A 72089-nucleotide genomic window follows, 5' to 3' on the forward strand; every position below is an offset into this window, starting at 1 on the left:
GGAGTCTTTAGAGGAGAATCCTTTGCCTTGTCTCTTCTGGCTTCTGCTGGCCATCTGTAGTTCATGGTTCTTCTTCTCTCATCCATCTTTAATGTCAGCAGGATAGCATCTTCAAATCTCTCTTTGACTCGCTCCTCTGCCTCCTTCATCCACATTCAAAAGACTCTATAATTACACTGGGCCCACTGGATACTCCAGGATAATGTCTTTATCTTGAGGTCAACTGATTATCAACCTTAATTCCATCTGGAACCTTAATCCTCTCTTGCCACAAGACATAACTTAAACACAGGTTCTGGAAATTAGAACATGGGAGTCCATTATTCTGCCTACCATGCTGGTATCACTTTTTGTTTTTTGTATGTTTTTTTTTGTTTTTTTTTGTTTTTTTTTTTTTTACCTAACAGTGTTCTTATTAGAAACCCTTGGCACCTCCCTCACAGCCCTTTGTTCCTGTAGTAACATGTTTTCCACGGTCACTTGCTTCTCAACTTTGGGAGCCTTCTCTCTCCCTTGCATTTACTTTAAAGCTTCATTTGGGCAAATGACTTGCTCCCAGACCTCGAGAGATCTAAGTCCTAAGAAGGGCTTTGGGCTTCAGTTTTCCATTTGGCTATCCATTTATTTCTCTTGTAATCCATTCCCCTTTCTTGTTAAAGTACTAATATTTAGTGAAAAATAAAAATAACATTTTTTTCATTCCTTTCCATTTTTCCATTTCTTTTTCTTCCAACAGTTCAGAAGCTTTTGAGGAACCTGGGTGGCTGAGTCAGTTAAGCATCTGATTCTTGATTTGGGTTCCGGTCATAATCTCACAGTTCATGAGATTGAGCCCCAAGTTGGGTTCCTCGCTGACAGCACAGAGCCTGTTTGGGATTTTTTTGTCCCTCTCATTCTGCCCCTCCCCTACTCGTGATCTCTCTCAAAATAAATAAATAAATAAACTTAAAAAAAGTTTAGTTGCTCTTAATAACCTTCATGACCATAATCATTTATTTTTGGAAGGTTTCAATCATGAGTCCTCAAATAAGAAGTAAAGGGTAGCACACAGAAGTTTTAATTAACTGACAATCTACTTACTGTCACCTTCTATTTTTTTTTTTCCTGGTAGATTTTGTATATATGTGTGTGTGGAGAGAGGGTAACACTAGTTTTTGTAATAGATAACCCTCAAATTTTTATTGTCTCAACATTAGAATTTTATATCTCACTAGCAAATAATACAGTATGATTGTTCCTGATTGGCAAATAACTGTCCTCCATATGGTAATTCAGGGACCCCAGTTCCTTCCCCCTGAAGCTCTGTCAGTCAGTAAGGCCTTGAAGTCCTCAATAGACCTCAATAGAAGAGAGTACTGGGGATATAATGCATAGGAGTTTTTAGTGAATCTAACCTGGGAGTGACACATATAATTTATCCTCAGATTCTGGTGATATGAACTAGCCCTATGGCCACAGATAAAGGCTTGGTAAATACAGTTCGAGAGTAGACAGCTGCTTGCCAGTGACAACTCTATACTGTGGAAGGGAGAGCATGAACATGGGCAGACCATTAGCCATCTCAGTCATAGCACATTCTTGATTGGCTCTGTTATCCCTCATACTTTGCCTTTCATATCCACTACCCACTATCAAGATCTTTATTAGTTCTCTATGATTCTTCCCCAGAAATTCTGCACTGTCTTCATATGAGTGGAGAGAGGTGCATGCCCATGGGGTGGTTTGAGATGTGTGGATTACACATATCTCTCCTGTATGACATATTCTTTAACATATCATACAATACATCTGGTTTTCATTCTCATCTCTCTCCCCAGCATTGCCCCATAGAATGTTAGATTTCTGTATTCTTTAAATTCAGAAGGCTGGACTCCTCCACTGTGAGAACACTTTCATTCTTATCTTGTAGCTCCAACAAAGTTACCTTCCCTTCTCTCCTTTCTCCTACTATTTCTCACCTTAATGTAGGTTTCAATTTTCCCCAGATTCTTCCACTTCTTAATTTTTTGTGTTGCTTTAAATTGTATATCTAATATCAGTTCATCCACTCTGACAAATCAGATTATAATAAAAACATTTCCTTAAGACCTTACCTTTCTTCCCTATGCAGGGCAGCCAATTTGAATAAACACACAAAGATTCAATGACTGCATCAGGCAGGAGACTTTGGAATAATTCCCTGGGCTTCTATGTGGTCAAGCCTGATTTCTCAACTATTTCCTGTATGATAACTCTTGGTCAATGACATGCTGCATATAATTGCTAAAAATGCATGTGGGTGGTCAATCCCAGAGTTGGCCATTCTCTGGATTAAAATAAATGAATTGAGAAAACAATAGTTACAAAATGGTTTTGGCTTCCATTTTCTAGGGTAAAAAACACAAAGTAAGGTTGGTTATTATACTGTCTTCTTGATTGAAGATAAGTAAAAATCTTTATTAGGGATTGTGAATTTTATTGGTCTAGATTTTTCTATAAAACTGATCAAAGCTATGGCTCATCACTACCAAATCCCAATCTTATTCTAATCAAATATTTATAGGTATAGTTGTACATGATTCTTTGTACAAATTCAGGGGATTTCAAGAATTTTGAAATCACCTGAAACCCTATTTTAGACTTATCTCAAGGATGTATATAGCACAGGGGTCAAGATCATGGCCTCAAAGACTGTCAGCACCAAGTTTTGTGATCTTGAGTTGGTTTCTTCTTTTTTTCTTTTTAAATGTTTGTTTATTTATATTGAGAGAGAGAGGGGTGGGGGAGAGAGAGAGAATGAGCTGGGGAGGGGCAGAAAGAGGAGAGAGAAAATCCCAAGCAGGCTCTGCACAGACAGCCCAGAGCCCAATGTGGGGCTTGAACTCATCAACTGTGAGATCATGACCTGGGCTGAAACCAAGAGTTGGATGCTTAACCAACTGAGCCACCCAGGTGCTCTTTGAGTAAGTTCCTTAACCCTGAGATGTCTCAGTATTGTCTTCTTTTTTTTTAACGTTTGTTTGTTTGTTTGTTTGTTTGTTTAGAGCAGGGGAGGGACAGAGAGGGAGAGAGAGAATTCCAAGCAGGCTCCACACTGTCAGCACAGAGCCTGAGGTGGGCTCCATCTCATGAAACCACGAGATCACGACCTGAACCGAAACCCAAGAGTCATATATTTCACTGACTGACCCACACAGCGCCCCGTCTTCTTTTAAATTAAGTAAAAATAACAGACCCTCTCTTATACAATTGTTATGAGGTTTAAATCAGTTAATGTTTCTAAAATAATGCCAGCTACATCGTAAACATCGTATAATTTCTTACTAATTAAATAACCTTATAGTAAATTAATTTATCAGTTATTTTTCTTCTTGAATTCAAGGGCTCAAAATATAGCAGGTCATTGCTATGTTCTTCTTCATCCAAATTCCTACTTAATGAACTTTTCATGAAGACATTAAAAATTCTATCAGTTATTATACTAGCTAATATGGACTTTCCTATTTTTAAAGTGTCATATCCTTACAGCGATATACATTATTTGTAGAATCAATGTGTGAATTAGGCAATAAACAAAACATCATTTAATTGTATTGGAGGAACTATATCCTTATTATTACAACAAATGAACTAAAAAATCTAAGAAAAATTCTTCTTTAATAATTGACATATATTTCGCAAGAGATGGATTGATTAATTAGCGGAGAACTTGGTGGCCCCTGGATGTGAAAGGTAGAGGAGAATATTGCAAAAAAGATTAGAATTTTAAAAAAAGAGAAAAACAGATTGTGCTATAGTTTATTTCCCCTCTAGCTCCAGTCTTGTCTTTCTCCTCAGTGGCTTTTATTCCACCTGATTTTTAGTAGTAAGAACATGAAACATTATGTCTGTTAACCTGTAAGCAAACCATACTTGCTAATGAGTTTGATTCTCCCAATTTTTTGTTTTCTTGTCTTTCTCTCTTTTATACTATTAATTTTTCATTTAACCTTTAGCCCGACTGCACTAAAATGTAAAGTTTATTTATTTTTCTTGCCTTGCAAGTAGAAGGAGTATGGATGCACATGTGTCTGTGTATGTGTGTTGGCTCAGGGGAATGTCTCAAAATACAACTTATAACCAGGAGGTGAAAGAAAACTTCCACACAGAGTGCAGTGAATTATAGAAATGAGCTGTAGAACTTGCTGAGCTAAAATAGAAGCAGTTCACAGGTAAAAACTAGAAAATTCTCATTCCTCTGGGAGGAAAAAACTCTCCTGATCTTCAAGTATTTTAATTTATGGGGGGAAAAACTCTATCTTGAATTAGCCATTTTAATACTCCACATCTTAACTCAAAATATCACAATTCTGCTGAAAAACAAAGTTCCCCTTTTTGCACCGGCCATTTAAGCAAGCTAGTTCCTTCTACAATGAGGAAAAGGAGTCAAGGTTGGATATTGCACTGGTGTTCTGTCTTTAATGTTTCTGTGAGTCTTACTTAGTGGCTTCTATTTTGTAAGTGACGATTTCCAGAACTTCATCTGTTCCTGTCCAAGTAGAAGGTGATTTTAGCCTCACTAAATTGCTATCACATTTGTTATGAAAACAGTTTAAACTAGAATCTTGAGAAAAACATATTTTATCGACATTGACGTTCAACAAAATTAATTAAATCAGAAGCACATTTTTGGCTATAATAATGTCTTCCCGACAAATGAAATAGACATGAATTTAGTATTAAATAAATGTTCTTTTAAAATAAAAGTTTAACAACATTTTGTTTGTTGTCAACTTTTTAATGATCCAAAGGCTGTTTTAAACATATATTATCATTTCCCATAGGAAAACTAGAGTCATCTGATAGGCTCTGTGGAGAACAAAGCACTGGGTGTGATATAACAGATCCAGATCTTGCTTCCCCGTAAATCTTGGCTCTATCAACAGAAGTCAAAAGATAATCCACTTATCCCTTTGCCAAAGAGGGTCAAAGTGAGCCACACTTAAGACTTAAAGCAATGCCACTCTACGTGGAGGAGGGCTCAGTCTCCCCCTTGCTCCTCATAATGATTTTTTGCCATTCTCCTTTTTCACTATATACATGGACAACAAATACAAAAGAAAAAAAAAAACACAACCCACCCACCAAAAGAAAGCAGTTTGAATCTCTTGTCATCAGATTGAATTCCTCTCAATCCTTTAATCTTGTCTTTCACCCTATTTTAGACAATCCCTCCTCTGGTCATATTCTAAAGCCAGTCATGACCAATAAATACAACACATTATAATTATAATTTCAATTTCACTCATCCTACACTCTGACAACCTTCTCCTAAATTTTCAACTTATTACCTCAAACTTTTCAACCCCTTCGCATGCTTCATTGATATATTATCGGTTTCAATATTCTTCATCCACTTGATACACTCTTGCTTTCCTTAGCAAGCTTAAGTTCCATGGTCAGTCACTATAATTAGTCTCTGGCACATACTTTTGACTCCAGGATTACTCTTTGTCTTTGCCTTACACACTGGGCAAAACCAAAACCCTGGTTCAGTCCAACTCTCAGCCCCCTTGTGCCAGCCCCTGTGTAGCTTATTCTTGTGGAGAAATATACAACCATGATAAGCTTGTTCCACTTGACATTCATGAGCATGAAACTCACAGTGAGCCCTTAATATTTTCACAAAATCATTTTAGTGTCCCCTAATCATGTCAATATCTTATTCTCTTCAAGGACTATTTCATATCCTCTCATTTTTCTAGAAACTCCCAAGACCTTTTCCCCTATTCTCACTCTCAGCTGATGGTTTTACTTCTTACCTACCTGAGAAAATTGAAGCAAACCATATCTACCCTCTAACTGCCATCTGTCCCCACAGGCTCAGCCTTCTGATTGATAAACTACCACTAAGCCTACTTAAGCCACTTCTCACCATCTCCATTGCTGCCATCATCAGTTACCTGAGCCATCATTATATGGAGTCTAACCAGTCCTCCTATCTCCCTGCTTTTATCTTTGCCTGCCACACTTAGTCTTGTTACTAAGTGACCCTTTCAATAGCTAAGTCAAATCATGGAATTCCCCTGCTCAGATCCTTTCAATGGCTCCTCATTCCATTCATTAAAATCGCCTACAAGCCACTGTAAGAGAATACAGAGTCAGAGAATACAGAGGGCTCAGAGAATTCAGAGAATGCAGAGGGCTCAGAGAACAGCCCCTATTACCAGCCACCCCATTATCTTTGTCCTTTGATCACTCCTTTCCAGACCCCCTTTCCTTCTTTTTGTTTCTGGAACACTAGAGGGACTTTCCAACATTAGGGTTTTGTATGTAGTTTGCCCTCTGTGTGAACTGACCTTCCTTCATACATGTACGTGGCTCACTCTCTCACCTTCTTCAAGTGTTTTGCAAATGTCCTCTTCTCACTGGGACCTTCGATGACCATGTTATTCAAATTACATTTCTATGCCCCTCAGCATTCTCTACACTTTTAAGTTGCTCTAGCTTTATAGTAGTCACTGAATTCTAACATACTATTTAATGTATGTATCATGTTCATTGCTTATTTATGCTTTCTGCCTGCTAGAATATAAGTTCCATGGGAAAGATGTCATTGGTTTCCTCTATAGATGGATTTAAAGTGCTAAGAGAACTGTGCTGGCTCAGAGTAGACATTCATATATGTTGGATATATGATGACTATTCATAAAGATTTGAATACTGGCATATACTGGCATATATGTTGGATAAATGATGACTATTCATAAAGATTTGATACTGGCATTTATGAATGAATTTCAGTATCAAATTTCTATCATATATTTGATGGAAATATTTAAAAGCCTTTAAATTAGGAAAATATAAATTATATGCAAGATCTCAGGTACACATACACTCATAAATACATGAACCAAAAAAATTCAGTGAAGAACTTCTTTCATTTCCACAAACTAATAGACTGTTAAGCCTGAGAGAGAGGACAGCCCTTTCACTTAAGCCCTCTGAATAATGTCTTCGTCTTTAACTAAATCATTGTTTTGTGGAACTGGCCATAAGGGCACTTAACTTGGAGAAGTGAAAGAGTTTATATGATTTTGCATCTTCTATACTGGGCTTCCAGGTGGCAGGTGTAGGTAAGACATGCCAATATAACACGACATGACAAATCTTCTGCTGAGGAAGTGCAGTTAGAAAAATAATGGCCTTAAATAAAAGTCACCAATCCCCTATTTTAGTCTCTTGGTACACATGTAGTATTAAAATTATAAATTCTAAAATATTTGATAACAGTGTAGACAAGAGTTTGAAGAAAAATATAAACTCTCACAAAAGATTAGGACTTCTTAATCTCTCCCTCATGAATCGTTTGGGCAATGTGACAAAAATAAAGATTCAATTACAAAAATGCTATTTTGAAATCAAATTTGGCCTACATTTTGATATTTGTAGGAATGCTGCATGTCTTATTCCCTGTAATTATGTGGTTGGGTTAGATCTTAAAATTAAGTGAAGTATTTAAAGTTGACGTATCAATGGAGAAACATGCCCCGGGGCAGGATGGGGGGGGGTGGGGAGTGTGCAATAAGAAAACATACTTTTCTACCTTTAGAAAATTTGACTTAGAGATTTGGGACCACAGATCTTACTATGATGGTGAAAGTTTCAAAGGTTTTAGTCAGACTGAGGTAGAATTTTTAAAGGAATTCTTTTTAACTATGGTACTTGACTCAGTTTATAACCATGAATTCCAGAACCATGCCCAGGGCCAGAGCCAGAGTCTAAGCTTTCTTCTCTCAGTTTTAAACAAACCAACCAGCCCAGCCCTGAGAGTTGGCAATAGAACAAAGTGGAGGATAAACTGATTTTAAATAATGGTACTTTATTGAAGTCTCCAACTGTCCTTGGACACTTCTTTAGTGCATTTTATAATTATAGAAGTTCATGAGGTCCAAGCACCACTGGACTCAAAGTAATCCAAACATAATGATTGCACCACAGTACCATTGGCAGGTGCCAAGAGTGGCAGGTCCATGTTTTAATCACTGGGCCCCTGCCTGAGATTCTGGCCCCACTCTCCACACATAAGCCATGGCCAGACAGGGAACAGGAAGGGGCCAAAGTTCACAGCTGAAAGTCTCACCCCTCTCCACATGTTCTTTAATCAAGGAAGAGAGGTAAAGGGTAGGCACAAAAAGAAAGTTGAAAGGAAGAGACAGGACAAAATAGAATAGGGGAAAAGTGAAGAAATAATAAACATGTATTATCTGCACAGAAGTGAGTTAAAATTCTCCAGAAAGAACCAGCATACCTCTTCAAGCCATTTCATCCATCATAGTCATCCTGAGGCAGCTATTTGAATCTAATAGAAAGTGGGTAACCATATGAATATACAGAACTATTTGTCAAGTATTTGGGTATGAAAGACTTACCTCCCCTTCAAGGCACTTCCTTGTTCTCTGGCTGACCCTAAGAACACCAGGATTTGGAAAGGAGAGTCACAAAGAATAATACAAAAATAAAAAGTGACAAAGACATATAGGTTGAGGTTGTATGAGGATGTAGTAATAGGGCCAAAGTCAAATATCCAAATTCAAATTTTTTTCTCATGTTTGGGACATTTGGAAAAAATCAAAATTTTGTTAAGAGTTTTTCCTCTGAATTGACACTTTTTTTTTTGCATTGGAATATTTTACGTAAATTTGTTTCTGTATCCAATAAGATTTATTTTCCTTTTTTTAAATTATAAATTGACTGTCAACCTTAAAATTATGGATTTTACCCCTGAGATAATGAGATTTAATCACATATTTTTTTTGAAATTTAGTAACAAAGTAAAAAACAAATGTAAAAACTCATGAAGTCTAATTAATCCTTAGAGAAATATACATGTAACTTTCTTGGAAAATTGGGCTAAGGTAAACTCAAGTTACTCTTAAGATGTTTATTTCCTTTTGTTTTCCCAATGTTCAGATTGTTCAAAATAGAGTTGCATTATAGACTTGGACACAAATTATTTTAGATTTGTGCTGCTTAAACAGTTGAAGGAGCCCTTAGCAATATTGATGAGAAACAGGACTAAACTAAAATGTAGGGAATTGAAATATGATATTATTAAAAATATTTCTATAAAAATAATAATGATTCTGACATATCTAAGAAAGCATTTGTAAAGGTCAATAATGTTATTTAAATAATGTTCAGAATAAACCATGATTAAGGGAAAAATCTTTGTCTTCAAATATTTCCTGCTAGAGAAGGAACAATGCACTGGGCATGGTTCTGGGACCCATGATATCTATATGATCTATAAAACAAGAAGGTTGGATGATAATCTTTGGGATCCTTTTCCCCCTTTGAGCCTCTATTTTTTTTTTTTTTTTGACGTTTTTTTTTTTTTTTTTTTTTTTTTTTTTGGGACAGAGAGAGACAGAGCATGAACGGGGGAGGGGCAGAGAGAGAGGGAGACACAGAATCGGAAACAGGCTCCAGGCTCTGAGCCATTAGCCCAGAGCCCGACGCGGGGCTCGAACTCACGGACCTCGAGATCGTGACCTGGCTGAAGTCGGACGCTTAACCGACTGCGCCACCCAGGCGCCCCGAGCCTCTATTTTTTAAGTTTAAGGAAGGAATGGAAAAGGCCAGGAGCAGGAGTTACCTTCTATATGGGTGTTTCCTTTGAAGGAAAGTGAAGTAGTAGTTTTGAACTTTATTGTCATTGTCTTGAGCAATGTCTTCCTTGACATTTGTAACACGTGTCTGGTATATAATTTTTCTTTAACATTATTAAATAAAGAGTAAACCAGAAAAGCTCCGGCAATGCCAGAGTGTCTCTCTTTCATCTCTTCTAGAAAAGCAGAGGCACTAGGAAAAATGAGCCTGAATCTGTTCCTTCCCATGCAGAGGGAAGGAGAGGAGTAGAAAAATGAGGATCATGAACTCTGGAGCCAGACACATCAGAAATCAAATTCTATTAACTGGTGTTTAGTGGCTGTATGACTTTGGACAAATCTTCATTTTCTCATCTATCAAATGGCCATAATCATAACACCTACCTCAAAGATCATTATGGGGATTGAAATAAATATTAACCTCTTATTGTTACTTTATAAGTTTTCAATCAATATTAATAATAATCAGGGATGCCTGGGTGGCTCTACTGGAGTCTGCTTAGGATTCTCTCTGCTCCTCCCTGCTCTCTCTCTTTCTCTCTCAAAATAAATACATAAATTAAAAAAGTAATAATCACAAAACCTTTCTCAGAGGAGGGTATCACTCCTACTGACCATCAGGCCCTCATTCTAGCCCAGCTTAGACTTGCAAGAACCAGGCGGACTAAAGGAATGATGCGTGATTGGCAAAACTGAACTCTGGGTTAAGACTAGTTTTGAAAGCTGTATTTATGTTCTGACCCACTGAGGTTGGCACTATCTCTAAGGTAGCAGACTTTTCAACATATTGCTGCTTAGTTGAAGAGATATGACTCAATAAGATGGTAAAGAGGGACGTTCTGGATACTCTGGGTACCCTGCATCCATAGTGAAATGCTCTGTCTCAGGAATAAATGAAGCATTTATAAAAATCACTTAGATACTAGGGAATCTGAAGCACAAAGACAAGAAGTTAGGTATGCAGCAAATAAACGGAGACAAAATTTCAAGTAGAGAAAGGGGCTAAGTTAATTTAGCATGTTCCAGGCACTGCCTAAGCTTTATGTGTTTCCACGGTATTTACCAGACCGCAAACATGGCCATTGTAGTGACAATTAGAGAAATGCTATTTTTGAACTCTTTATTTTCTCTGTCAACGTGGAAATATTTTTCTCTCAAAGATCCAATACTTAATGAAACCTCTCAAGATTTTTTCCATTATCTTTATACCACAATAAAGTTACAGCAACGAATGTGGGAGGTGGGTAGTATAAACAGCAAAGAAATATTGATAAGGCATTTTAAGCCCTGAAAGATTTTTTAAAACATTACTCCCTATTCTATGGGCCAGGGCATTCATGAACCTCTAATATTATTTTTTTTTTTCTGGGCTGGGTTTGTGGAAAATACGAATACTTTGGAGCTCACATTTGAGAGTGTAAAGTAAAGAAAGAAATCAGAGCCCCTACTCTCTACTTTTTCCTTTATAGTAGAATAAAGCAGGCAAAGGGATATTTAGTCTTGACTCACCTTAGCATCACAGAAATGTAGCATTTCTTGCACCTTCTTTGTAAGTGGTCAGAATATTAGGCCTGGAGATGTAATTCACTGTGACATGCTTAAAATCTGAAAACATTCACTTGGACAATCATACAGTCAGAGTTTACAGGAATGGCTGTCCAAAAAAACGTCTCTAATGAAACATGCTGTTGCAGCTTAGTAGGTAATTACCAATATTTTTATCTACAAGTCACAAAAAATTGAAAGAGTTCCTCAAGTTATAGTATCAGTTTTAGGCTAGTGGTATAGAGCAGGAAGAAAAGGCAACACATTCTTCATTAACAGCTTCTGTGTTGTGATAGAGTGTTAATAATTGTGTATCATGTGCTTTCCTTTAACTGATTAAGTACTGTTGTGTGCAAAGGGTATGTTAGAGCTATAGCTTTGGGGTGAAAGAAAAAAAAATAAACGAGCTGACACAGAAAGTTTGTTCAAATATAATGGGAAAGAAATCATGTTACTAAGAAAGGATTAGGACTGAACACTCCTTCTGTCTATCCTCCCTATCTTAGATTGTTATTTTTTTTCATCATGTATCTTATGAAGTGTTTCTCCATTTCCAGTCATGTTTAGAATACATGGACTAAACATATATAATAAGCATGTGAAAAACATTTTGCTAGAGGTTTCCTTAGCAGCTTGTAGCTGAGCATGCAAAATCCATCCATTTGTTGCACAATTTGCTGACAGTGTACCGTGCACTTGCTGTGTTGCCAAATACAGACCACCCAAAAGTGATGCACAACTATACAGTGCTCTGGTCGAGTTTACAGCCTAGGGACTGAGAAATGCACGAAATAAGAAAACACACAAAACATTATCTAATTGTATACTATAATAAATGCTTGGAGAACAGAAAGCAAGGAGTGATTCAAGAGACTAACAATGGAAGATACATTAAGTTGTCAGGAAAGACTTCATTCAATAAGAGATATATGAAGACAGGGGTGCCTGGGAGGCTCAGTTGGCTAAATGTCCGACTTTGGCTTAGGTCATGATCTCACAGCTAGTGAATTCGAGCCCCATGTCAGGCCCTGTGCTGACAGCTCAGAGCTTGGAGCCCGCTTCAGATTCTCTGTCTCCCTCTTTCTCTCCACCCCTCCCCTGCTCATGCTCTCTCTCTCTCCTTCAAAATAAATAAACATTAAACAAATTTTTTAAAAAGAAGGATATATGAAGACAAAAAGCAAAGAGAGGAAGCTATAGCACTCCAGGCAAGGGGAAAAATAAACAGGTGTAAAAAGTCCTGAGGAGAGAAAGTGCTAGAAGAAGGCCAATATTGCTAAAGTGCACAGACCATGAAGGAGCTAGACAAAGGATGAAGGTGGAGAGGGAGCTGAGACCAAGTCATGCAGGGTCTTGTAGACCACAGCAAGAATTCTGAATGAACTGAATGCAAGAGAGTAACAAAACCCAATTCATATTTTTGAAAGATCTTTCCATTTTCTATGTGAAAAATGCACTGAAGGGGAGCATGGTTATAAGTAAGGGAAATGTTTGCAATGCTTGTGTAGAGGTATAGCAAAGCAAAGGGGATGACGAGAGGAGCAATAGAAAAAGAATGAAAACTGATTTGAGATAGACTTGGTCAGGCTTGTCATTGTACTTAATGTGGGAGATGAGGAAAAGAGAAGGTTTAAAAGTGCTCAATAAAAACATAAATGATCAAAACAATTCTATAATGTTATATATATGTATTCATATACATATCAGTACAAATATGAATACACACACACACACACACACACACACACACTGATGGTACTTTGGGTAACACGGCATACGCATTAGTCAGAACTCAGCAAAAATACTCTTATGACATGCATTCTTATATTATTATATTAAATCTTATATTCTTATATTCTAATATCTTATATTCTTATATTAAAAGAAAAAACCATAAACAGATATTAAACACTAGTTAATTATGTATGCTGAAGTATTTAAGGAAAAGTGTACTGATGTCTGCAATTTATTTAGAAATACTTCATAAAACAAGATGGATTGATGGAAAGAAGGAAGAACCAGGTGAATAGATACAGTATATGATAAAATAGGCAGAGAAAATATCAATGATATTGCCGGTCATACAGTTGGTGATAATGGTACCTTTGGAGAGGTGTTTGGAAATATGTATCAAAAACATTAAAAAATGTAGATTTCTTTGACCTAGTGTCTAATTCTATACATATGTATTATGAAATAATCAGAAATTCACACATTTATTATGTAATTTTTCAAGATAGTGAAAATAAAGGGTGATAAATAAGGACATGGATTAAATATATTTTAGTACATCTATATGACTAAATTCTTTATCCTCAGTATCATTCTGTGGGAGAAAATTAAAGCAACTGTGAAAAAAAATTCAAAATAAATGCCCAAGTGAAAAAAGTAAGTTTGTAATATGGGATCCATATAGTATTTGAAATGTTAGATATTTTGCCAAAATGTTACCAGCTATGTTGTTTTTATCTTTACATTTTCTCTATTTTCCACATGTTCTGCAATATTGAATATAGGTTTACTTCCTTAATAAAAACAAAACTGTAATTTTAAAAGAATTTTACCATAAGTTATTGAAAATTAACTTAGATACCAAGATGAGCAATATTTATCTGTTGTAGGGTAAGACTAAAATGTAAAAGTAGATTATGGCTTAGAATTTATAAAATGTAATCAGAATATTATATGGGAACTTTGTTAATTTTTGGCTACATTGAACTCTTAATTATATGTAGTATGGAGAAGCAAACAGTCTCCATGAGGTTTTAGAAATGGCCAAGAGGAGTTGGGGCCAGAAAAAGAAGCCAAGAAGATTGTTGGCTGACATTTAAAATCTCAAAGCAAAGACAGGAAAATCACTATTTACGTAGGACAAGCCTTGATGTGTCTGGAGAAAATTGTTTATATTTTGTTTTGCGATGGCGTTGGGGTTTTGTGTTTTTGTTTCTTTTCGTTTTGGTTTTGGGTTTTTTGGTTAAGGTAACGGAAGATCTATGACCCACTGACCTTCTTATACCACTAGGTTAACCTTTGATTTAAAAAATGGTGGATTCTTTCCCTGGGGCTAACATAGCCCTTCTAAATCTCAGGCTTTCTGGAATTTTTGTCAGGAACCTCAAAAGTCTCTCATGATAGTCTTTAGAATGAGTGGTGAAAAATGCAAATTAGGTGAATTCCGTAAGACTGTTTTCTGGATAGTTAGCCACCCTCACCCCAACCACCTGCCTCCCCTCCAGGAAAAAAAAATCCACAAACCAAAGAACATTAAATTATCTATTGATTGACATCAAGCCGGATAGTTCTCAAATTTATGTTTAGTCCTGTGCTAATTGATGTCTTCGTAGATAATTTTAATGAATATCAAAATAAGTTAAAATTTTAAAAGAAAAGACTGATTGCCAAGACATTCAATAATAGAATGAATGTCTAGAGATTAACACAGTTTGGAATGATGATATGAACTGAGATTAAAAGCAGGGGTGCCTGAGTGGCTCAGCCAGTTAAGTGTTGGACTTTTAATCTCAGCTCGGTTTTTAATCTCAAGATTGTGAGTTCAAAGCCTGCATTTGGCTCCATGAGGGGCATGAAGCCTACTTAAAAGAATAAAAATAATCAACAAACAGAGATGAAATATAAAATAAATAAGTGGGAAGTTATCTATTTTCATTGCAAATATCAACTGCATGTGACCAGGATTGGAGACTATTGGTTTAAGCGTTTGTATATAAAATCCAAAGATAGGTGACTGATTGAAATCTCATTATTTGCCAGCATCAAGATTCAGTTGCCCAAAAAAGCTTATCCATTTCAATATGATCCATAGGTCTAGATAATTTTAATGTGATCTATGGGTCTAGATAAACTATTCTGTCCTTAGCATATTATAATTAGGAATATTGTTTAATATGATCCATGGGTCTAGATCATTTTAATGTTATCTATGGGTCTAGATTAACTATTCTGTTCTTAGCATATTACAATTAGGAATATTGTTTTCCACCCTTGTCACATTTTAGGAGCTTACTATACAAAAGACTTACCTAGCTAATGAAAGATTTGTTTTCCACATTGAATACCTTAAAATTTTTCATGGTTGCCAGAAGAATCAGATGGAAGTATAATAAGTATCTTCAAATATTGAAGAGCTACCATTTTTAGAGTGAATTAACTTTATTTGGTGAGGAATCAGAAGGCAAAAAAAGTGCTAAAGAGGGCATTAGTCTTTTCTATATATACTATCATCTCTTGGAAGTCTAGGACTATGTGTTATTCTTCTATTTCCAGTGCTTAGCCCAGTGTCTGTAATACTTAGCATTTGTGATTATTGGTGGAATGAATAAATGAATAGAGAAAGACAGAGTTTTCTATGCATAAAACATTATTTTTTTAACAATTAAAACTGTCCACGGGGAATGTTTTGGTCCCCTAAGTAATATTTTGTTGTTATCTTTTTATCCTTTATTTTTAAAAATTATATATATTTTAAGGCATACAGCCTGATGACTTGATGTACGTATACATAGTGAAATAATTGCTACAGTCAAGCCAATTAACATATCCATCTCTTCACCTAGTTATCTTCCATGTGTGTGGTGAGATCACCTGAAATCTACTGTCCTGGCAAACTTCCAGTATTCAACACAGTATTGACTGTGGTCATCACACTGTATGTGACATCTCTAGACTTATTCACCCTATGTAACTACCACTTTGCACCAGGATAAAACTTTTCTAAAGTTAAAAATAACACAAAACAAAAACTGTCCAAAAAATGGAAATGGTAACAATATATTCACTAGAATGACATGAGCAAAATCTACATTACTATTTTCAGAAGCATCCAAGAGAGAATTCCTGCTTTTGCAGGCACCTTTTTTTATTCTGTTTCCTCTCAGTCTCCTTTATCTACAAGCAGCTATTTCCCCTTATCATTTAAAACTACACTCATCATGGTGTCTAACAAATTCCCTAGTTTTAAATCTAATGAACACAAGTGCTCAGCAACATTTGGCAATCTTGACCCTTTGCTTCCTTTAAGACATTCTCTTTCTTTGGTTTCCATGGTAACACAATCCGCTATTTCTTCTTTTTTTTTTTAAAATACCATCTTTATGCCCATACTTTTCATCTTCCTTTTGGGGTTCCCATTTTTCCCTTCATCTACATTCTACCCAGAGCTTGCTTTTCATCTCATTCTACAATTCTTCGGTCTTTTATTTCAAGCAGTGCATATATAGTAATGACTCACAGATCTATTTTTTTAAATCCCAGGTAGTTAATTTATGTGTATCTGCTTACTGACCATCCACGTTTGAATGACCCAATAGGAATTCAAATCCAATATGTCTAAAATGAATCCCTTATTCTTATTGCATTCCAAATCTAAGTCTTCTTTCAGTGAGTGATACAACCAATATACTTTTCCAAAACAGAAAGTTAGTTATTATTCTTCACTTTCCTGGACTTTAGTTAATCCACCAAGACATGAGTGCTGAATCCTACCAATTCTGTCAGCCAAACATCTAATATAATAGATGTGTCCTCATAACATATGTCCTTATATGTCTTAGGCCTTTCAATTAAACCCTCTACCAATTTCTTAATTTAAGCCATCATGATCTTGCACCTGGATAGCTGCCATAATTTCCCATCTTATTTCCCTGATTTGAGTGGTTTCTTTTTAACACAACAGGAAAAGTAATTTTTGTAAAATACAAGAATGATGTGTCACTCCTTTCCATCAGATCCTTCAATGGCTACCAATTTCTTTCAAGTTACAGTGCCAAGTCTTTCAGAGTCTAGAATCTCCTTATATTTCTAGAGTCATCTCTCATTAATATCTGCCTCTCAGATCCTGCATAAGCTCTACCTATTCTTATTAATCAGTTTGAGAAAACACCATGCTCAGCCTCATGCCTGGCTCTTTAGATAAGAAGATTCTATGCTTGAACTAATCCTCCTTTCCTGTTTTGTACCCACTTCAACTCCTTAACTCAGGTGCCACCTATTCCAGAAAAACCTCCCTATGCTACCTCATTTATATACCAGTAACACCCTTAGTCACCACCTTAGAGAATTCATTATAGTAATTTGTAATTGATTAGTTACTTCTTTTAGTTGCCCTTAGATTATAAACTGTGAACAAGGTGGGGCATGATATGTAGGCCAGCATTGTCTCCCCACTAAATAGCACAGTGACTGGCATTTAGAAAATATCAAAAATTTTTTTAAGGAAACAAGTGAATATAAAGAAGGAATGTTGGTCAAATAAGAATAAATAAAATGAAACAAATAATATTTTAAGAGCATGGCAGGCACACACTGAAGGCTATTTAGAGTTTTTGATTGGAATTATGGCAAATAAATACCAACATCTGAGAAGTGATCAGAACATTAAGAAAGGGTCACCTTAATCTGAATAGGACGTAGTATGAAGGACGAGGAAGACTTATCATTTCCATGTGCCTTAGGGTGAATCCTGAGTTACGGTATTCTGTTCTGTGCATCAATCATTGGAAGAAATGTTTGAAAAGTGTAGTGATTGGGATAGCACACGGGACAGTAAAAAGTCTTAAAACTTTTATTATCAGAAATGGTTGAATTAATTGGAGCTAATAATCTAAAGAAGGTGAATAATTGAAGACTGACTCCAAATATTTGGCTGAAATATAGCTGACTCCAAATTTTTGAAAGATTCTCCTAAGAGAAAGGATCTGCTCATATGGTTCAGAGGTTAAAGCTAGTATGAATGGGTCTACATGGAGATTGAACATCTTCATCATAGAGGGAAATTTCACATGATCTAGAACTTTACAAAGAGTTTTAAGAGGTAAGACTTCCATGTCATTAAAGTATACATAGTATCGAGGACTACTAAGGGTTCAGGAATTTGGGAGTATACGAAGGGTTTGTGATAGTTGATCCCTGTTCATATATGAAGGTTTGTCAGTATGTAAGAGGTGGACAAAGGTATGAAGCTAGAGTCTTGCACTCTGTCCCATAAAGGTCAAGAACATAACATAAAATTTTCTAAGAGTCAGGGTCAGAACCAGAATCAGCGAGCCACAGGACATAGCAATAGTATGCTACTCAAAAAGAGAATCATGCAGTCCAACCTGGGTCCAGTAGACAGACTTGTGCTCTTGTGGAACAATTAATAAACATGAGGCCCTTGTTTCCCAAACTTAGCCTTTATTTATTTATTTATTTATTTAGTTAGTTAGTTAGTTATTTAATTTTTAGCTTTTATTTATTTTTGAGAGACAGAGAGAGGCAGAGCATGATCGAGGGAGGAGCAGAGAGAGTGGGAGACAGAATCCAAAGCAGGATCCAGGCTCTGAGCTGTCGGCACAGAGCCCTATGCGGGGCTCAAACCCACAAACTGTGAGATCATGACCTGAGCTGAAGTCGGACGCTTAACCAACTGAGCCACCCAGGCGCCCCCAAAACTTAGCCTTTAATCCCAAACACTATGCTGACAGTTATCTGAAACTTCCAAACATTTGATTATTCTCTTCAAATGTTAGACGGCATAAATGACAAACCTTAGCAAACACAAGAGAGACAAACCTCCCTTCTGCAACTAGGTCTTCCAGGTCCAACAAGAGGATGTGGAGGCCTTCCATGGCTTAAGGCAATATAATTTTTCTGGAATTCTTTAAAAGCTGCAGATTGAGGGATGCCAAAGAGAGAATCAGAGACCTCTGAATTTAAAGGAAAGTTCCTAGATATGTGGGCTGCCAGGATCCTCCCAATTTGTCCTCAGCCAGACCCACTCTAGAGTTTTGTTTTCACATCCTCCGCAGACCTCATGTCAGTCAGAGCAGTAGGAAGAATCACCATTTGACCTTCCAGTAGGATTTCTTTATGAAGAGCACTGTCCCTTTAGCCCCTCCGTATCTAAAATGAAATCTATGGAAGTACTTTGGCACCAGATATTCCTGGGAAATACAACCCCCTCAAGAATTTCATATGCCATTATGTAAGTACACTCATTGGTCTTTTCCCTGAGAGTAAATTTTGGTACTTGGTGGAGAAAAGGATATCACTACAAGGGGAAGCGTGTGAAAGGGAAGTGTGCAGATGGTAGTTTCCTCTTCAGAACTTGCCTGGAGAAAGTGTTTTTGCTACAAGAGGGCTGGTGTGTCCCCTTTGCTTGGGACTATCTTGTGAAGATTTTGCCTTTGTTTTCTAAAGTTGTCCAGAGTCTACACGGGTTACGAATGCTTTGATCAGCTCCAAATGCAAGGGCACACAGTGCCCTATTTTAGGTGCCAAGTTTGTGTTCTGTCGGAAACCACGCTGAATAGTTTGGCAGAATCAATGCTAAATCAAGCAGAGAGATTTCTCATTTTTATGAAACACCCACAAAAGTCAACATTCTGTTTTTTAGCATCTATCCACCAAGTAACAGAGTAATAAAAACAGCATTGGAAAGACTTGAAAGTATTCACAGTATTTTATTCTTCCATCTAATATAATTTTGATGAAATATCCTGTGGTTTAGTTAATAAAAACTGAACAAGAATACAAGTATTTATTAAACATCTATCTTGTTCTCAGAAATTTAAGGAAAATATAGAGTACATATAAGAAATTGATCCTATCCTGAAGAGTTAGTAATTTGGTGTATGAGAGAAAGCAAGCATACTAAAAAATTTATTTAATTTACCCAAGGTAATATTAGGAAATGTATTTTTCCTTATTCTTGTTCCATACATGACAATCTCTTCTCTAAAATACATCTTGAATCTATTCTTTTCTTTCTTAGTGGAGGTCACCAATCATCTTAGGCCAGAACAACCTCTTTTAAACTAGTCCCTTCAACCCCATCTCCAAATTAATCTCCATATGGCAAACTAATCATTTTAAAGCAAATTCAATTATGCCATTCTTTTACATAAGATCCTTCGAAGAATTTTCATTACACATTAGAAAAAAAACCACAATGCTCATTATGCTACAAGGTCCAGAATGAGGCAGCCCTGCCCATCCCTCCAGTCTCCTCTTGGGCACTGTCCTCTATAGTCCACTTGGCTCAAGGACTTTTTCCATGCTGTAACCCTCTTCTTAAAATATTCTCCTCCCAACCTTCCTTGGAGCTAGGTCCTTTCCATCATTTAGGACTTAGCTTAAGTATCCCCTTCCCAGAGAACACTTCCTTGAACACTGGGTTTAAAGTCCATCTGTGTTATTCTCCAGCTCAACTCCTTATTTCATTCTTAGCACATTATTCAGCTTTCAATTTTTGCGTTTTTTAAAAATCAAATTGCATGCCGGTGTTTACCCTCTCCCTTGCCCCACATAAGCTCTGTGAAGCAGGAACCATATTAGTTTTATGCATATGGCTCCCAGCCCAAGTACCTACTTTGGAGTAAGTGTTTTAATACATTTTTGTGTGTGTGTGAATGACTAAATAAATGAATGCTCCATTTTTAAAAGGTAGACTCATGTTTTCCAATGTATGTAATACTTCATATAAATATATATCAGGTAATGAAGTAGAGAAGAGAAGAACTGGGCCATGAATTCCATCAGTGAAAGAGAAGTGAAGCAAACTGAGGTATGTGGTTAAATATTCTATCTGCTCAGTCTGTGAAGCAGCAGTTTGGAAATACTGGCAAACTATAGTTTGCTTTTAACAAAGATAAAGAAAAGTAAAGGTTCACATGGGCCCACAGATTCAGGGACAGGTTGATGTAGGAGAAAGGGCTTGGGGCACCATCTTGAAGGAAAGATGGAATTTGAGTTGGATTGGAAGGGTTAAGAGGAAACTATGAGCAAACCATGCAAAACCAAAGATGCAGGAAAGCTGGCATTGTATGGCTTGATGGGATACTAAGGAATCCTAACTTCCTGCTTTTTAGATACCAACATTCCATGGAATTAGACTTCTGAATTCTCTGTTCACCCACTTAAATACCCTGATTTATTTCAAAGCAGTTCTTTGCTTTTCTTGAAATGTTTCATAGAACATGGCTTCCTTTGACAAATCCATAAGAAGTGAAAGAAACCAGAATGTTTTACTCTGTGACCCTTCCTGATATTTAGATTTTATTATAGATTATGTAATGCTTTTATCCTTATTCATTTTAATGAAAAGTTGGTAACACTTTAGAACATGCTTGCATCTGAGAATAACTCATGGCCAAAGAGGCCCATTCATTAGGGCTCTCTTGTAATAAAGCCAAGAGGGAGAAAAATGTCTGACTTTGTTATTTGGTTAACCCTCCTTAAGGAAAGTACTTTATCCAGCCTCATGTACATCTTGAGAGGAGACAACCTTGGAGGCTAGGAATTTCAGAACTGGCCTTTCCAGTATATCTAACACTTCTTATATACTATTTCAGATTCTATTTGTCCCACCCCTTCCTCCAGCCTCTATTACAAAACCAGCTCACTGAACCTTTACTTAGTTTCACAAAACTGCATCCTGATAGCACCTTGCACAGACTCATTGCAGAGTGCTGCTTCTGCCATGGGCTTCTCTTCTGCTGCAGGGATTTTCTGGGTGCTCAGGCAGACAAACAAGGGAGCTTGGGGAGTTAATACTGATGACCTCATCCTTGACCAGTGGGCCAGGAACTGATGGATATATGCTTTCTCCTTTGTTCCCTGGTTGGACAGCTCTGAGGCATATGTCATATGTCTCCACTTAAAGTCACATTGGATCAAGTGCCAGCCACCTGCAGTGGATAAATAGGTAGCAGATTCTTGTACTGGCTTTTTTTTCTGGCTTTTTTTCCCCTTCTTTCCCACTTTCTGTTTTGTCTCTCTCTTTCTTAAGTAACTACGTACAAACAAGCCTTTGTCCCAGGGTCTCTTTGGGGGGATTTAAAGCTAAGACATCCTTTAAAACAAAGCCAAGAATCAGTAAGATCAAACAGCAAGATGCTAAAAGTACTCACAAAAGCCTGTAACCCAAAATAGCAATGATGCAGACAATCCACAGTTCAACACATCACCACTGTAAACACTAGCCTTTGTTACAGAAATATATGCCTGGGTAGCTATTGGGGTGAGAAACTGGGGCCAGTTTGGTTAGATAAGAACAGGTTCCCAGCAGAGAAAACAGGGAAGATGGAGTTCTTAAACAACCAGAAGATACCCTGAGGACTGTGGGGTGGAGCGCTAAGAGCAACATTGAGAAGAATGGTGATCCGATGCTGAATGCAATCTATGTGACTCAGTTTTGCCTGGCATCTGCCCAAGATATGTAACTGTAAGGGCTGGCACTCTGTTGCTCTTTCTTTGTCCAGCTTGCTACAGGTCAAAACCATGTGGCCTTTGTACAAGTTAAAAATACTTTTAACAATCTCACAAATGGTTAAAACCAATCCCATAGCATTAACAACAGCAAGCCTATCGTTTTGATATGGGCAATGGGCCATGAATTATGGAGGTAATTGTAGTAAAACATTATCTGGTTTACTCACAGAAAAGGGTAAACCTTAGACTGATAGTCTTGAGTACTTTTAACTCTCTGCTATGCCCTACTTAGCCTGCACAGAATCATAGAGAAAGTGCTCCAAGGAAACTGGGCTCTGGCAGAAGGAGCGACCATGCTAAGGGCAGGAAGCAAGGTCTTCTGGTTTCCAAATAGGATTGAGAAGCTTTCTCTAATTCATGTACCTTTTTGAAAGAGAAGAAGAAGAAGAAGAAGAAGAAGAAGAAGAAGAAGAAGAAGAAGAAGAAAAAGACCAGCAAGGTTGAGTGGTAAGGGCAGGTCTAGGTCACAACAATAGAGCCCATTTTTGAGAACTTGTTGTTTTCCTTCTTTTATTACAGACATGGCTTTTTATTTCCCTCATACATCTGTTTTTTCCTCTACTTTCTGCTCCTCCTTGCTATAAATATTTTTTTGGATACATACATACATAATCAAAGTGTTTGTAACATCCACTCTATTCTCTTTAGCAAACACTTTAGTCTGAAGCTTTAAGGTTTTCAAAAGCATCTTAAAAAGTCAGTACTTAGCATGTTTCCCTACCCCAGCCACCCAGACGCCATTGATTATGTTGTGATTTAATGTTGAAGAGAACCCTCTGCTGGGCTCACTAGGACTCGAGATTTTAAGAGGCTTGCTCTTGCCTCTTAAGTTCAGCTAATTGCCTTTCTATTGTTCAACCTTCTTTCCTTTATTATTATTTTTATTATTTTTTTAAAACATCTTGGTGTTCTGAGTGCCTTAAATATCTCCCACAGGATACTTTTCCCCAGATAAATCTGATACTTTGTAATACTTTTGTTAAACGTTTATAAAAAAAATTTAATACATTCCCATTCTATGGGAAATGGTGATAAAACTAAATTTTCCCATTAATATTATGTAACTAGTTAACCTAAGGGGTCCCAACAGTTCAAAGCTCACGTAAATATTAACTTTAATCCCTCACGTCTGGGGCTTCCCATTGTTAGTTTAACCCAGAGTCTAATAACTCGACTGCCTGAGGCAAATATCCTCAGAAGCCACTGTTCAGTTTCAAAACCAGTTTGGAGCTCCTGAATCATTTCTTAGGCTCTCACTTTTCTTGGCTCACCGATCCTGGTTTTGCTGTTGTCACTTTTTTGTTTTATCTCACAAATATGTATGTGAAATGGATCAGAATATAAATGTGAGTATTTGTGGCCATCGTAGTTTTCACTTGATTGCTAAGTCTATTTTGACTCATGCAAGAAAAACTCCAACGTTTAGAGTCAGCAAATAGTTTACAAAAGTACTTTCCTAATGGAAATGGTGGAAGAGTCTAAAAGGAGTTAAGGAGTGAGTCAGTTTTTATTATATTCTAAATAGAAAACTTCAGATCTTTGAGTACCTTAAATCCAAAGAGTTTAATCCAGCAAATGAATATTCATTACTCAATAGAAGCTTGCTGACAAATGTGGAAAATAAGCTAATAGGAAAACAAAGAGCATGTAAAATATGTTATTTTCATATTGTTTCCTGATGAATGGTTGATTCAATAAGCATTCCCAAATCCTGTCTCCATGCCTTTCTTTATAGAATTAGCCAAATACTTGTTTCTGCAGCCCTCCTTCGCTTTCCTAATGAAAGGGACTATGGTGGTTGGCATCAGCACTCTGTCCTTTGGCCCATCAACAGTAAAGGAAATCTACCTCCAGACTTTTTGTAATTAAAGAAAACAACGAAGTTCATTTGTCTAGGCCACTATCAGCTGGCTTCTGTTATTGTATGCATGTCAACACATTTAAACTGCTGCACCGCTATGTTTAAGATATGTGATTCCAGGACCAGTGTTTGCTCATAAGGATCATTGTCCTTCACAGACTAATGTGCAAAAAGGAAGCCACAAACAACTATCACTGCCTAATACAGGAATTGAAATCTCCTAATAAAGTATTCTGTAATGAATGAATGTTACTTTATTCAGACAGGATTAATTAGTTTTGTACCGATTAGGATGAAGAAGCAGGATAGAGAGGCGCCTGGGTGGCTCAGAAACGTCCAACTCTTGATTTCAGCTCAGGTCATGATCTCATGGATAGTGAGTTTGAACCCCACATCAAGCTCTGTGACTACAGTGCACAGAGTTTGTTTGGAGTTCTCACTCTCTCCCTCTCTGTCTTCCCTTCCCATACTCTCTCTTTTGCTTTCTCTCAAAAAATATATAAAGAAAAAAAGCAGTACATAGATTTTATTCATCAGTAATTAAGCCTTTTGTTTGTTTGCTTGTTTTTGCTGTAATATAGTTTTCCTAAGCTTGAGTGGTACTTTTTTTTATGTGTATTTATTTTTAAGAGACAGATAGTGAGTGGGGGAGGAGCAGAGAGAGAGAGAATGCCAAGCAGACTCCACACTTAGCACAGAGCCCATTGTGAGGCTCGATCCCAGGAACCATGAGAAAGATCATGACTTGAGCTGAATCAAGGGCCACCCAGGTGCCCAAGTAGTAGTTCTTTTTTGATGAGGAGTGCTAAGAGAAATAACTACTCTTAAGTATGTTGGCAGTCAGAAAAAAAAATGTTGGATTATACATTTAAATGAAGATACTCTAATTGAGAATACTGGGAATTCAGTTATTATGTTCCAATGTCTTAACATTTTCTTTCCTTTGCCCCTGAATAGAAGTGAAGTGAGAACTAGCTTGATCCCTTCAGCCTGGATTCCTTGCAGGAAAATAATTTTTGTACAGAGATAAGTAGTCATCATTGCTCCTCTTGCTTCAGTAGAGAGGGGAGATATGAGAGAAATTAGAAATTCAGTTGTTATTATCCAAACATATCATTCTTCTAGAACTACCATTATTTTTTTTTAATGTTTATTTATTTTTGAGGGGGGAAGGAGGTCAGAGAGAGGGAGGGAAACGTGGAATCCAAAGCAGGCCCCAGGCTCTGAACTGTCAGCACAGAGCCTGATGTGGGGCACAAACTCACAAACCATGAGATCATGACCTGAGCCAAAGTCGGATGCTTAATTGACTGAGCCACCCAGACACCCCTAGAACTACCATTATTTGTATAAAAAAGTGACATATTCACTCTTATTAGAATGTTCCCTTTTGTTTAAATGGATGAGGGATTGCTCATAGATCTAATACTAGCCTAGAGACCAAAGAAATTGAGAAGGGCACATCTGCACAGGGCCATTCATATTAGAGCTCAGGGCTCAGAGGATCCTTGGCATAAGACTTGCCAAGTTCAAGACAACACGGACATCTTTTCTTTCAAAAGCATTCAAAGCCAAACATGAATCCAGATAAAGGGTTTAGGTAGAATCTATTTTAATATGTTTCCGTGTCTAAACTTAATGAGCTCTTGAGAATAAATGAAGGAATAATAACTGAATAATAAGGTAAGAGACAAAGAGAAGACTCCTATCTTCATGTGAGAAGATTGAACAACAACAGGATTTAATTACTCTTATCCCCCCTCCCCTGTTTAAAAAAAATGCCTAAAAATTCAGACCTTTAGGTTTCATTGGGGGCAATAAGCCAAAACTGAATGACCTTTCTCCCCATGATAAAAAGAAATAATCCTAACTAGACGTATCAGTTTCCTAGGACTGTCATAGCAACGTACCACAAACCGTGTGGCATAAACAACAGACAGTTATTGTCCCACAGCTCTGGAGGCTCAGTATTTGAGCTCAAGGTGTCAGTGGAGTTGGTTCCTCCTAAGGACTGCGTGGAAGAATCTGTTCTGTGACTCTCTCCTAGTTTCTTGGGCTGTTTGGCAATCATTGGTATTCCTTGACTTGTAGATGCATCACCTCAGTCTCAGCCTTCATCATCACTTGGCATTATTTCCATGTGCACATCTACCACAATGTCCACATTTCCCTGTTTACAAGGATACAGTCACATTGGGTGAGACTCCATGCTAATGACTTTATCTTAACTTGATCATGTTGAAATATCTTATTTCTAAATAGGGTCACATTCACAGGAAGCTAAGGTTAGGACTTCAACAACTTTTGGAGGATGTAATTCAACCCATAACATTAACTTAAGGCTCTCAACAAAATAACAAAGAACAAGTAGGGTTCAAGTCCTCCAACAAAGACTCCACGAAGTTCCAGAAAATCTCCTCCCAATCCTGTGCCTTCAGACTTGAATGAAGTTTTTAGAAAGCAACATTTATTCCTCAAATTCCATGTTCAAAATCTTATAAAGGGAGTAAAAGAGTCAAGGAAAGTTCATCAAAATGAAATAAAAGTAAATGGAATGTTTGGGTGAGCAAAATATAAAGAATTGTCACTGCAAACATGAACATTTTATAGCAAAAATAAGTAACATATTAAACAAAAGAGAAATGAAGAACTCAGTCTGGAAGAAATTATAATCCAAACACCATAAGAAAACCTCCATATTAAAGGGGAATTTAGTGAAGACATAAATTTTGAGAAAAAAATTATTCAAAGATAAGATTATTACAAATAGCAGAATCACATTAAAAGAAATATTACTGAAGGAAAAAAATAAAGAATTAAAATGGCATTATTATAAACCAAGAAGTTGGATAGCATCTAAAAGAATAGAAGAGTTCAATTTTAATTACTTATCTTATCATTGATTACTTATAATTAATTACTTATTGCAATAAATGTAGAGAAAGTAGGAAATAGATAGAGACAAATGAAATTCATCAAGAGAAAAAAATACAGAAAAGAGGACAAAGACCATCCAACATAAATGTAATTGGTAGTCTTTAAAACCATTCAATGATACAATGGCTAAAAAGTTTTTGAAATGAATTTATAGGTCACACACAGTTATATGAAAAGAGATAAATATATGTTTATGATAAGTTATAGCTTAGAAAATAATTATTTAAGTTATGGATGGAGATTTGAGTAGCTTATAGGAGGCAATTAGGGTGGCCTTAGACATCTTTCCACCAGCATACCATGCCAGAGAAAAATAAAGCAGCATCTACATTTATAAAAGTATAAGAAATAGAAACTATAACAAGACATTTATACCTAGCATTGTTCTTCATTAAGTCATAGACTTATTCTTAAAATTACAGAATTTTCTCAAATTCGTGAAAAAATTGAGGAAATGTAGTCCCCAAGATCCTTTCTTTCAAAAATTGATTGATGACCAAATGTAATAACAAAGATAAATATATATATATATATATATATATATATGTATATATATATATAAATTAATTGAAAATAGATAATCTTTGCTAAAATATGAGTGTGGAGCATTTGAATACAGATTTAAGAAAAAATAACTATGGGACTTATAGTCATATAACAATGTAAATATTATAAACCATAGCAACTTAACAGTATAATTAACAAAACTAAGAATAATAGAGAAGTGGAAAAGTGTAGAGTGTACTAATTTACTTTGCTTCCAAAGCAGGGAGACAAATTGGTAGTAATTGGTTTTAAAAAATAAAAAGAAAAAAAAGGATTTTTTAATTTTTAATTTTTTATTCTTTTTAGGGAAAGTTTAGTAGTTACCATCTTCTGAAATTAAAACAAAAAGAATCTGAACTTTACCATTTCCTTTATTTGCAGTCTGATTTCTTTCATTCTGTTAAATATAATAAAAAATAAATTCAGGACGCCTGAGTAGCTCAGTTGATTAAATATCCAATTCTTGGTTTCAGTTCAGGTTATGATCTCACGGTTGGTGGGTTTGAGCCGTGTGTCCGGCTCTGCTCTGTGTGGAGCCTGCTTGGGATTCTGTCTCCCTCTCTCTCTGCTCCTCCCTTGCTTGAACTTTCTCTCTCTCAAAATAAATAAACTTTAAAAAAATAAATTTCAATGTTTTTTGTTAAAAATAGCATGCAAGATGTGATTTTATTTTTATAAAATTTCTTTCTCTATTAGTGTGTCTATCCTTCTCTCCATATATTTATAGATGTTTGGAATAATCTCTACCTAATATCTATCATAATTAGTTCTAGGTGGAGAAACATGAGAATTTTTTAATCTTTTATTTTTCTGTACTGCTGCAATTTCTTCTTTGAATTTGTAGCATTAAAGCAATAACAGGGGTGCCTGGATGGCTCAGTTGGTTAACTGTTTGACTTCAGCTCGGGTCATGATCTCACAGTTCGTGAATCTGAGTCCCATGTCAGACTGTGCTGACAGCTCGGAGCCTGGAGCCTGCTTCAGATTCTGTGTCTCCCTCTCTCTCTGCCCCTCCCCGGCTCGCACTCTGTCTCTCTGTCTCTCAAAAATAAACAAAACATGTTTTAAAAAAATTTTTTTTTTTTAATTTTTTTTTTTCAACGTTTATTTATTTTTGGGACAGAGAGAGACAGAGCATGAACGGGGGAGGGGCAGAGAGAGAGGGAGACACAGAATCGGAAACAGGCTCCAGGCTCTGAGCCATCAGCCCAGAGCCTGACGCGGGGCTCGAACTCACGGACCGCGAGATCGTGACCTGGCTGAAGTCGGACGCTTAACCAACTGCGCCACCCAGGCGCCCCAAAAATTTTTTAAATAAAAATAAAACAATAACAAGTCAGTTTTCAAAACAATAGAAATGGCTATTTGTATAAGACGCTACACAACTAAATAGAGAACCACTAACCATTTCTGTATCCTTATTCGTTTTAACAATCAGATTTACTTCCTCATCTTTAGTTCCATAGTTTTACACTCTTTGAATTTTGAAGAGTATTATTAGGATGCTTATTAACTTAGGAGCCCATTCATATAGACATCCTGTCATAGTATAGTATGAAATATTCTTATGTTATTGATTCTACACAGAAAAAGAGTTCATATTATCAATTTCCTTGAAGAGAACATTGCTAGCTGAACTTATTTGAGCCTTATTTCTATAAATGTTGTTGTTGGCATAATGAAATATTGTCAGCCTTCAGCTCACTAAGCATATAATCCCGTCAACTATTAGCTGTCTTCCTCAGGGAGTGCAAACACATTGCTAAGGACCTGTCATCTTACCAAGCTATGACTGATAGCCCCTAGCAGAATACACAAATGAAAAAGGACACAGTTTTAAAGAAGCAGTGTAGAGTAAATAATGTCTCTGTATGATCAGGGAGGGGCAATCTTATGGGAACACTGTCTACTACTTTGTTAAAACTAAAAGAATACTAGAAGTCCATGTGGCATGTTTTCTTTCCAACTTTCTTCCTCAAGTTTTGGGCAAATTTCCAATTTATTACGGTTCAACTAGAATTGATGCATATTTATAAATATAATTCAGACATTGCAAAAGTTTACTTTTCCTTTCATTGTTCTTATACCTTAAACAAATTGTTCTGAGGGAACTATTGGTACAAATGAGGTCAATTTGTACTTTTGGTTGCTAAGGAGCTGGTCAACTGGTGACCTGATTACCTTATTCATCACTGTTGGATAAAGTCTCCAATGCACTAAATATTCCAATATGTGGATTCAATAAACAGAAGTTCTGAAGATCTGGTATGCACAAAGCTTCATGCTGAAATGGAGAAATAATTAAAGTCCAGGTGATCTCTTATGTCACTTTAGATTTTATCTTTTCCATAATTTACACACACACACACACACACACACACACACACACACACAAAATGATAAGAGCAGCTAATAGAGACTTTAGACATATTTTAAAAGTAAAATATTTAAACTTTATAAACTGTCTCTGGTATGATCCATTCAAAATCACCATAATTTCTGGATACAGCCAGAGTTGAAAAGGATAGAAGGAGAACACTTTTTTTAATGTTTGTTTGTTTGTTTGTTTGTTTGTTTTGAGAGAGAGAGTGAGTGGGGAGAGGGAGACAGAGAATCCCAAACAGGCTTCGCGCTGTCAGCACAGAGCCTGATGCAGGGCTCAAACTCATGAATGGTGAGATCATGACCTGAGCCAAAATCAAGAGTTGGATTTGGATGCCTAACCAACTGAGCCACCCACGTGCCCCAGGAGAAGAATTTTATAGCACAGCTGTATCTAGCTAGCTAGCTATTTATAGGCTCCATGCCCAATGCATCTCACAACCTTGAGATCAAGAGTTGCATGCTCTACTGACTGAGCCAGCCAGGCACCCCAGCATAGTTGTATCTTTAAAATAGAGTACAAGATAACCAGTAAAAGAAGAAAAAAGAAAGGGTCACTTGGAACAATTGTTGGCATTTTTAACTTTGCATCGTAGAAATGCTCAATTTAGTATAAAGATTTTAGGAAAAAGAAAAGGCCATGCATTCGTGCAGCACAATAACACAAATATAAAACTGAGTAACTGACATTGCCAGGCAGATCAAAGTTGAAAAAGTCAACATCTTATCTTCAATATGCCTTCCATGTAGTAGGTGGGATGATATCAATAAATAGGTAACAGTGATATGAAAAATGACAAACTGTGAATTTTCCAAAGAAGTGTGGTGGCCACTGTGATGTGCTATGCACATTCCCTTCAAGAATGAAAGATTTGTTCCCCCACTGCTGGCAGAAAATCTTTAGGTGTCATCCTCTGCAGAATTGCCTTAGCTGAAGAGAATCACTTCGATCAAGGACATGCAGCCTTGCATCCTAATGATTAGTTGATGTAGGGGTATAAATGCCAGCTCCCTTATCGCAACTTCAGAACACTCCACAGAGTGATCTGAGGCCCTCACTAAAATTAAATCAATGTCCATTGCTGCTCAGTCCTGCTTTTTAATCTTTCCTTCCAAGGGTGTTGCTCTCAAGGTTACTCCCTGAGAAATCATCTACATGTTAATTGCTGCTTCCTGAAGAACCAACTCTGTAGAACTTCATATCACTAAAAGTTTGAGAAAGCAGATGGTGAGATGGCATTTTGGAACTGGATCATTTACCACTTGGCTGGCAGTAAGACCCTAATCACTAGTCGTAGGTGGAACACAAATAGCCTCTGGTAGGTGGCAGTGTAATCATTAAAACTTGTACTGGTGAACTGGGATAGAATAGTGGTGGAAGAGAATTCATTAGCCGGTGTGATATTATCAGGCTTTTGAGAAATGGAGTAGAAATAGTATCTATAAGGACTATGGAAGTAGATAACTCTTGCTAGGTTTTATCGATATGCAGGACCAGTAGGCAGAAGATGAGTTATTATCTGGCTTGGGTAACTGATACTGGTAAGGCTGCTGTCATACAAGCAGTCAGGGAAGAATGTGTTTGGGACAAGATAGTATGTTTGGGATTCTCTTGATGGCTGCTTATCCCATTTTGACAGTAAATGGACAAGTACCTTGTGGCTCTCTCTCATGTCATGGAAGCAGTGTTGCTTTAGAAGCCAGAAGACCCAGGTGAATTCTAATGTGAACTAAGTATTAATTATCTATGTGAGTTGCTACATAGCTCTGGTTTTTAGTTTCCTATGTATGACATGAGGAGGCTGAACAGCTGATGTCTAAGTTATTTTCAGCATTATTATTATTATAAAAGAAAAAAATGAACACATATTATAGTATGACATTTAAAAGAAGCCACAGATTTCATGTTTTTTTAATGTAGCATTTCGTGCACAGTCTAGAGAAGAAAACATATAACCTTGTGTTTTTCACTCTTTTAGTACAGTAAATGGAACAATTCATTATGTGATGCAAGGAATCATCAGTAAAAGATAAATTCACCAAATAGAAGCAAAAGAGCATATTAAAGCAGAAACCATTAGCATATCTCTACAACTTAAAGTATTTTGTGCTTCTATTATACAGATGGATAGAAAGAATTCATACTTCAGAATTGGGATGAAGCATTCATGTGAAGGAGAGGAAGTACCACCTGATTTCTGGAATCTGATTCAAAACAGTTCACAAAAAAAGTTTAATGTTTTAGCATTCTACTGCTTAGTTATAATTTTAGAATGTTTAGTTTAAAAATTACCCGAAAAACCCTAGTAGAGCTTTTCTGGGTCTGGTTTGAAGATGGCCTCTGTAGTAGTAAAATTTTTTAAATCCAGTTAATATAGCAAGACAGAATAGGGTGGGTGATAACCATTCACATATTTTCTTTTCACCACCTGCTAAGATTACTCAGGAAGCTGTAGTGTATATGGAAATATGTCACATTAAAGCCCGAAAGTCCTAATACAAATTACATTCACCTTATGAGTCAGACAAACCACTTAAACTTTCTGTTTTGTTAAATTGATTTTTTTAAAAAGTGTGTGTGTGTGTGTGTGTGTGTGTGTGTGTGTATGAGAGACAGAGAGAGAAAGAAAGGAAACTCTGAGAACAATGAATATTACTGATATGTCAGTTGTTGCTTTTTTAATTCATTTAACTTCATTAATCAAAGACTATCTTGTAGGTAATTTGAAACCACTATGAAGTCATTTTTCCACTTCAAAAATGTTGATTTTCTTTATAATAAGTAATCTTAATAAACTTCCATTACCACGTTTATGGATATCATAAAAACTTCCACTGCTATATGGTATCAATAACACTACTATCCTCATGACTTAGTATATGAAACAAAAACATCAGGAAGAGAACCCGATTCAGTACCTTAACTGATCATCATTGTTCCTCATTAGTCAGCCAGCAATAGATCTGGTTTGCCATAAGAGCTGTGGGTATGAGATAATTATATTAACTTCCAAACAGAAACCTAATTCTAAGCACAATCTTAGCATTTGTTGTTGTTGTTGTTGTTGTTTTTAATTTTTAGGATAAGATTAGAATTTGTTTTTTCACTCATCATTCCTTTATCTTACATGTTAACCACATACATGTGAAGTGGCTATGATATGCCATTTACATAATAAAATATTTACTGCTTTGCAGCTTTGGCTCTACACTGGGTCTAAAATACTCTGATTACAGAGCTTTCTCAAGATCTTTGATCTTTTGTTTCGTAAGAATTGTGTATGCTCTGCATACATAGTATAAGCCACACCCACATTTTCCAACTTTCCCTCTCTACCTGTTTTTCCCCTGCTCTGCTTTCTGCTATGCCTTTCATTTCATTACTCATTCATTTCTAAAAAAGATGTAGTGACCACTCATTCTTCTGAAAAATTCTGAAACAAAGAAAGATACTATATCCATAAATAGGAAGATTCAATATTGTTAAGATATCAATTTTTCTCAAATTAATCTAGAGATTTAAAACCATGCCAGTCATAATCCATCAGGCTTTTTTTTAGTGGAAATTGATAATCTGCTTCTAAAATGTACATGGAAATTCAAAGGAACTAGAATAGACAAAACGATCTTCAAAAAGAAGAAAATAAGTATTTACACTATCTTTTTGATAGTGTAATCAAGAATCTATCTTGATTCAAGATCTTGCTTGAAGATCTTGCTTCAAGATCTACCATACATATGCAGTAACCAAGACAGAATAATTCTGGTGTAAATCAGTGAAACAATAAGGAGCTCGGAAATAGGCCCACCTTGTCAGATTGTTCAGTTGTCTACAAAGGCACTAAAACAAAGCAATGGGGAAAAGGAAGCCTAAGAATGATGCTGGGAGAATTGAATAATTACATTAGAACACATAAACATAAAAGGTAAACATGTAACAATGTTTTTAGAAGAAAACGGGTTTTGGGGAGTTGGAAGAAAGAAGTTTTATTTTAAGGCCACAATAATCAATAACCATAAAAGAAAAATTATTTTATTTTTATAATGCTGAGTAAATTACTCTTCATCAGAATTTTAAAAAACCTTTGTTCATCAAAAGACACAATTAAGAAATTGAATAGGTAAGCAAAATCCCAGGAGGAAAATATTCATGAATTATGTATCTGACAAAGGTCCATATATATTTCTGAAGAGGTAACCTACATCATTAGTCATCAGAGAAATAAAAATTAAGATCACAATAAGATGCCACTCCATACCTACCAAAATGTTTGAAATTTAAAAAGACACAACATAAAATGTTTGTGAGTATATTAACCAACTAGAATTCTCAAACCCTGGTAGCTGGAGTGTAAAATAGTACAAAAATCTTAGAAAAACTTTTGGTAGATTCTCATAAAACTAGATGCATACTTTACCCTATAACTCTGCAATTCTGCTTGTAGGTAGTCACCAAATAGAAATTAAAATATATGCCCGTATAAAGACCTAAAACAAATGTTCATAGCATCTTTATTTATGTTAGATTAAAAACTGGAAGCAGCCCTAGTGTCCAGGAAAAAAAAAAAATAGATAAATTATCATGTACTCAGCTTTTTCCCAACGGGTTTGCCACCAGAACACAGGTATCATGAAAACCATCCCTAAACCTAAACCAAAATGGGAAAGGAAGACTTTCATATGATCATCATTGTCATTGGAAATGTAGATTCAGGCATGTCTACCATTACTGGTCATCTGATCTACAAATGTGGTGGGATTGACAAAGAACTATTGAAAAATTTGAGAAGGAGGCTGCTGAGATGGGAAAAGGCTCTTGCAAGTATGCCTGGGTCTGGACAAACTGAAAGCTGAATGTGAATGTGGTATCACCATTGATATCTCCCTGTCGAAATTCAAGACCAGCAAGTATTATGTGACCATCGTTGATGCCCCAAGACACGGAGACTTTATAAAAAATGTGATTACAGGCACATCTCAGGCTGACTGTGCTGTCCTGATTGTTGATGCTGGTGTTGGTGAATTTGAAGCAGGTCTCTCCAAGAATGGACAGCCACCAACTTGTTCACCAACTTGTCCAAGTGACAAGTCCTTGCCCGTCTATGATGTCTCCAAAAGTGGTGGTATTAGTACTGTCCCTGTGGCCCTAATGGAGACTGGTATTCCTAAACCTGGTGTGGTGGTCACCTTTGCTCCAGTCAATGTTACAACTGAAGTAAAGTCTGTTGAAATGCACCATGAAGCTTTGAGTGAGGCTTTTCCTGGGGACAACGTGGGCTTCAACATCAAGAACGTGTCTGTCAAAGATGTTCATTGTGGCAATGTGGCTGGTGACAGCAAAAATGGCCCACCAATGAAAGCAGTTGGCTTCACAGCTCGGGTAATTATCTTGAACCATCCAGGCCAAATCAGTGCCGGATATGCACCTGTGCTGAATGGTCACACAGCTCACATTGCCTGCAGGTTCGCTGAGCAGAAGGAGAAGATTGTCATTCTGGAAAAAAAGCTGGAAGATGGTCCCAAGCTCTTGAAATCTGGTGATGTTGCCATCGTTGATATGGTTCCTATGTGTGTTGAGAGCTATTCTGACTATCCTCCTCTGGGCCATTTTGCTCTTTGTAACATGAGACAGACAGTTGCTATGGGTATCATCAAAGCAGTGGGCAAGAAGGCAACTGGAAGTGGCAAGGTCACCAAGTCTGCCCAGAAGCTCAGAAGGCTAAATGAATATATCACCAATACCTGCCACCCCAGTCTTAATCAGTGATGGAAGAATGGTCTCAGAACTATTTGTGTCAATTGGCCATTTAAGTTTAATAGTAAAAGACTGGTTAATGATAACAATGCATTGTAAAACCTTCAGAAGGAAAGGGAAATATTTTGGGGACAACTTGTGTGTGTGTGGCAAAAGTCAGTACTTTTTACAGACACAACTTGACCAAATATCTGTCAAAGAATTTTGAGATCCATTAAAACAAAAGTTTAATGAGAAATAAACAAAACAAAAATCAACTATGGTATACTCAGTCAATGTAATACTATTAAGCAATAGAAATGAACAAATTACTAATACATACAATGTTGATGTGCCTGAAAATTTTTGAGGTACCTGAGTAAAAGATACCTTATACAGAAGTGTACATATTTTATTGTTCGATTTATATGAAGTTCTATAATAGGTAAAACTAATCTCTGGTGGGAAAAATAACCAAAACAGTAGGTGTCTTTGGAGAATATGCAAAAGGTTTGATCAGGAAGGGGCCCAAGAAAACTTTCTGGGAAGATAATGATATTCCTTATCTTGACAAATCTTTGGGTTACATAGATATTCCTGTACAACAAAAGTTATCATATGGTGCACTTAAGATTTGTGCAATTCACTGTATGGCAATTTAAAGTTTATTTATGTGAGAGAGAGAGAGAGAGCACACACAAGAGAAAGAGAATGAGCAGGGAGGGGCAGAGATAGAGGGAGAGAGAGAATCCCAAACAGGCTCCATGTTCTGCACAGAGCAGGGTTGACTGTGAGATCATGATCTGAGCCAAAACCAAGAGTCGGACACTCAACCAACTGAGTCACCCAGGTGCCCCGCACCGTATGGCAATTTAAACTAAAAAAAGAAAAAGCTATAAACAAATATTGAACTCTAGTTAAGGACACACATCCTGAAGAGTTTAGGGGTGAAGGGTACTGATATTGGCAACTTACTTAAAATGTGTCTGTAATGAGACAGATTGATGAAATGTCAGAGAAATGGATGGTTGGATATGTGACAAAGCAGAGTGAGCAAAACACTTATTTTATTTTTTAAAAGATTTTTTAAATGTTGATTTATTTTTGAGACACACACACACACATGCACACACACACAGCATGAGCAGGGGAGGGACAGAAAGAGATGGAGACACAGAATCCACACAGATGGAGACACAGGCTCTGAGCTGTCAGCACACAGCCCGATGTGGGGCTTGAACCACAAACTGTGAGATCATGACTTGAGCCAAAGTCGGACCCATAACCGACTGAGCCACCCAAGTGCCCAAAATGTATATTTTAACATCTAGATTGTGTTCAAGTCAAGCTTCTTATATCTTTGAAATTTTTTGTTAATAAAATATGGGATAAAAGCAGTAAAAAAAAATGAAAGTTAATTTTAAAATTTAGTGATGCTTATACTAAATAAGCTTCTAATTTGAAATTATCTGACTCAATATATTATATGTATTATAAGAAGATAATTTATTAAATGGCAACAAAAAAAGAGACCTGTGAATGGAAAAACTGTTTTTAAAGTGCTAAAAGAATCCTGAGTGCCATGGGATTGAGTTTGATTTTTTTTTACCCAACATTTTCAGTAAAACACTTGTAACCATGATAGCATATTTGATTTTACCATATAGAATAAGATTCACACTTAAATTAGTATGTAAAATTTTTAAATTGAAAGAGACCTTAGCAATCATCTTTTAATCCCTTTGTTTTAAAGATGTGAAAGCTGATGTCCTCAAGGACTGTGAGTTTATTCTAAGTCACAAAGCTAGTAAATACCAGCATGTTTACCAAAAACAAAACAAAACAAAACAAAACTGTGAAATCTGATTCATTTCCCTTTGAAGTTCTCTTGTACAAGTGTGAGAATCAGTCAGACCAGCATCTAGACTACCAGGAAGAGGCATCTGTGAGAAGGGAATAATAATGCCTGCTCTGCTACAGGAAATACCAACGCGCTTTGGATTGTTCTTAAGATGGTGAGAAACTTAAATACCACTCGTTAGTTTCAATGTATGTGTAATACATCGAATTCTACACTTCAGGTCAGTGGATTTCCAAATGGGACTGATGCACTGGCTGTGATTTAACCCATTATTTCCCATAAAATTTACATCGGTCAGAATGCATAATCCAAGTGACCATGAGAGACAAATACATATGAAAGTAGAGCCAAGTAGAGGCTGGAACACATTTAGATAGTTAGAAGGTTCATTAATCTTCACCATAAATTAAATTCTCCAACTGAAGGAGAATTTACAAGTTTTATTTTTATGTACAGTCTTCAAAGAGATTTGGAATAAAACAAATGTATTCAAATGCATAAATATAAGCCATCCTCAAAGTAAAACATTAAATCTGAAGAAATATATTATTTGATAGGAACATAGCAATAAAATATTCAACAAAAACCCACAGAGTCTAAAGGATTTTCATTTCATGTGGACTCAAAGTATTCCATTTTCATTATTTTTATTTTTTTTAATTAATTTATTTAGAGAGACAGAGAAAGCATGAGTTGGGGAGGGCAGAAAGAGAGGGAAAGAGAGAGAATCCCAAGCAGGTTCCACACTGCCAGCATGGAGCCTGATGTGGGGCTCAAACCCATGAACCAAGAGATCATGACCTGAGCCAAAGTCAGATGCTTAACTGACTGAACCATCCAGGCGCCCCCCAAAGTATTCCATTTTTAAAATGCTAACTTTTAAATATATATTGGCATAACCTTTACTGCATCTTGCCCCTACAGAGAAGACTAAAAAAGAAAATATGCTCAATAATTAGTTTCCTCATAATAAAATTCCCAGAAGAGCATTATAAAAAAATAAATGTCAAGATTGCCATGGATATATAAGAATCTTCTGGGAACTCTGTGGAACACTATTTATTAATATACAGATAAGTACTTTTTAATTTATCTATTCAATGGCTGAATGAGTAGAAAAAATAATAAATGTCCATAGAGTTTTACAGTTTTCAGGATATTTTATTTCCTTTTTTTTTTAACTTTTATTTATTTTTGAGAGACAGAGAGGCAGAGCATGAATGGAGAGGAGCAGACAGAGAGGGAGACACAGAATCTGAAGCAGGCTCCAGGCTCTGAGCTGTCAGCACAGAGCCTGAGGCAGGGCTCGAGCCCACGAACTGTGAGATCATGGCCTGAGCCAAAGTAGGATGCTTAACCGATTGAGCCACCGAGGCACCCTTTGTTTTCTTTATCTGATATGATCTTCATAGTATCAAACTGTGCAATATCAAAAGTTGGAGTGGATATTAATATTCTTATTTCACCTGTTAAGCAGTTGAGGCTCAAATATTAGTCTAAAAAATAGCAATGTGCTATTAATAAAATCAGATGATGGAAAAATATATAGTAATTTGTCAGGTTCTCAGAGTAAATAAATATCAAAGACATGTCTAAAACATGCTTTCAAGCTAGTGTTTTTTCCACTGAAACTTCTATCTAAATTTATCACTTAAAGTGCTATCACATCAAGTCATCTTTTTATTTTTGAAAAATCCATTAGTTCCATCAAAGCATCATAAATCTGTTTCCATGTTTTCCTAATATGCTTGACAAAACGACATATAAACATAGAATTCCAGGATAGGGCACGATAATTCAGTATACTCAAATTGATGGTAGTAAGAATGAAATGGTAAGCACAACTTGGCCTTTCTTGCTCCTTCTTTCTCCTTTCTTTCCTTTCTTCTATCAATTTATCTATGTATCATCTATCTGTCTATCTATCTATCTATCATCTACCTATCTATACTTTTAAGTACATCAGAATATACTATTGTGAAAATTAATAAAAAGAAACCTCCTTTAGAAAGGATTCAGGAGGCAAGCAAGGGAGATCTCGTGCCCTACTACTCATCATCAATTGCAGACCCAGCAGGAAGAGACATGCCTTGCAAGCCCATACTACTTGAGCCACTACTTTACCATCCCAGCAGGAGGAAGAAAGTTTTCCTCTTCCTCAACAACAGGTAGCAGCCTAACCAATGAGAGTCATAACTCAGCCAATGAAAAGCCACTATACTTCAAATTCCCAGTTACTCCAAAAGACTTTTTATGACCGCACTCCCTAGTTCCCTCTTTCCTCTATAAAACAGTCGTCCTCTCCTGTATCTTACTGGTTTTGCAGTAGCTTGCTTCTCCCAGATTGCAATTTTCTTCTATTCCCAAATAAACCCATTGTCTTGTTTTGCTGGCATAATAGCTGGCAGTTTTATTCATGAGGTTAACTCTATTAATTATTTAATAATCTCTAAATAGTTCTTTCCATGTTGGAACACAATTATTTTTTAATTCTGTGTTGGCTATTTTATAGGAGAGGTACCTAAATCACATGGCTTCACATGGGATTAGGAGAGCTGCAGAATGGAAAAAGACAATTAGGAAAGGAAATAAGTGGGTAGACTTTGAAGGACACCACACCTTTTGAGTTCATCCATAATTACAAGGTGTTATGTTTCAAACTCTACTCTGAATCTGGGAACCCAAAGAATAGAATGCTGATTGAATGATGGCTTTAGCCTAAGTGACAAGTTTAAATTTTATTCTCCAGGCATTAAGAAGCCTTTGAGTGTTCAAATTTGTTTTGATTTGGTTTTAGTTTTTGTCTAATGGGAGAAATAGGGTAATCCATTTCAGATTTTTATAAAATAAAGTATAGGGTTCATAAGAAAGAAAAGCTGAAAACATGGTACCCGATTAGAAAACCAATAGAGCAGTCAACACAAGAGAATTTAGGGCCTGAGTTGAAGGAGTAACAGTGGATTTAGAGAAGGGACAGAATCAATAATACTTAGGAAGTAGAATCAATAGGATATGGTGAATGAACGGATGTTTAAATTAAGGAAAAAGAGGGGTCAAAGATGCCTCTGAAATTCCTCTTTAGAAAAATGACAATTCCAATCAAGCAAACATTGGAAGAAATGTTTTATTTGTTTGTTTGTTTGTTTGGCCTTTTTTTTTTTTTTTTTTTTGTCAAGGTAGTATGTGTTGAAGAAAAGTGATTCAAATTAAGTTTGGAAAATGTCACTTATCTACTCTCCTCAGATAAATTGCAAACACTGTCAGGATTCTGCATGGAGTATAGTAGATGGTGGTTACTGAGGGGGGGCAGCAAGGGATTTGCCTTGATACATACCGTATCAAGAGAAGGTAGGGCTACAGAACTGCTAATTCTAAAATGGGTAAATCCGAGTACTTTGGGTTTCATCAGTGAATAGTGGAAGTTGTTTTTTGTTTTGTTTTTTACTTTTATATTCAAAATTGATAGGCATGAGTCTCTATGTACTTGTACTATGTACTTAATCTGTGTGCTGTATGGTCCCCAGTCCCAGAAGCCCATAAGCAGCACAAAGAAGGCAAGAAAACACTTTCTTCCACTTTAGATCTTTAAAATTTCTGGATCTGTGGGGATGAGCAGAATACTGATGCTGTCACTTTCTTGTAATTATATGTACTTAAGTGCCTTTGAACCCAATGAACTTAGCCCTATAAGACAAGCAGTCAAAACACCCCCCTTCATACTTCAGTCAAAGGATGAAAACCGCCAGTTATATTAATTTATACATTTTTTTGGGAATAAAACTTTCTTCCATTTTCCAGAGGCATCTAAACCCAGGCTTCTCCTCACCTAGAGCATCAGAATGGCAGCTTCCAAATAAACTCAACAACCCAAGCTAGGATGTAACACTCTCTTTGTTGTCAACATGGCATCCAAGGCAGCCATCTCCCCTTCCGTACCAATGGCCCCAGCCCCCTTACACTTTTACTTCATCTTCACATTCACCCAGTGTGGTCTGTACATAAAAGAGGAAAATTGCAATTGTTTAGACCCTGCAACTCCCTTCCTGATCCCCTAACTCAAGCATAGGCTCATTACTTTGCTAATTTTTGAACTTTTACTGAAATTCCCATAGAGAAATTGAGAAAAGACTTACTTGTTTGTTCTATGATATCTTGGTATCTATGAAATTTCATATTTAAAAAATTGTTTCAGTGTTTGGGGCAAGGGAGATTCCAAAAATGCTGTCTCAATTTTTTTCCCAGAGGAGGACTCAACCCTTTAAATTGTTGGTTAGAATTTGTGGTTTTGCTTTTTTTAAACATCTGCTGCCTACTGTGGCTGTAGCAATCAAACGTTCATTCCATTTTATCATTCATTTGTTAGTTAAATCAGCAGAATCTGTCTCTGTTTAATAACCACCCGAAGTGGAAATGAATTAGTCCTATAATTTAAATAGTGAACAAAAAATACACAGCTAATGAACATTTTTTTGGAATCAGTTATTTTTTTCTATGCTAGAAAAAATGATGTGGAAAATGTTCCTATCAGGAGTATCTCAATGAGTATTCTTACAGTATTCTTGAGAATTCAGGAAACATGCTTGCCCATCAGGAAACAGAATTAAATGGATAGTAAATTTGTTTGGGTTTCCTCATGGACTCAAAAGCAGTTCCAAGGACCCAGGAATTTTCTATTGCAATTCTCTGATTAATAGATCATATAAATACTAAACATGAAAGGGCATTGTGTAGATAAATCAATTTAATTGAAGTTATTTTAGTAATTAACCAACCTCGTTTCTTCCAATTACTCTTCAACGAACTCCTTGTCCAGGCAAACACAAATTGAGTTTCTGGAATTCTGCAAGTACTTTTCTTTAGAAACTTTTCCAATTCCCCATGAAAAAAACTTAAGAAATATATTTTGTTAAGACTGTCTTGCTTCATTCTTTAAATTGAGCCTAAACATTTTAAAGAAATCAAAGTATCCTCTTACTGAGCTTGAGTTTTTCCATTCTGTTTTTAAAAAGTAATGGCTGGGGCGCCTGGGTGGCGCAGTTGGTTAAGCGTCCGACTTCAGCCAGGTCACGATCTCGCGGTCCGTGAGTTCGAGCCCCGCGTCAGGCTCTGGGCTGATGGCTCAGAGCCTGGAGCCTGTTTCCGATTCTGTGTCTCCCTCTCTCTCTGCCCCTCCCCCGTTCATGCTCTGTCTCTCTCTGTCCCAAAAATAAAATAAACGTTGAAAAAAAAAATTAAAAAAAAAAAAAGTAATGGCTAAGTTAAGTAGAAAACTACATTAGCATTAATATTTGAAACCAGATATAATTTAATAATTCTTACATGGCATGGTTATTGTTTGAAAGAAATTTCAAACTTATTAAAATGACATAATCTGAATGACTAATGTTATTACATTTTGTTGCTGAGGAAATACATGAAGTACTCTCAGCTGTGATTAGAAATTTTAATAATTTCTTATCTGAATAATAAGTGATGGAGAGAATAACTAAATTAAATGACAAACATGCAGGACACTTTCTAAATTAATAGAAAGTGAAAATAATTTATTATTGTTGCATTTGCTCTCAAAGGACTTTGTGGTTTCTTGTTTTGACTGTTTTAGATTTTGCCAATCTACACTGTTGTTGTTTTTTTTTCTTAAGTTTGTTTGTTTATTTATTTATTTATTTATTTATTTAAGAGAGAGAGAGACAAAGCATGAGCAGGGGAGGGGCAGAGAGAAAGGGAGAGAGAGAGAATCCCAAGCTGGCTCTGCGTGGTCAGTGTGGAGCCCAATGTGGGGCTCAAACTCATGAATCGTGAGATCATGACCTGAGCCGAAACCAAGAGCCTGATGCTTAACTGATTGAGCCATGCAGGTGCCCCTGCACTCTGTTTTATGGTCACCAGTTTTCCATCTTCAAAGAAATTAGAAAATGTGAAAATTACTTTAATCTGGTTATTAAAATGGTAGATTATAATTCACTTAAAGTGAAGTTTATGAATGAGTTGCTCAGGTAAGATATGCCATCACTTCCAGAGATCATTAAAAGTAGGCGCTCCTCTGTGCCAGCTGATACTGGTGTGTATTAGGAGGGTTAACCCAAGTGTGCACAACAGATTGATGTGAGGAGCCACCGAAGGCAACAAGATTGGTTAAGAAGCGATCTCAGTGCAAGCCTCCAGTTATGGTATGAGTAAGTCACAGGAATAAAAAGCAGAGCATAAGGAATACAGTCAATGACACTGTAATGGCAATGTATGGGGACAGATAGTAGCCACACTTATGGTGAACGTGGCATAATGTATAAACCTGTCAAATCATGACACTGTGCCCTGAAACTAATGTCACATTGTGTGTCAGCTATACTCAAATAAAATCTATGTAAAGAAGTAATCTGAAAAGTTCAAGTGAGAGGTAATTATGTCTGCATTGGTGGTGCAAATGGAAAGGAATGACACGTGAGAGATTTGGAATAGTATTATAAAAGGATATCGGACTGTGCATAAAAGAAAAGTTTTTTAAAAGAGACAATTTTTTACAAAGTATAAAGGCAGGATGAGCAGAGATATTATTCATAGGTGAACATTCAGAGAAAAATGCTGATACATGACTGGAAGAGCAAAGATTAGTTCAATTGTAAGTTTAAGTTAAGTGTGAGGTCCTCACTGGATGATACAGGTAAAGCTATTCCGTAAGCAAATGATAGTAGAAACAGAGAGAGAGCATAGGACAAAAGTTAGGACAAGTGCTGAAATTTAGTCGTCTGCATCAGTACTTTTTACGTTTTAATACAGATATGAATCGTCTAGGACTTCAAAAATGTACCCTTTGTCCTAGTACATTTCAGATGGGGCACGAGAGTCTATATTTCTTTTTTATTATTATTATTCTTATTTTTAAGAGAGAGACAGAGACAGAGGCTTAGTGGAAGATGGGCAAAGAGAGAGGGAGACGGAATCCAAAGCAGGCTCCAGGCTCTGAGCTGTCAGCACAGAGCCCGTTGCGGGGTTCGAACTCACAAACCGTGAGATCATGACCTGAGCCAAAGTCGGACGCTTAACTGACTGAGCCACCCACCCAGGCACCCTGAGATTCTGTATTTCTAACGAGCATCCAGTAATGCCCAAACTACTGATCTGATGACCACACTTTGGACATTGAAGTACATTTTTTCTCAAATGTCACTACTCCTTGGAATCTCAAAGAAATTTTAAAACAAACAAAAACGACTCCCGTTTCCCAGCCCCAGAAAATCTAACTGCGTTAATTGGAAGCACTGCATTTTAACTCCTAAAGCAATACGAATATGCCACAAGGTTTGAGAACCTTGTCAAGGTGGTAGTTTGAAAGAGTGAAAAATAAAAACAATCCCCATTTAGACAGGTGTAGGGAAAAGTAAGACCATAAGGAAAAAAGGCAACCGGAAAGATGCAAGGATAACTAGATGGGTTTTTGTATTTTGTAAGTCAAATCAGAACTCAGTGAAATCACTTCTGACTTCTGACTCCAGAATATAGGAGAATATATGATGCTCTAAGTCACTAAATTTGTGGTGACTTGTTTCAGCAGTCATAGGAAACAAATGCACCTATGAATTAGATATAGTTATTGTTTTAGTTCAGGCCGTTCCAATAGAATACCATTGACTGAAAGGCTTAACCAGTGAACATTTATGTCTTACTCTTCTGGAGCCTGCAAAGTCCAATATTAAGGTGCTAGCTGATTAAGTTCCTGGTGAGAACCCTCTTCCTGGTTTTCAGAGGGCTGAGGATGGAGAGAGAAAGAGCAAGTTAGCTAGCTCTCTGGCATCTTCTTATAAGGGCATTAATGCCATCATAGGGACGCTACCCTTATTACCTAATGACCTCCTTAAGGTCTCATCTCCAAATACCATCACACTGGGGAGTTTCAATGTATGAATTTTGTGATGGACACATACCTGAAGTTCATAGCAGTTAATATCCTGATTTTACAGATGAAGAACCTCAAATACAGAGAAAGTAACTAATTTGCCCAAAGTCACATAACTTCCAAATGATGGGATTTGAACCCTAACAGCCTGATTCTGGAACCGTCAAAAATAAGTAGGCTTACAAAGGAGTCTTCCTACCATTTTATCCATCCAATTCAAGTCTGTTTCATATTAAAAGGTTGCTGAGACTTTCTTTTCAATTATGTCTTGTGATTTTTCAGCATAATACTTAACACTAAATGACCTAAGCTAAAATTGAGAATATTATTTCAGGCATAAAATTTCTTCATTCAGAAAATATTAACATCTGCTTATGAAATTCACAAGCATTATACTAGTACCAAACTAAGAGATTTTGATAGTCTTACATAGAACAAACTCCAGCTCCTCGATAAACAATTAAAACTTAATTCACTAGAATTTAGTCTGCATCAAAATCAGAGGATTAGAACCTCAGGGTTCAGCAGGAATGTTTATCTCCTCTCAAAGTAACCATAAAAACAGTGATTCTCAATAGTTTGTGTAGGAATGTAAAAGTTTATTCCCATTAATTGAATTTCAGAGAATAACTAAGTTGCACACACTTTACCAAACATATTCTAAGCAAAAAGAGTAGTACATACACATGGGCAAAATTCAAACAGTGTAGAAAGGTATACAATGAAAAATGAGATCCATGCGTGCCATATTTTCTTCCATAATTAAATTAACTGTTTCCATATCGGAAGGTGATCATATAATGTATTCCCTAACGAGCATATTTTTAAGAGTGACAAGTGCTAAACAGACAGAAAACCAGTGAGGGGGCAGGTAAAAACCAGGACTTAACTGGGTTAATTGGTGAAAATTGAAGATATTTTCAGGTTTTTCCAATAGCTAAAAATGCTGACATAAGGTTTATTGCATCTTAACGTTCTTTTGTAAGAATGACTACTGAGTGAATCACTAAAAATATGTCAAAATCTGTGTGGATTTTGGTTTTGTCAGATATCAGATTACTCTCTAAATACACAACACCACTTTATTCTTCCACCAACAAAGTATGAGAGCCTTGTTATCCCACCATCTTTCCTATAAGAAATAATACCACACATATTATTTTTTGACAATATATTTATATATTTAATAAATCACTTCTCTGATTTGTTTTGTATGCCTTTAGTTTTAAGTAAAATTTGTTATTTATTTGTGCATTTGTATATTTTCTGATACTTATTTATTCAAATCCTTTGCCCATGTTTCTATTATTTTTCTATTGTATATGTATATGTGTGTGTATACATATAAAATATCTGTATATATGTCATATGTATAATAGTATGTATAATATTTCTATTCTAATATTTCTATATGCATAAATAATATACATAATGTACTACATATAATATTTCTATTCTATCTAATATTTCTGTTAGATTTGGTTTGTGTAAACTCTGTGAATTCAAATAATTCACCCATTGCTTGTATATGTATTCCAAATGTTTTCCTAATAGACTCTTCATTGTTTCTTACAGAATTTTAAGAATTGTACTACTTATATGTTCTCAAATTTATTATTCATTTGCTTATTCTAAAGCCATAGCATTTTGAGCATTACTTTCAAAGAGAATTGATACATAGTCAAAATCATTGTCTGGGTCTTACAAGATAAGAGTTAGGTCCCTACTTAAATGCTCTTCTGAACATTTAGATATGCTCTATCGATGGGCAAAGTCTATACAGGTAATCTCATACACCATCTCCTCTGGTCGTAAACCATATTAAGGAAGAGACTCTAGATGAACTGGCCTGAATCCATTGTTACTGCTACTCAAAAATAACAATCACAACAATACCCAACAATTGTGACATTGATAGTGTACCATGAACATCATCTTGGTACCAGATGTAACAGAAAGGAAGAAAATTAGCAAGTACGTTAGTCAGATTTCTACTTGTACTTATGAAAACAGTCCTATTCTTCATTACCTGCTCATCACCGTAGTATGCAAAAGATAATATTCTGCTTTCTCACTAATGCAAACCTTTCCTCAACACTCTCAACTTTGTTCAGTGGGTTGTCATCAATTAACAAGGCTCATTGCCTTAATTTAGTTAAGAAGTAATTGACCAAACTATAATTGAACACCACTTTGAATGAAACCTTGATGAGTTATTGTTATTATTTTGAATTTGCATTTACTTTGGATGAAATATAAAATTATTTTGTTAATTCATCTAATTACTAGTCAAAACTAAGTTGAGGATCTTTTATGGGTTAGGAACTGATAAGTTCTTGAGATTCAAGGATGAGTAATGCTGTAGCTACATGCAAGAAGTCCAGTGTTTAGTTGTGGATTAAGGAAAAAAGGTAGGAGCGTCTGGGTGGCTCAGTCAGTTAAGCGTCCGACTTTGGCTCAGTCATGATCTCATGGTTTGTGGGTTCAAGCCCCGCATTGGGCTCCGTGCTGACAGTTCAGAGCCTGGAGCCTGCTTCAGATTCTGTGTCTCCCTCTCTCTCTGCCCCTCCCATGGTTACACTCTGTCTCTCTCTGACTCTCAAAAATGAATAAATGTTAAAAACAAAAAAGAACAAAAAAGGCATATTGTAAAATGTAAAGGTTTTTAAAAATATAATACAATAAATGGAAGAGGGAAATTCAATTAGAACAAGTATAAAATCATCAACAGAGAAAGACTGTATGTACTCAAGTTAGGAAAAATCATCCAGACATCCTACTTATGCCTAATGTAAACAGGAGTTTAAATGCATTAAAATGTATTTTGAGTGTTCTTTGGAGTTCATTATATACAGGTGACCATAATCCTTTACCTGAAATCATTCATCATTGCAACCAAGCTCAGTTTCAAGGGAGATTCATGAAATAGTGAGGGAAGAAGTGAGTGGACATCTGCTTAACCTGTTAAATAAGCCTAAACAGTTTGGCAGATCACAATGACAAATTTCTGAATCACATTCGCACAGTAGTCCAATTCATTTTGAGAATTTTTAAAATCCCACTTGAGAAAATTGGAAAAAATCAGGTAGTATCATAAAAAAGACTTTTCATACCAGAAAGGTGAAGAAGAGGAAGAAGTGAAAGGAGAAAGGTCAAAAGCTTCTACAATCCATTTATGAAAACACCAGAATTGAGCAATGGCCCCAAGGCAACAATAAAAGTAGAACAAAATCCCTGAAACATTAAGTATTCTCTTTTGGTTGCTATAGGCAACTAGATGTTAAGCACACAACTCCTAGTTCCTGCTCAATTACCCTGTGATACCCCTACTACAAAGCTTTAGATGGTGTGAACATATGTGTATATGAGTATTTCCGTTTCTTTAATAATACACAATCCTTATTAAAAAGCTAACCTTGAAGATAGGTGATAAAATTCAGATTCTGTGTTATTACAGAGTCTGGGGCAGGATTGGTGGATTGTTCTTGAGACTCCAAGATTTTCCCAAATGTCTGACTCATTCAAACTCTACACATAGACTTTACAAAACAGTTTTTATCTCGCTTCGAAGTTAAACTTTGACCATGTACTGTAGAGCTTTTTATTTGCTTTCAGAAGGGAATTTCTTACCTTATGAGTGTATTTAGAAAGACCCAAGGATTGCTCATAAAAACAGTCAAAATCCCAGTCAGAAGTTGCTCAGCCACTCTCCTGTATGCCTTCTAGAAAGGGCTGTTGAGAAAATTCAGGCCTATTAGCTACAGTTGTTGAGGTTTGTGAATTCCAGTGAGACATAGAAAACCGTCATCTCAGAGATTTAATAAGCAGGCCTTCTGACCTAACATTCCCTCTTGGAATCTTTTTCTACAGGATGATTTAATAGTTGTCACCCAGATTGGGCTCTCAGCAACCATGCAGTATAACTATAACCATCAACTTTGACTGGTATGCTCATTTACTACTGGCTAGGGTCTACAAAAATAGTGAGACATGGCCCATTTCACCAAGCAACAAACTTTATCACCAATAGCAGTGCCAAGGGGAGGCTTGCAAACTGAGTGATGCTTTAGCACTCCCTTTTTTCAGTAGCCATGCAACCCACCAAAGATAACCCAAATAAATATAACAGCTATGGAAAAAAAAAACAGTATTCTTGCTATAGAAACACAGCCCCAAGAGAAGTTTCCTGGCCTCCAGGCTTCCATCCAGATTGGGGTCCACAAACACTCCAAATAGAAATTCTGGATTTTAGTGCTGGAAATTCTGGAAATTAGTACTTCAACCATCTTAATATTTTTATATAATTCAAGGAAGTGAATTATTTATTGAGAAACTATTCTGTTTATTTTATTTCACCTGATTATTTCATCAATGTTTTGAGGTAGATATCACTATTCCAGTTTTACAGATAAGAAAACATAGAATGAGACACTTTAAGTAACAAGATCCCAGCCATGGAACTAATTGTGGCAGAACTAAGATCTGAACCATGCACACCTCTGTGTGTAGAACAGAGCTCCTACTCCATCATCTACACACACAAAGATGTCAATACTGGCTTTCATTAGCTGCTGCATCTCTTTGTTTCAATGTTTGGGTTTGGTAAACCTTAACGGCAGTCAGAAAATATATTCTCGGTCTGAGAAAGATGGCATAAATCCTAATCGGTATCTAAATTCATAGGATCCCATGTGATGTGTTCATTGGTTATGTGTTTTGTGCAACCTTTAACTCTTGAAGCTCTCTTGGCCACTGATTACTTTGCAGGACTCTTGCTGTCCATTTTTCTCTAATTTCCTCCATATCTCTGCTGATTTTTCCCATTATAAATGCTTGATGTCTAAATATTTTTAGGGTCTTAGAACACCTTCTACTCTTTGATTTGTCCGTAATCAATTCTTCTCCCTACTCTTGTCCCGACAGCAAGAAATATTCTACGCCTCCGCTATTCTATGCAAGGTATTTTTGTCAATTATCAGCTGCATCATTTACTTGTAGTGGATACAAGCAGAATGGGAAGATATGAAAAAAACCCTCTTTTTTCCCTTTTTTCCCTCTCTGACCTCCCAAAATAGTTATAGTTAGCCATCCTCATCTCTGTCACTCAAGAGATAAGACAACTTAAACTTTTTTCATTTTACAATGAACCTTATCCAGTTCTGTTCTCAATTTCACCTGTAAAAGAACTATCCATTATTCACCCATTATATCTGCAACTTTTTTCACTCCAGTGGCTTTGTTATCATCCCCAAATCCTAGATTAGAATTCCTTCATTTACACTGTTAGCCCAGAAAGACCTGTAGTTCCACTATACAAGGGTGTTGGCTATAAAGGGGCCACTTCCTTTTAAAAAGCTAGATAAATAAAAGAATACAATACCTAGGAATAAATTTAACCAAGAAGGTGAAACTGCTGTATACTGAAAACTACAAGATGTGAACAAAAGAAATTGAAGAAGACACGAGTAAATGGAAAGACATTCTGTGCTCATGGATTGGAATAATTAATATTGTTGAAATGTCCATACTACCCAAAGCAATCTACAGATTCAATGCAATCCCTATCAAAATTACAGTGTCATTTTTCAAAGAAATAGAACAAGTAATTCTGAAATTTGTAAGGAGCCACAAAAATCTATAAATAGTCAAAAAATCTTGAAAAAGAAGAAAAAAGTTGCAGGAATCACACTCCCTGATTTTAAAATGTATTTTTTTGGGGGCGCCTGGGTGGCGCAGTCGGTTGAGCGTCCGACTTCAGCCAGGTCACGATCTCGCGGTCCGTGAGTTCGAGCCCCGCGTCAGGCTCCGGGCTGATGGCTCAGAGCCTGGAGCCTGTTTCCGATTCTGTGTCTCCCTCTCTCTCTGCCCCTCCCCCGTTCATGCTCTGTCTCTCTCTGTCCCAAAAATAAATAAACGTTGAAAAGAAAAAATAAATAAATAAAAAATAAAATGTATTTTTTTTAAGTTTGTTTATTTACTTTTTGAGAGAGGGAAAGAGAGAGAGTGCCAGAGAGGCAGAGGGAGGAGGAGACAAAGAATCTGCACTGCATTGTCAGTGTAGAACCAGATGTAGGGCTTAAACTCACAAACTGTGAGATCATGACCTGAGCTGAAGTCAAGAGTTGGATGCTTAACTGACTGGGCCACCCAGGCTCCCCTAAAACTATATGTCAAAGCTATAGTTTTTAAAACTATATTATATTGGCATAAAACTATGGAACAGAATCAATGGAACAGAATAGAGAACCCATAAATAAACCCATACATATACAGTCAATTAACTTATAACATAGGAGCCAAGAATATGCAACAGGGAAAGGACAGTCTCTTTTTTTTTTTTTTTTTTAACATTTATTTATTTTTGAGACAGAGAGAGACAGAGCATGAACAGGGGAGGGGCAGAGAGAGAGGGAGACACAGAATCTGAAACAGGCTCCAGGCTCTGAGCTGTCAGCACAGAGCCCGACGCGGGGCTTGAACTCACGGACCGCGAGATCATGACCTGAGCCGAAGTCGGACGCTTAACCGACCGAGCCACCCAGGCGCCCCAAGGACAGTCTCTTTAATAAGTAGTGCTGGGAATGCTGACCTGCCACTTACAAAAGAGTGAAACTTGACTACTATCTTAACACCATACACACAAATTATCTCTAAATGGATTAAATGCTTGAACATAAGACGTGAAACCATAAAATTCCTAGAAGAAAACATAAGCAGTAAGCTCCTGACACAGGTTTTAGAGATTATTTTTTTAATCTAACACCAAAAGCTGCACAGCAAAGGAGACCATCAACAAAATGAAAAGACAACCTACTGAATACAAAAAAATACTTGCAAATCATGTATCTGAGAAGAGCCTGGTGTATAAAATATACAAATAACTCATATACCTCAATAGCAAAAAAAAACAAAAAAAAACAAAAACAAAAAAAAACAACCCCTAACAATCCAATTAAAAAATGAGAAGATCTGAATAGACATTTCCCCAAAGAAGATATACAGATGGCCAACAGGTACATAAACAGATGCTCGACATCACTAATCATCATGAAAATGGAAATCACAACAATGAGGTATCACCTCACATGTGTTAGAATAGCTATTATCAAAAAGACAAGAAAGAACAACTGTGTACTGAGGAGGTGGAGAAAAGGGCATCTTGGTGCACTGTTAGCTGGGAAGGTAAACCAGTACAGCCGCTATGGAAACAGTATGGAGGTTTCTTGAAAAATTAAAAATAGCATTACCATATGATCCAGAAATCTCACTTATGGTTGTTTATCTGAAGAAAAATAAATAACTATTTCTAAAAGATAGATGTACCCCCAAGTTCCCTGAAGCTTTATTTACAATAGCTAAAATACAAAACTTAAGTGCCCATTGATGGATGAATAAACTGTGGTGTGTGTGTATAACAAAATTATATTCAGCCATAAAAAAAGAATGAAATCTTGCCATTTGCAACAACATGGATGGACCTCTAGGGCATTATGCTAAATGAAATAAGTCAAACAGCAAAGAGAAACACCCTATGATCTCTCCTATATGCGGAATATAAACAAACAAGCTCATAGATACAGAGAATAGGTTGGTGGTTGCCAGAGGCAAGGGTTTGGGGCAGAATAAATGGGTAAAGGGGGTCAAAATGTAAAAGTAAAAAAAGTGCAAAAAGGAAACTGAGGTCTGTTTGTATTTAAAATATTCTTAAGAGGATCAGTCTTCAGGGGCGCCTGGGTGGCGCAGTCGGTTAAGCGTCCGACTTCAGCCAGGTCACGATCTCGCGGTCCGTGAGTTCGAGCCCCGCGTCGGGCTCTGGACTGATGGCTCAGAGCCTGGAGCCTGTTTCCGATTCTGTGTCTCCCTCTCTCTCTGCCCCTCCCCCGTTCATGCTCTGTCTCTCTCTGTCCCAAAAATAAATAAACGTTGAAAAAAAAAACTAAAAAAAAAAAAAAAAAAAAGAGGATCAATCTTCAATCTTTTAAGAAGTACAGACTGAGGTCACTTTGGGAAGTATTTGCAGTAGCTTCCAGCCAATGTTGTTTACTTGAAAACCTTGTTCAAAAAAAAGTTAAGCACACACTTACCATATGACTTTTTAACTTCACTCCTAGGTATTTGTCCAATGTAAAATGAAAACATGCTCACCCAAAAACCCGTACGAGAATGCTTATAGCAGCCTTTTTAATACTTCTCCCTAAATGAAAATAATCCAAATGCCTTATACTAAGTGAAAGAAGCCCCAGGATATGTGTAAATTTTGGGGGCCAGCGAAGGAAAGCTCCACATCCTGGCATGCAGTGGTTGTAAACCGTTTTTCAGAAGCAGAATGGCTTCTGAAACACACCTGAAACTGTCCTAACTGAGACACCCCCCCTCCTCCCTAACCCAGACGGAAGCTTCAGCTCCTGGCACAAAGTTGGGGAGAATTTTGTGTTGAGAACATAATTCATTCCCTAGGCCCTTTCTGCCTCCTCAATAATTTCTGGCAATTCTTACACAACAGTAGTTTTGAACGGACCCACCTTCGGAGAACTCAGTTTCCAGAACCTTCTGGCCACCATTGAACCCCCACCTTATGCCAAGCCCTGCACAAGGTGCTAGAGCAGCAGAGCAAGATAAGAACACTTGGGAATATGTCCCAGTTGAGTGGGAACTCTGCTCCTCAAGGAGAATGTTTGAGGTCAGCCCTTCCACACTTGCCACACTCCAGCTAATTTCAGAGTGGCAGGGAAGCTGTACAGAGGAGATGCCAGAGATTAAAGAACTGGAGTGGGGTAAGAACACAGAGACCGGCAGTGGGTGTCCCTGGAGTGTGTGTGAGTCCATGCACAGCACAGGGTGGCAGAGAAGGAGGACACATGAAGGATGATTTTCTCTGATTCAGGCATTTCTTGTGTAATAGCATCTTTGCACACTCAATCCCATTTTAGGATATGCTTCTTGGATGAACTAGAAGAACAAACAAGCATTTATACTACTTACAGGACCATGAAATATTTTTTTAACTGCATGCCCAAGCTCGGTTTACAGATGAGCTGGTCTGTTAACATGAGTACAAGCCATAAATAGATAGTGACTAAATTATACTTCATTTAAAAATTTTTTTAATGTTTTTATTTATTTTTGAGACAGAGAGAGTATGAGTATGAGCAGGGGAGGGGCAGAGAGAGAGGGAGACACAGAATCCGAAGCAGGCTCCAGGCTCTGAGCTCTCAGCACAGAGCCCGACGCGGGGCTGGAACCCACAGACTGTGAGATCATGACCTGAGCCGAAGTCAGACGCTTAACCGACTGAGCCACCCACATTTAGATGTGCCCTTGAAAGATAATAGGAAAAACTTCCCAAAAGGAAGAGCCTTGAACCATGTACCTAGTTATTTATTTTGGGTGGAGGTGGACTGAAATGACAACAATATATACCTAGAGAACAATACACAACGATCTCCACAATTTACCTTTGATTCAAGCCTTCTTGATTCTTCATCCAATCTTATTGGCCTTTACAGTAATTGCTGCCTCCTGGATTCTGATAGTTTGGTGCCCCACCCCCCACCCGGCTTTTATTACTTCGTGGCTACATCTCCATGGATATTAATAACCCAGCTCTACAACCGTCTCCCCTACCATCACCCCTGGCCTACATAGAAAACCTACTACTGAAGTTCCACTGATGCTGGCGCCCCTTTTATGAGCACATTCCTCGTGGATTCAGTGAATAGTGTGTCCTTCTGGCTTTTCTCATGGAACATGATTTTCTTCAAGGTCTTCATATAATATATCTCTTCCAGAATGCTTCTTTCAACCTCTTTATTACTTCTGCTGTCTATGAGGGAAACTTGTCCATTTATACTTTGCCGAATTTTGACCATCACTGTGTCCAGACTTCTACAAGTCATTCCAGCAGCAAGTTGTCTTCTGGAGCTAGATCCTGTGTCTTGAGAGAGTGAGCCCAAGTCATGGAATTCTTGGTTGTCCAGCCTTACTAAGCACTTTGAAAATTCAATAACAGGCATTCTTCTCACTCCTACTGCTACATACTAGTTACCTTTTGCAAACCAGTTGATGTGCAACATCTTTTTCTTAAATCAAGCTTAGCACAAATCATTCACAAATCCCAAGCTTAGCACAAATCCCATCCATATCATGCCAAAATTTAATGTTACTTTTTGGCCTGGCAGTCAGGACAGAATGTGGAGGCATTTTCTGAAGCAGACTCCTGTTGCCTTGCAATGCGGAGGTACCTGTAGAATATTCTAGCACAGCAGAAGTGCTAGTTCTTACTTTGGAAGGGTGGGTCACCTCAACAAGCCTAGAGAGTTCAGGCGAGCTGCAGACTCAACCTCTACAGAGACATCCAGCCAGATGTTACCATCTTATACTACAGGGCCCAGGCTTTCCCATCAGGGCCTTTATCTCCACATATTGGAATTGACTTGGCCACGCATGGAATGTCTCTAAAACTCTGAAATTTTAACAATAAGGTCCTTGGCCTGCTGTTCAGCAGGCCTTTCTCCCATTGCAGAGGGTAAGGGACTTTTTGTTAAGGCCTTTGGCTCTCACGCATAACCATCAAAATCAAGACTGTTTTTCAAAGGCCCTTAATCTCTCATTTTTCCTCTTCATGTGATCACTACAACTTTTCAATAACTGGCAAACTCCATTGTTTTTCTGGACTTCCCTCTCTGTATATTTTAAATTCTTTTATTCTTTGGCCTGTAACATTATTTTTCTACACTAGGATATTCTTCCAAGGTCTTTAGTGGTTAAGCTGCTTCTGTGTTCCAGGCACTTCCCAGGCCCCACCTACCAACCACAACGGTGTCCTTTTCACCTGCAAGGCCGTGGATAAAGTCTTGAATCTCAATCTTACCAAGTGTCTTCTTGGACCACTCTTGGAACCACAAGTGTCAGTCTAGATCATCTGAGAAGCAGGCACCAAGACAGAACCAAGAATATTAGAGATTTAAGGAAAATGCCTGTGATGGAAAACAGAGCTGGAGGAGGCTGAGAGATCTGTAATATCACAGTGTTGGTCTGATTCTGGTGAAGGAGAGTGGGAAGGAGTAAAGGTGAGGCAGAAGGGTATTAGATTATGGTGAAGTTCTATATAACTTTATCAAGTCTGACAGGGTGTTCTGAGATCAAATGATCAATCTATCAGGGAAGTCTCCTGTATACCTTCCAAATTTACCTCTTTTGTATTCAGAATACTCAGTTATGATAAATATTTTACCTTGTCATCTGTGGTATGCTGGTAAATGTGTAATAACTGGGTCTCCAGAAAAAAAAGAAAAACAGTCCTGATTGACAGCAATATCCCAGCATATCTCATTGCAGGCTACCAACAAGGTATCACTCAGTGCAAAGTTGAAACTTTGCAAACTAGATGTAGCAACAAATATCATTATATAGTATTTCCACTATATAAATACAATAGACATAAAACCTCAAGACCACGGAAAATAGTAATGACAAGGGAATAATGGTCATTACCTTTGTTTTGCGTATATTATTTAATTACATTTATATAATTTAATTTTAAATATTGGCTGTTTCAAACAACAACCTTACAAAATTCCTGAAAAATGTGCAATTGGGTCTGGCTAGCCGGTATGAGCCGCTCTACCATACTATTTTTTTATGACCCTTTTAAGTCCTCTTCCCTGGCTTACGTCTTCTTACTCCATTCTCCTTAAGAGCTACCTCCACTTTGGATCTTCCCCATCTCAATCTTCTTGATCTTTATTGGCAGCACCATTTCTATGCCTTTGTTTCTCCCAGCTTAGCAATCCAGAGAAACCTAAATCTGTAAAATAACCAATTCTTCCATACAGTACAGAGAACTGGCAACTCTAGACATCCTAATTAGAAAAATCTCGCCTTACGTTCCTGTGCCATCAGTTTCTAGAAGATAAAAATAAAAAAATTATCTGCAAGCCTAAACCAGAAGGCCCACCAGCAAGAACATCTTATGTAAGACGTGCATCTGTCCTGGTCGAAACTTGATCTTTCGGTTCACTTTAAGGTCTGATACTGGGTTTTCCCAGGGGTAGACTCTGCTACAAGGAATCAAGGGCAAGTAGTTTACCGGTGGGATACAGGAGACACAGGAATGCCAGCCAAAAAAGGCTACACTACTAAACCATCTACTGCAGGGAGCAATGGGAGTTTGATCCCATGGAGAACCCAGGAAACTGCTAAGCACACATCTAAGAATTTGTGCAGCTCCTGAGAGCCTCTGTGAGAAATGCTGGGGAGGTGGAATGAGGCGGTGAATTTTCCAGAATTTCTTCTCTGCTTGGATAGAGCTTTCCTCCATTCCGGTAAAACAGCCCTCGGGAATACATGTACAGATCCCAGCAACTGAACGTCCACTGGAGCATGCTGGAAGATGAGGAGTTATGGCCAGAGCACTGACAACATCTGCTACCCACAGTAAGGGGCCCCTGAAGGAAAAACTTCCTTGAGAATCTGGGATTTCATCTTTCAAAATGGCTTTGCCCCTTTATCATTACAATTCCAACCATTTTTTTTAAATACCCAACGTAGTCATATATCCCTCTTATGACTGTATGTATGTCTTGTATATGCAGTATGTTAAAACATAGCATGGAGAAGTGGAATTTCTTTCTACATCTTTTCTGACTTTGAAGATCAGAGTATATTTATTAATATTTTATCAGAAGGGTGTTATGGACTGAATTGTGTCCCTCCCCCTAACTTCATATGTTGAAGCCTTAAACCCCTATGTGACTGTATTTGGAGATACATTTTTAAAAAGTGAAGTTACATGGTGTTATATGGGTGGCCCTCAGTCCAATATAGTATTACTGATGTCCTCATGGAAAGAGGGAAAATCAGGGAGGTGCGCACCCAGAAAAAGGGCCATGTGAGGACACAATGGGAAGATAGCCATCTGCAAGCCAAAGAGGGAGGCCTCAAGAGAACCCAAACCTTCTAATACCTTGATATTGGACTTCCAGCCGCCAGAACTATGAGAAAATAAACTTCTGTTGTTTAAGCCGGCCACTCTCTGGTATTTTGTTATGGCAGCCTTAGCAGACCAATGCAAAGGGATATTGTCTCCTCATTTCTCAACTGTAGTATAACCTAGCATAACCCTGAGTTTAACAGTGACTTTGAAACAAATTAGAACCTTTCAAAGAGATTTTCAATTCATTACTCATGAATGCTATACAACTTTCATATACATAGCACTATAAGTTTCCAAAACATGGCCTCAAAACCAAGACTGAAAATAAAAGTGCTGGAAATTGTTTTATTATCTCTCTCACTTTGTTTCTGACATGACTGAGTTTGGAATTCTGTCCTCTCATTGTGTTTAGACAGCCAAAGGTATTAGCTCAGTCTGAATTTCCCAAATATGATACTCATGTCTCTACAATATCCAGGAACTCACTTTTATTTATTTAAATAAACCTATGTGTTTATTTTAAGGAATAAAATATTCATTAGGTGTGTGACTTCTGAAGTTTTGGGCTATTTCTCACTGACTATGATAGTAACTATTTAATTATTTTACATTGATGCTTCGGTACATGCTTTAATTGATCCATTTATATAGCCAATAGCATAAAAGTATGAAGATAATTTCTGTTAAAACAAAAACAGCATCACTAAGACAATAAAATTTTCACATTATTTCAGATAATATCTTTACAAAAATAGAAGCAATGCTTTTCTTGAATATCTTATGAATATATTTTCTCATGTCCTTTTAATAGCTCCAGCTTCTTTTGGTTAGGTCATTATATAGCTAGTAGTTACAATTTGATTTTTAAAAGCTCTTTAAATACATTAAGACAGTCTCGTGAAACCTAATCTCTCTTTCCAACCAGAGAGAGAAGGTTTAGCAAAACCACGGATGAAATCATGGAAAATATTCACAAATTACGTTCAAGTTGTTCCTAATCTGGTCATTTAAAAACTATAGGTAGTACGAGGTACTTTGGGCAGCAAATTCTGCAAAAAAAAAGGATTCAAAACTGGGACTGTAATGACCAGATTGTGCTGATGAGTCTTCATTAGCATCTTCAGTGAACTAAATGGATACATGTTTTTTTTTAGTTTTTTTTTTTTTTAAGAGTGACAGAGACAGAACAAGTGGGGGAGGGGCTGAGGGGGGGTGGTGGAGAAAAGAATCCCAAGCAGGCTTTGCACTGCCAGGACAGAGCCCGAAGCAGGGCTGAAATTCATGAAACTGGGAGATCATGACCTGAGCCAAAACCAAGAGTCAGATGCTTAACCAACTGAGCCACCCAGGCGTCCCTGGATACACACATCTCCTAAGTGGCCTAGCAGACTGGAGATAAAGAAAACAAGAATAACAGAATCAAAATCAGTGTGAGCAGTAGAACAAATATCACAAAACAATGAAATACATTTACGTGCCATCTCACTTTATGTCTTGCCTCTTTGGTCCTTCTTGACCACCTTCCTTCCTGCCTCATGACACATCTTATTTGCAGAGTGTCAGTTTCCACACAGGATCAATCACCCAGAACAAGACTGGGATATATTCTGGACCTTTCCTAAATGATACCTCCCATCATTATCTCCCTATATTATCGGGGCTCTTCTCTCAGTAAGATAGTGTTTGTTGCTTTAAATATTTGGCATTATTTTCTATGAGGTATGATATTGCCTATGAATTAAATTTAAACTAAAATTTAGAAAACCTACTCCTAATTAGAAAGACTTTTATTTTTTTTTATTTTAATTTTTTTTTTAATTTTTTTTTTAACGTTTTATTTATTTTTGAGACAGAGAGAGACAGAGCATGAACGGGGGAGGGGCAGAGAGAAAGGGAGACACAGAATCGGAAGCAGGCTCCAGGCTCTGAGCCATCAGCCCAGAGCCTGACGCGGGGCTGGAACTCACGGACCGCGAGATCGTGACCTGAGCCGAAGTCGGACGCTCAACCGACTGAGCCACCCAGGCGCCCCTAGAAAGACTTTTAAAGGATAATCTAATTCTATATAAGCCTAGTAGAATAAGGAATTTTATATTTTACTGTTCTTTTAAGACTGCCTTTCCCCACCTAACCGTAATAACAACGAGGTCCCTTAAAATACTCCCCCACCCCACACTTTTGCTAGCTGCTAGCATTTTTCCTGGTAATTGATGCCTGCTAGTGAAAGAGGGGCCATGCCATGAAGTATGGAACTGATTGTTAATTAGGTTTCACCATAAGATCAAACGATACCCAACCTTCTTTAAATTCTAAGGTAAAGGGGTGCCTGGGTGGCGCAGTCGGTTAAGCGTCCGACTTCAGCCAGGTCACGATCTCGCAGTCTGTGAGTTTGAGCCCCGCATCGGGCTCTGGGCTGATGGCTCAGAGCCTGGAGCCTGTTTCCGATTCTGTGTCTCCCTCTCTCTCTGCCCCTCCCCCGTTCATGCTCTGTCTCTCTCTGTCCCAAAAATAAATAAACGTTGAAAAAAAAATTAAAAAAAAAAATTCTAAGGTAAAGAAAATACTTACGGTCTTAGTCGGGCTTGGTTTCATTAATGTACTGTGTTGATAGGTAAACACAAAGACTCCATACTTGAACAAAAGTTATCTCCTGTTCATCCACCATGTCCAGAATGGACATAAAGTGAGATTGGCTCCGCATGTCACACAAAACACAGGCTGTTGTATGTTTCACACCTTTTATCTGCATCCTGTGTATCACATGATCTTTTTGATTGAAGAATAGAGACTGAAATTATACTTGGACTTTGTACCATCTCTGCCAGTAAATTACATATATCACTTTGCCTCACAACCGATTGTCTAGAACTAGTCATGGGGCCCTGCCTAATTACAAGCAGGTGGAAGAGTGAAATCCAGCCATGTATTTAGAAGGAGAAGAGAACTGCATATGGATAAGCAACAAAATTTTCTAAAAATAATTCATCTTACTAGACCCCCTAGTAGAATGATAATGAATTGGTAATTTTAAACCAATATAAGCAATTATAAATTATACATATATATGTATAAATTATACATATAAGCAATTTTAAAGCAGTTAAGAAAAGTGTTGCACATATCAAATCACTTTATAAAGCAAACATATCCAATAATATACATCCACATTGGTGTTATGTCCCTGCAAAGGTATATACGTGAGATACTTTTTGATAACTCCTTCTTGAAAATTGTGTTCAGACAGTAATACATACCCATGTATGGTTTTAACTTCATAGCTCCTTCTATCTTCTTCTTCTTCTTTTTTTTTTTTTTTTTATTTTAGAGAGAGAGAAAGCATGAGCGGGAGAGAGTGGCAGAGGGAGAGAGAGAATCCTAAGCAGGTTCCATGCTCAGCACAGAGCCCAACACAGGGCTTGATCCCACAACCCCAGGATCATGACCTGAGCCTAAATTGAGAGTTGGACGCTCAACTGACTGAGCCACCCAGGTACCCCAATTTCATAGCTTCTTGGTCAGAGATAGAATGATTGGCTTGATGACTTGTCTATGCTGTAGCTTTACTTCAAATTTTATTTATGTGTGTTTATTTCATTTATTTCTTCAAAAATATGCAATACTATTTAATGCAGGCTCTGAAGAAAATTTACACAAGTAAATTTCTAGAAATGTGTTAACAACTTAGTCATAGAATGTGTTGTAGTTGGTTGCTTTGAATGCCTACCTGAAAGGATAATACATTTGAAAGTGTGATGTTGGTTCCAAATTTTTATTTAGAACTTTTATTATTCCCTTAAATTCGTAATCATACTTATTTAAAAATTTAGTGCAGGAGGATATTTACAAAGTCAGCAAAATTTAAATCCCATACAGAACCTAAGTGTGAAAACAGACTGATAATAAGCCGAGCTGATGGCTGCTGCATATCCTTTTACTCTGCCTGGGAGGCAGTTTTACATTTCTCTAATAAAATGTTTTAAGTTTTTATTTATTTATTTTGAGAGAGAGAGACAGAGAGAGAGAAAGAGCGTTCAACAAGCAGGGGAGGGGCAGAGAGAGGGAGACACAGAATCGTAAATAGGCTCCACACTATAAGCGAAGCCTGACTCAAAGCTCATCTCATGAACCGTGAGCTCATGACCTGAGCCAAAATCGAGAGCCAGATACTTAACTGACTGAGCCACCCAGGCTCCCCACATTTCTCTAATATTTGTAATAAAAACAAAGGTATAGGAAAATCCAGGAACTAAATATGAAAATTTTGAAAGGCACAATCCTCATCATAAAAAAAAAGGTGACAAGGAAAGAAAACAAACCATGATAACTGACTACTTCATATTATCACCAGTTGAGTTTTGGAACACACAAGGCTAGCTAAAGACAAATTATGCATACAGAAGGACGTGGTATACTGCATTCTTGGCCCACATTACTCAAAGGCAATTTGTAATTCTCGTTAATCTTACATTTTTTTGCACTTCAGATTTTCTATACCATTGCGGGATTTTTCAAGACAAGCTGTGCACTACCAGCTTTGTATATCTATCCCACTTTCATTTTATTCCTCAGAGGTGTGCTCCCAGATTTAGTTAGTGTAACTAAGAAAAAAAAGCCACTCATTCCAATGGCAATTAGGAACATGCACAAGCTAACATCACATTCATATTGCAGAGTTCGGCCATTCTCATTTTCTTTCAAAGTTGTTGCTGAACCACATGACCTTTCCAGAAGAGCAGATTATTTTAGAAATGCAAGCCAAGTTTTTAAATTTATGTAAAGAGCCTCAAGCATGAGGATTTAATAAGGTAAGACATTGCTTTAGGAATCTATGCTAGTGATCTCCTAGGTTGCCAGACCATCTTTAATGAGGGCTACTATCTTACCCTAAGCCACCAGTCCTGAGCACAAGTGTCTCAATGTTATTAGTACAGGCATTATATAGCATAAGAGATGCTTCTGGCCCGTGCTCTAGAAATCCAGGTAATGTATATGTCTTCTGAGACCCTGGTAATGGCACTGAGATTTCCCTAATAGAGAACTTTTGGATCTTCTGCTTTTAGCCACTCAAAGATTTCAGTCAATTCACCAAAGATCTCCTGGAAAATCAGAATGGTGTCAATGAGGTTTTCTGGGGAGTATGTCTTGTTTAGTCCTGAGTCCTGGAAGCACTGAGACCCTTGCATAAAAGTATTAGAATGCTTAAGATAGATTAGTACTGGGGCGCCTGGATGGCTCAGTCAGTCAGTTAAGCATCCAACTTCAGCTCAGGTCATGATCTCATGGTTTCTGGGTTCCTGGGTTCAAGTCCTGCAAGGCTCTGCACTGACAGCTGGGAGCCTGGGGCCTGCTTTGGATTCTCTGTCTCCCTCTCTCTCTGCCCCTCCCCTGTATGCACTCAATCTTTCTCTCTTTCTCTCTCAAAAATAAGCAAATAAGCAATTTTTAAAAAAGAGATCAGTACTGTACTTGAAGAATGACCATGAACTACAAAGTACTTTGGCAGAAATATACTACCAAGAAGAGAGGTTTTCATAATTATTTTTTTCTTGCTTACTTTTATCCAAACAAACTTTGCCAGACTGCTTCTTGTGTTACTAAAAAGTCTGCAAAAGTTCATAATTCTCCTTTAGGGGTGTCATGGTCAATGTGATGTGTCAACTGGGCTAGGCTACAGTCCCCAAGGATTCAAACAAACACTAATATAGGTGTTGCTGTGAAAGTATTTTGTACATGGGACAAGTATAATCAACTGAATTTAGTAAGGGAGATTATCCTAGATAATCTTGGTGGACCCGATTCAATGAGTTGAAAAGTCTTAGAAGAGCTGAGACTTCCCTAGAGAAGGGTTTCCACTTGTAGAAGCTTTCCTCAGTGCCCCCGCTTTTCCTGATGACCTGCCCTTCAGATTTTGGACACATTTTTCTTCATATAGATCTCCTATTCGTTCTGCTTCTCTGCTTGGACCCCAGTTGATGCAAGGGATAACATACCCAGAAAGCCCTGCACCAGTATTCAGACTAGATCTTAGGCTCCTCAGAAAAACACACTGGGAGCGCTGCATTATTAGAAATTTCTGCTACCAATAGTTCACAAAACTGCTATTTATAGACTGAACACATGCACAGAAATATCAGGCACTGACTTGCTCGCTTCTGACTGTGTAAGGCTGAGGGCAAACAAGACAAAGACGATCCTTTTGAGTGGGTTTGGGCATTCTTATGGCAGCAAACATCTCCACTTAAACGTGAAAGACAGTGTTGTATCAGGTGTGACATGTTTTGCCTTTTCATAGCTTTACAAATGTAGGGTCTACACACTTTCTGGAGAGGAGAGGAGTTTATCTGCTTAATCACAAGGCAAATTAAAGCATTATTAGCTTAATGTAGAGACTGTGCAACAAGAGAAAATATTTTATCAGAGTTTTGTTCTCTACTTTTTAAAAAAGCTATCAAAAATTTAATCAGCAGTATCATGGTGTATTATTATATTTTAGACTTTGGAATAATCTGAAATATGCAGATGATCAACACAAGACTCATCCTATGAGCTTGGTCACCTAATGCATGAACAGCATTACAGTCTCGGTTCTCCTGATGGGGAGATGTGAAGAACATGGCTGCCACACCACAATATTTAATGTTAAGGCATTATTGTCTCTATTTGAGTTTTCCTTATGATTTTCTGAAAGATAAATGAGTTTTTCCAAGTCAATCATTATACTTCTTTTTATAGGATGATAATCATTATTCGTCCATCATTTCTTCTTTGAGCTACAGGTATCAGGAAATTTCAGAATAAAATTCAGCATCCAACTATCATTATCTATCAGCTCAGGTTTATTCTATTATCGTATTTTACAGCCCCCTCTGTGGTTTTAAATGTTCAGTTTTTATTTAAATGATCACAAAACCAGAGCCCGAGTTGAGTACTTGGGCTCAGGTATCTGTTAGGAGGTCGTTCCCAGAAAGAAGGTGAAGGAACAGAGACAAGAGGAGGGAGATGAAAAGTAGGAGTATTCACAGCATCACCGTTGTGGGCAGTTGGACTTGGTTTAATCAGATCCTTCTGAGTATACAGCATGCCCCCTGAAGTGCCCTGAAGAATGAGGTTGGCACCTTTATCCCGTGAAAGAAACTCACATAGAAAGCAGACTTTTCACTTAGATAATACACTAGCTCCTGTCCCCCGCTGATGGAGCCTCCTGGGTTATTTCTGCTGTGGGTGAGGCTTCAGAGGAGGCGTTTAGGGGTAGATCCTGGATCAGGATACTTAGCACGCCAGGCTGAGTATGAATCTCAGCTGCTGCTGAACTCTGATAGGCCGAGGAGACTGACGCAGGGCCCCGGAGGCATCTGTTCAGTCACATCATGAATGTGCTTTTCAGTATAGCACTTCTCAGAGTCTTTGGGAAGGTAGTTGAGAAAAAAAAAAAAATACAGACACACACACATGAATAAACTCACATACACATAAAGTCATTACTTACAAGTATCCTCTGCAAGCTTTCCTTTATTTAAGTTTGAACCTATAATTACAAAGAAGAGGAAGAAATGAGTTGAAGGGACGTTTTATAAACAGAAAGTGAAATAAATGCACAGAAAAGTGTCTGGATGAACACACATTCAGTGGTTGCATGGGAATGAAATTTACATTCTCTGCAAAGGCTTTACATAAATTAATAAAAGCATTGCTTCCAATTTCATGGAGGTAACAGAAGCAATCAGGTGATTCTTTTGAAATCCTTCTCCCACCGCTCTACTCATTCACAGGCCCTTGTGAGCACATACCCGGCCTTCCCTCTCATGAAATAGATGAACTGTCTGTGTTCCTGTGAAGTACAAATCTACCCCTTGTGGTCTGTCCCCTCCCGCCGACTCCACTGAGTTTCCCTCTCTTCAATCATTACTCTTCACTGCAGCAAGACTTTCCCCTAAAGGGAACACAAAAGCAAATAAACCTTGGCCTGCTTTCCCCCTGCATTTCCTGCTTACTTTCTCTGCTTCCCCTTACTACAAAATTTCTTAAATGATTTATATATGCTCCCTGCCTGCTGTTTCCTCCTTCCTTCTTCCTTAAATCCCTGCCAGTTACGCAGACCCAACCACTCCACGAAAACGGCCTCCATGTTCCCGATGGAAGCTTCTCCATCCTCACCCTGGGCTTTCCTCAGGTTGGACACAGTGAACCACTGTTCCTACCACTCGGCTCCCAGGACACCACTCTCTCTTAGTTTTCCTCCTACTTCACTGGCCACTCCTTTTCTCGTGGCATGCCCACACCTTAAGTGAGAGAAGCTGATTGAAAACAACTACAGAACTTAAACACTTCGGGGTGCTGGGTGGCCCAGTTGGTTAAGGGTTCCACTTTGGCTCAGGTCATCATCTCCTGGTTTGTGAGTTTGAACCCCGCATTGGGCTCTGCGCTGACAGACCAGAGTCTGCTTTGGATCCTCTTCTGTCTACCTCTCTCTCTCTCTGCCTCTTCCTCCCCCGCCACCCCCTGCTTCTCAAAAATAAATAAATAAACAGTAAAAAAAAAAAAAAGAACTTCAACACTTCCGAGAAAAGTGAATGTGGGACCTGGGTAAGTTGAGAACGGGGAACACTTTGATGTGGTGGTGAACGATGTACAATCCAAATCTCCACAATGTGTGCAACAAACCTCACTCTCTTCCCTCCTTAAGTGCAGTGAGACTGAATTCGTAAAGGCGCCTGGGGAATAAGGAGGGCAAGTAGATTACAATAACAATAATGACAACAATAATAACAGTTTTAAAATGCAAATTTTTTCTATAATACAATTAATTAATAGAAATCCTATAATAACCAATACATATGAATATGTAAGAGACCAACAAAGGTTTCTTAAAACACTGCTCTGGCCTTGTCTCATAAATTTCTCTTCTACCTTTTTAGCATGAGTGGGGCAGAAGTCTAAAAGACAACTTTTTACAGTGTAATCACTGTAGAAGGTGTACATGATTGGTGGGAGAGGAAATTAATCAGTGGTTTCAAAAATCTCAAAATCCATCCTCAAAATCGATTGGGACAAGTGTGGGAAGATAAAGAATAAGACTTTGAGGAGCTTAATGCAGTGGTCAGAGGTGCAGGACGGAAAGAAATAAAAAAAAAAAAAACTTAACCTGTCTCCTCAGAAAGAAAAAAAAAAAAAAAATAGTGCCCGAGACCCTAATGAGAAAGCAGAGGTGCTCAGAGCAAAGAGTATCTATCATTTTGACAACCTGCAGGGTGGAATGATGGAAGAATGTCTGGGAAATGCTCCAGAGAAGGAAGAGTGAACTTCCCATAAATGAGATGTATTTGCTGCAATGTACTTCTAGCTGTTTCTATAAAAAGTGTCAACAACACATATATACCCAGCAGGCATATTTCCATTCAATACATTCTCAGCCCATGAGTTATAAAAATTAATTGCTAGGACAGTTCCATATGGTTAGGACATCTGCTAAAAGACTTCCCCCAAGCAGATTCAGGGAAATACAATTAAAGAAAGCATGTGGAATGTTTGCAGTCATTTTTATGAGTTTCTAGTTTAGCTAAACTTCAACAGCTGTCGGGCTAAGGTGAAGCGTTGCCAAATTATATTCACATGTACCCACTGACCAGCATCACAAAATATTACTAAGATTCAAAGCTGCATATTTCTGGGCAAGATTTCACCCAGTACAAGGAGATCTCTCTGAAGGAGGTAGAAAATAATAGGAAGTATTTCAGTGCTGACCTCAGGGTTCAGAAGAGACACACTTGGTTTGGTGGAGGCAGCTGTAAAAGCCCCTCAACTCTTGACAGTCCTGTCTACCTCTCCCCCACCCTCCCCCATCCTCACCCCTCCACCCACGCCCCTTCCCTGGACCACTGGCCATTGGGCTCCCACTGAAACCAGGGGCTTTCCCTAAAGGAAGGTCTTACTGACTTGGAAATATTGATGCTAAACTTGCCTTGGAAGGCAGAAGCAGTTATCCTTGCTTCTACCAGACTACGTAGACGTTCTACCAAACTACGGTTCCCAGACAAAGGTTCTTAAGCATTCTATCATAATATTTAATTTTTAAGGACATAGCAAACTGAGTATATCATTGATACCAAAGATAATCTCCAATGTGAAAAAACGCATTATCATTCTTTCGTAATTACTGAAAAAACAGTACTGCATTCCAAACAAGAAAGTGTAGCATGTATAGGAAAACTCTGGCAAAACTATTATGGGAATCAGTTTTTATAATTTGTTTTTCTTGTAATCCACATATCTCCTTTGACCTTTAGTTCTTGACCAAATGTAGGACTTGTTTTTTGCCAAGGCATAAAAATTATTTGTATTTTCAATTTAGTGCCCATTCACACTGGTTAGTCTAAAACCTCTAAACAAATATGGATTTTAGGTAGTTATATATTTTTTATTTTTATTTTTTTAAGTTTATTTATTTATTTTGAGAGAGACAGAGACAACATGAGTCGGGGAGGGGCAGAGAGAGAGGGAGAGTAAGAATCGCAAAGCAGACTCTGCACTGCCATTGCCAGGCATGGGGCTTGAACTCACAAAACCCTGAGATCACGATCTGAGCCAAAACCCAAGAGTTGAACGCTTAACCGACTGAGTTACCCAGGTGCCCCAGTAGTTATATTTATAAATATATTCTTGTAAACTGGTTATACATATCTCAAGAGAAACACAGCATCATGGAATGTGGGGAATGGAGCTTGGTCTGGTCAATCAGCCTTTGATATTATCCAGAGAGGATGTTTTGACTGGTTATGGGAATATGTGGAGAGAGTTTTCATCTAGCACTTGCCTAATTCAGTGTAATGAGCGTGTTTCTTAAGACTATCTGTTAGTGGATAGAGACAGTACTGGAGGGATCTCTTTGTCACTCTGGGATGCATAGCAAGTTTTTACTTACTATATTTACACCAGACCTAAATAACTAGATTTTTCTTTGTTCCCTTTCTATTGTTCCCTCTGATCATTGTACTCTGTCTTTCAACCTCCCATACCTCATAGCAAGCATTGAAGAGACTGAGAAAAAAGTGTGAGTACATGAAGAATGGGACATTCAATTTCTTTACAGAGAATTAATTTATTAAATAATGAATCCCACAGAGTGGCCTTCCTGAGTCCTTGATACATTGCAGAAATACCCCTTGGATAATGTATCAGTGAGATATATATATATATATATATATATATATATATATATATATAACCGGATATATATATATATATATATATAACCGGATTCAGTTTCTTTTTTGCTGTTAATTTTTTTTTTTAGCTTTTGTTCATGGTTATTATTGTCTTTTGTATTCTTTTCTTGTGATATCTTTGTCCTGCTCTGATATAGTAAAACTAGCCTCTAAGAATGAATTGGGAACTCATTGTTTTCTCTGTCTTGAACTATTCTTCTTTTTTTAAAGAAGGGTTTTTGTGTTGAGTACTATTTCTTCTTTAATGCTTGGTAGAATTGACCAGTGAAGCCATCTAAGCCATGATGATGATGATGATGACAACAATGATCATATTTTTCATTAGTCTTTCTATGCACACAGCTGGTAAACCCTATCTTTCCTTGGCCCTCAGGTTTTGCAGTGAGTTTATGATTGTAAAAATAAAAGGATTTGTTGATTTATTTAACCCTCACAATAACACTCTAAGGCAAGTTATTTTATTACCCCTAATTATAGATGAAGAGCAGAGAGTTAAGCAACCAAAGCAAGTTCACACAACTGGTAAGTGGTGAAGCCAGGATTCAAACCCAGGCAGATGGATTCTAGTGCTCATGATCTAACCCCCCTAAAATTTGTGAATAATGTTCTTGTAAATACTTTTCTCTTCCTTTCTTCCCTGCTTCCTTCCTTCCTTCCTTCCTTCCTTCCGCTCTCTTCTCTCTCTCTCTCTTTTTCTCCTTTCATCATAACAGGCTCTATCAACTGGCTTCACCACCTACTCACACTCCAGAATCCATCTCTTTTGGCAGAAGCATGAAAAATAATTGCTCAATTATAAAGAAAATGAACTGTCTTTTCTTATTTACTGGTTGAAGTGAATTGAATAGACCTCTGCTTCTTAATCCTTTAAAAACTAAGTAATAATGCAAATAAATTGCATTTTCAAAGGACCCATCTATGCTTTTACCCAAGTATAATTTTTATCTGAGCTTTGAAGAGTTTTTATTTAAAATTATGACAAATCCACCTTATACGGTTAAAGGTATGACTCTAAATATCTATTAAGTGATTACATAAGCTAATCGGCAAAAATTCTAATGTTAGACTTACTTCAGGATCCAAGAAAAGTGCTGGTAGATCTCCATTCTCTATTGCCTTTCTCACACCCTACAAACGCCGTCTCATGCCTGGTATTCTGGGTGAGTTGTTTCACATGGGTTGCTACACACAGAGATCTTCCATATGGGTTTTCCTATGGCAGGGCCTGCTGTCTGTTCTCTGCCCTTGAGATCATGTGAGACTAGAGCCATATCCTCCTCCCTCCTCTTTAATTCCTTTTCTTGTTCTCTCCAGTTTCCTTTGGGATCTCTTTACCCATTTGTCCTGATACCTTTCAGGGATGGAAAGTTCTAGACTTTTCAACCAACCCAAGGAAACCTATAGCAGAAAGGATACTATTTGACAGACTGGTGATTCCATCATAACAATAGTGCTATCACTGATGGACAGAGAGAAATCTTTCAAGTCTCAGTGAGTGAAGTATAAATATCCCCAAGCATCATTTCAAAAGCAATCTCCTTACTTGGTGCCCATTCCTTTAATATTTGACTATCATTTTTCATTATTATTTTCGGAAATCATCTGGATAAAAACAGTATGTTTATGGAAAGTCCCCTTGCTTTTACCCAATAAGGCTTTTGAAGTCACAGGCATAATAATGCCATGAACTTGGACAGAGCCCTTATACCAAGGAATGCTGAGTGCTTTCAATAACCAAGTGCCAACTCACCAGCCTGCCTGGAATTTTTGTTAGTAGACCCTTGTTCATTTTCTCTAACTTTTCTTTACCACAAAGTAAGGATATAAAACTGAGATGTCAATATACATATAATTTATACTAGTAAATGCTGTGCTATCTCTCTTCCATTTTGGAAATTTCCCCAGGCTCCCCCCTCGTATCATTGTGTGACTTTTATTTTTCTCCAAATGCTTTAATGTTGATTCATTAGAACTAGAATGTTAAATTATAAAATTTTATATATATATATATATATATATATATATAATATGTATATAATATAATATATATATAAATATAAATCCTGGTTTTAAGGTTGTGCTATAGTTAGGCTAGATGTCAACACTGGGGGCACTATATATATATATACATATATATATATAGTTGTATATATATATGACTTTTAATGTCCCTCATTGTTGACATCTAGCCTAACTATAGCACAACCTTAAAACCAGGGTATTGATACAACCAGGCATTGATACAACTATAGAGCTTATTCATATTTCACTGATCA

The 72089-nt window shown here is 37.3% G+C and overlaps 1 protein-coding gene and 1 long non-coding RNA gene across 2 annotated transcripts; both read left to right on the top strand.

The window, feature by feature from the left end:
* Positions 1-18303: 18303 nt before the first annotated feature.
* LOC123577406 lies at positions 18304-36039 on the top strand. Its single transcript, XR_006701828.1, has 4 exons — positions 18304-18318; positions 31562-31564; positions 33131-33135; positions 35942-36039. It is a non-coding gene; the product is annotated as an uncharacterized LOC123577406 (long non-coding RNA).
* Positions 34828-36039, top strand: LOC123577404 (elongation factor 1-alpha 1-like). Its single transcript, XM_045439644.1, is given in 3 exon segments — positions 34828-34930; positions 34933-34998; positions 35001-36039. Coding segments are annotated over 3 exon segments (1104 nt in total). The 3' UTR covers positions 35936-36039.
* Positions 36040-72089: the final 36050 nt, after the last annotated feature.

This window comes from Leopardus geoffroyi, chromosome A1 (genome assembly GCF_018350155.1).
Source record: "Leopardus geoffroyi isolate Oge1 chromosome A1, O.geoffroyi_Oge1_pat1.0, whole genome shotgun sequence".
In the NCBI taxonomy this organism is placed as follows: domain Eukaryota; kingdom Metazoa; phylum Chordata; class Mammalia; order Carnivora; family Felidae; genus Leopardus; species Leopardus geoffroyi.